At 40.9% G+C, this 70,665-nt stretch overlaps 7 protein-coding genes across 7 annotated transcripts; 2 read left to right on the forward strand and 5 right to left on the reverse strand.

Annotated features, from left to right (window-relative positions):
• Positions 1-9,159: 9,159 nt before the first annotated feature.
• LOC104422361 (UDP-glycosyltransferase 87A1) lies at positions 9,160-11,767 on the reverse strand. Its single transcript, XM_010034670.3, has 2 exons — positions 11,206-11,767; positions 9,160-10,458 (listed from the first exon to the last, which is right to left on the reverse strand). Exons 1-2 carry the CDS (start codon positions 11,702-11,704, stop codon positions 9,608-9,610), a joined length of 1,350 nt encoding a protein of 449 aa, XP_010032972.2. The 5' UTR covers positions 11,705-11,767; the 3' UTR covers positions 9,160-9,607.
• A 14,046-nt stretch (positions 11,768-25,813) lies between these two features.
• LOC104423821 (UDP-glycosyltransferase 87A1-like) lies at positions 25,814-27,041 on the reverse strand. Its single transcript, XM_018863609.2, has 2 exons — positions 26,558-27,041; positions 25,814-26,277 (listed from the first exon to the last, which is right to left on the reverse strand). Exons 1-2 carry the CDS (start codon positions 27,039-27,041, stop codon positions 25,814-25,816), a joined length of 948 nt encoding a protein of 315 aa, XP_018719154.2.
• A 1,894-nt stretch (positions 27,042-28,935) lies between these two features.
• LOC104422362 (UDP-glycosyltransferase 87A1) lies at positions 28,936-31,271 on the reverse strand. The gene is made up of 2 exons (XM_010034672.3): positions 30,343-31,271; positions 28,936-30,063 (listed from the first exon to the last, which is right to left on the reverse strand). The coding sequence occupies exons 1-2, from the start codon at positions 30,821-30,823 to the stop codon at positions 29,198-29,200; spliced, it is 1,347 nt and encodes a 448-aa protein (XP_010032974.2). The 5' UTR covers positions 30,824-31,271; the 3' UTR covers positions 28,936-29,197.
• A 1,227-nt stretch (positions 31,272-32,498) lies between these two features.
• On the reverse strand, positions 32,499-32,903 carry LOC108955594 (UDP-glycosyltransferase 87A1-like). Its single transcript, XM_018863610.1, has one exon. The coding sequence runs from the start codon at positions 32,901-32,903 to the stop codon at positions 32,499-32,501; it is 405 nt and encodes a 134-aa protein (XP_018719155.1).
• Positions 32,904-37,183: 4,280 nt separating this feature from the next.
• LOC104422363 (glucan endo-1,3-beta-glucosidase 9) lies at positions 37,184-40,839 on the reverse strand. Its single transcript, XM_010034673.3, has 2 exons — positions 40,330-40,839; positions 37,184-38,563 (listed from the first exon to the last, which is right to left on the reverse strand). Exons 1-2 carry the CDS (start codon positions 40,701-40,703, stop codon positions 37,453-37,455), a joined length of 1,485 nt encoding a protein of 494 aa, XP_010032975.1. The 5' UTR covers positions 40,704-40,839; the 3' UTR covers positions 37,184-37,452.
• A 10,711-nt stretch (positions 40,840-51,550) lies between these two features.
• LOC104422364 (O-glucosyltransferase rumi) lies at positions 51,551-55,279 on the forward strand. Its single transcript, XM_010034674.3, has 6 exons — positions 51,551-51,702; positions 51,909-52,483; positions 52,855-53,044; positions 53,149-53,213; positions 53,577-53,787; positions 54,740-55,279. Exons 1-6 carry the CDS (start codon positions 51,601-51,603, stop codon positions 55,079-55,081), a joined length of 1,485 nt encoding a protein of 494 aa, XP_010032976.2. The 5' UTR covers positions 51,551-51,600; the 3' UTR covers positions 55,082-55,279.
• A 2,631-nt stretch (positions 55,280-57,910) lies between these two features.
• Positions 57,911-61,452, forward strand: LOC104422367 (phosphoinositide phospholipase C 2). The gene is made up of 9 exons (XM_010034676.3): positions 57,911-58,476; positions 58,656-58,852; positions 59,469-59,604; positions 59,694-59,861; positions 59,945-60,159; positions 60,227-60,344; positions 60,591-60,734; positions 60,830-60,916; positions 61,021-61,452. Exons 1-9 carry the CDS (start codon positions 58,135-58,137, stop codon positions 61,342-61,344), a joined length of 1,731 nt encoding a protein of 576 aa, XP_010032978.1. The 5' UTR covers positions 57,911-58,134; the 3' UTR covers positions 61,345-61,452.
• Positions 61,453-70,665: the final 9,213 nt, after the last annotated feature.

Consider the following 70,665-nt stretch of genomic DNA (forward strand, 5'->3'; position numbering starts at 1 on the left):
GGCGGCGGGGAATCGCGGCCTGGCTGGCTGAGGCGGATACGCAGCAAAGAACCCCTTGGAGAAGATGAACGGTAGGGGTCTTATCAATTGCTTTTTTTTTTCTTTTTCCCCTTTTCTCCCGTCTTCTCACGTCACTTGCTGCAGCTTTTTTCCTCTACTTTCTGCTTATTTTTTCCTCTTTTCCTCTCCCACAAACCGAAACCCTATTCTCTGTTTTCTCTCTTTTCGCTTTTCAATTTTTTTTACGAAAAGAAGCCCCATTTCTCTCATCGTATACGGCTCCCTTTTATAAGCAAATAAGATGAAAATCTTCGTGAAATATTTCATCCACTTTTCAATATACACAAAGATTTTCCTATAACCTCCGAATCACAAAATCCTCTTATTTTCTTATCTCCTAAATATTTTCTATTGATTTTTAAAGATAAGATCAAAAACCCAATTTTCTTAAATTTCAAAATCCTCATTTCAAATCGCAATTTCAGAAAACGGGCTCGGGCCAATTTGTACTCTTTTCGTGGGCCAAGCCTAGCCTGCTAATTTAAAACCTAAAACCACTAATTCAACCCATCCGACATTGGTCCAATAAATAAGTGTAAACAAAAATGCAAATTAAAAACAAATGCACCTAAATCTATATGCTATGCAATTAATATTTTTTCAGGGATAAAATTAATCCCTAATTTTTTTAATGCAATAAATGACTAAATGAGTCGCCAAAATTTAGGTGTCAATAGTTGCCCCTCTTTGAAGGTGAGCTCGTAGAGGTTGTCTTCAAAGACAAATTGAGATCTAAATTTTGACCATGCAAATGCACTGAATGATTTTTTTTTTGTCGGAAAATGAATTCCATATTTTAATGCAATTTGTATGATGCATTGAAATGCTAATGCAAATGATAGATGAACCTACCTGGAATAACTTACCATCGAGGAGGATAGAGTAACTCGAGGTAGTGGGTGTTACTTGTCCAGGACCCGTACCATTCTACGGTCGCCTAGAATAGTAACATGACTTTGTGAAGATGCTGCTTTCCCGGGACCCGTACCATTCTACGGTCGCCCGGTATGGCGAAAGGAGCTGCTTTCTCAGGACCCGTACCATTCTACGGTCGCCCAATACAGCAGAAAAGTTTTGTAAGGCGCTTTCCCAGGACCCGTACCATTCTACGGTCGCCCGACGGCAGAAATATTTTGTCTAGGACCCGTACCATTCTACGGTCGCCCAGTATGGCAGAAAGGTTTTGTCTAGGACCCGTACCATTCTATGGTCGCCTAAACGAGGATTCATTTTCCAGGACCCGTACCATTCTACGGTCGCCTCAACGAAGAAATTATTTTTCCAGGACCCGTACCATTCTACGGTCGCCGAATGAAGAAATTGCTTTTCCGGGACCCGTACCATTCTACGGTCTTTGTTAGAGCAATAAATGTTGTCTAGGACCCGTACCATTCTACGGTCGCCTAGATTGGTTTTGCTTGGCTAGGACCCGAACCATTCTTCGGTCGCCCAACCTTGCAACAGAAATCATCCGACCCGGGACCCGAACCATTCTTCGGTCGCCTTAATCGAATTGAATCTGGAGGAAAAATTTTTGGGGACAACTCCATTGAGTGTCGGTGTAAAGGACTCAGGCTACGAAAGCACGCGAGGTCAAGAACTCAGACTACGAAAGCACGCCGGTTCGATAAAATGGACTTTGGGCTACAAAAGCACACCATGTCGAAATAATTGGACAACTTGACCAAGTCAAGTATCGATGTACTCGAGAGAGAATACCTGCACAATGACAAGTATTTTAGAGTATGGTAGAGATATACTTACCTGATGATATCTCCGATTCTTGGGGATGTCTTTCGAATTTGGATATCTGTGGAGGTCTTTCACCTCATGGTGGAGGTTTCTCATCTCCTAATATCATGAAATATTCTGAAAGGAACTTGAATTACCCGTTAGACATGATATAGAGCAAAAACTAATACGCATTCATCAAAGAGATAGACAATCTAAGTTACTCTAGAACGCACATTTCAAAATTTAATGAGGTTTTCATCAACTCAATCAGGGTTCATGCACAATGACCTTTGCATCACCCAAGTTTTTACTGGAGAGAATTATCATTCAAGACAATCTTTACTCATGACATGGACTTCCTAAGAATACCAAATGAGGGACCTTCAATTAGAAAGGACTTTCACTCACTCTCATTTAGAGGCTATTTTATGAGAATCGCTCCATCTCACTATCATCACACCAACAAGGGTCCGAGTTTTCTCGCAAGCAGTACAACCTTACCAATCTGAGAGATCTTTAATAGGGACCGTAATGTGGGCTTAGTTAACGGCTTAACAAAGGGGACTCTTTTGAGTCGAGGTTATTTGAAAAAATGAGTGATATTCTGTAATCATCCCTAGGTTTACAAGTCAAGAACCCTGCAAAATGAAAAAGAAATAATCTTGCTCGCACTTCTTCGAGCGATGCTTATAAACATATGAACTCTTACGTTAATTCAAATGCCCTAATCTGAAGAGACTTTGTAAGGGACGTAACGTAGGTTGGGTTCATGGGTTGAGAAATGAAAGGATCATTAGGCTCAAAATGTGTAAAAGGTGTGAGTTGATGATCATCTTGGCATTGCCACCAGTTTTCTTTTTCACCATTGGGGATTGCCTTTATGAAGTCCCCCATTGATTGTAGAAACTCGGCATTTGAGTTCTTTGACTATTGCTCCATTGGGATTCAATTCTTGTAATTGACAGTCACCTATCTTGACTCTTTTTCTCATCTATGGGCATTGACTTTGCTTTTACCAGGCACACCACTTTTTCATGCCCCTAGTTCTCATGCACTTTTCTTCACTTCTTTTCATGGGCATTGGCCTTGCTTTTATCAGGCACACTGCTTTTTCATGCCCCTTAGTTCTATTTTGAATTCAATTCTGGCGCATAATGCATGCTTCAAGCAAACTAAACTTTGAATGACACTTGAACTTTTCAAGAGTCTTCATTTGCCTTTTGTCTTGCCCCAGTGTGGGGGATGATCACCAATTGGGTTTAAAGAAACGAAATTGCAGGCTTAAGTGGGCTATGCAAAGGATATAAGTGTATGGGATAAAGAAAGAAATGCTCTTCATCATCCTAAGGCACTTAAATTACCATATGAATTCAATATAATAGCATGACTAGAAGATTGATGCAAGTGAGAGCAAGAAAATTTCAATCAATTTTCTTCACCTCATGGTGCTGTCTTACCCTCCAGTTTGCCCCGATGTGGGGTGGTTCTTGACAGGGGTAATTTGAAAAGAATCTCCACAAGTGTATAGGGCTCAAAAGGGGTTAAGCAATGTATCACCTATAGTGTTTGGGATAGAGAAATGAACCGCCCCTCATCATTTCGGTCATCGTACCTTTTGCGAGAGAACTCTTTACCTTGTAGATATGGAACTTCCTACACTCATCTCACAAGTGTATAAGTAGGGGACTGTGTATAGGATAAGGCTTGCCTTTCATCATCCTGACACATCTCATTCATCATTCTTAAGCATTGATGTCACTCCATTGAGTTGTCTATCTTGACAAATCTCCACATGAAATTGGTGAGCTAAATCAATATGAAATTTTCTCTTTTTAAAAGAGTCTAGCAACTTTAAGTATGAAAATCTTTTATGACTTCAAACAGACAAAACATGCCCTCATAAATATGAAAAACATAATTTCAAGCATTTGATCAATGAATTGTCCCACGAAGGGACTATCTCAGCAATTGGGTGTCCTTGGATTGTCCCTATCATCCACTTTTGCCCTTGCACAAGAGAACATGCATGAAAAGGATACTATGCATCATCTGATTAAATTCAAATTACACATCCATTTTGGCTCAGATCGAGATTTTATCTCAATCGGGTCACTACCGAAATTTGTCATGCCCCAATTTATCATCGCAAGGAAAAGAATAGAGTGTCAATTCCAGAATTAATTATATTCATGAACACAATGTATCCATTTCATCCAAGACAGATTATCCTCTTTTGATTTGTTCCATTATTTTCTCATGGAAATGAGAAACTTCATTTGGCCTTCGAGAATGACATCTCACACAAATTGTTATGAGATGTGCCACATATCACACTTTGGAATCCAGATGATTTTCTTCACTCTTGGGAGATGTCATCAAGATCAGTTAGGAAATGATCATTTGCCCCCACGTCTATTTTTCCTCTCGAATGTATGTTCCCAAATCAATGGGCCCATTATCATTGGAAATTGATGCGTTATTTTCAAACGCCTCTTTGTTATGCTCTGAGACATGAAGTAAATGAGTTAGAAAAACAAACAAGGGTAACCTAATGCATGCTTTTTGGAAATGGCTTGAAAAATGATCTTTTTTTTTTGTTCTTTTGGAATTTTTGGATGAGGAAGCATGAAGAAGCCTAGTCCTCAGAATTCTCCTTGGATGATATTTTCTTTTCATTGTTGGATATCGTCACCGGGCTAGTTTGGTGTACCCCATCATGTCCTCAAAACAAAATTTGTAATTCTATTGATATTCATCAATCAAATTACATTTATTGGAATGTGTTGTTCAAGCACATAAGAAATTGAAATCAATCCCTAAAAAGATATAAAAATTCCCATGCAAGGGAAGGTGCATGCCCCCAATTAAATGAGGAAATGGAACAACTTAGGACCATGAATCATGTGTACTTGAATTCTTCACCCTCCTTGATCTTGTGAGGCAAACCCTTCAGGTCATATATTCTTCCATCTAGATATGTCGCTATCTCTTCATGATGGCATCAAACTCGACTACCTCAGGAAAATGAGAAGATTCAAAAGGTCTTCTTGGTTCTCTTCTTGGAGTCGCAATTTCTCACTAAAGATAGATTGCAACATTTTGCTTGACGAGATAAGCTCTTTTTATCCGTCATTTTAACTCTCGATCGTGAACGGATGGGTGAGCGGGATCGTTCCATAATCACCTAATTCAAATGAACGGGAACATGTAAGCATGAGGGTAAATAGAAAGTCGATCCATGATAATGATCTAATCGATTTTCCCATTTTTTTTCATTTATTCATGAAAAGTTTTACAAGAAGGGCATTTCCTAAAATGGACTAGGAAAATAAAGAAAGACACCCTAACAAGACCAAATTTCCTAAACATGAATTGAAAACAAATTCTCCAAAGTTTTTTTTTGCAAATGATTCATTGCATGACAATTTCCTCATTTTATTTCTAATTGACAAATGAATTAGATCAAATAACTAACCTAGATTGTCATGGATGGACCAAAAGTAAATTGTATAGTATAGGGATAGAAGACTTACTTCGCCAAGGAAAATCAATGGCAATCACATAAACATGTGCATGGTAAGTGGCTCGATTTCTACTCTATAAGGCTTATCAAAGTGGAGCCACAAGGATGATCGGACTAGCCACGGGCTTGTGGACTATGTCGGGTCCTCATGACTCGGCTTGGTCAAAGAGCCGACCCGGGTCGCGAGCATGCGGACCGAGGTGGGTACTCTTGACACCATAAAAGAAACTTCGGGATTGAGACGGGCGACTCGTACCGCGAGCATGCGGTCGGAGTGGCAAACATCTCAATACCATCCTAAATGATCCTATGCGGCCCAGGTCCGGCGGCGGGTTGTGTGTGCAAAAGTGTAGTGCTAAATGCAAGGCATGCACGACGGTTTATATCAAGCAACACTTCGTTCATGAAAATAAACCATACATTCCTACACCTCCCTGCAAAACAAGGTTAACAAACACTTCCCCTTATACCTCCCATCCTGCAAAAACATTTAACACCTTAAATGTTAGGGACGTACCTGGAATCCTTGCTGCCAAACAAAAACATTTTTCAAAATATAAAATTGGCCTAAGTCCACTAAGAGTTTCAACTTAAGTCCCCAGCGGAGTCGCCAAGCTGTCGCGACCAATTTTTCGGGTGTGGACCACCTAAAACTAGGTTAATGGATTGTTAAGCCTAGACTTAACTTCGGGCTCTCCCAAGCCCATACCAGTCGCGACTTAAGTTTGAATTGTTAACATGCAATTTTTTTTTTTAATTAGGAGTCGCCACTAATTTATTTTTGGTGGGTCGATTAAAAACCCAAGTAAAGTAATGGGAGATTTACTTTACTCCTACGAACCAAAAATTATGGGTACGGGGACTTGATTTCTCTAATGCCCTTTCGGTACCATTCTTTTAATTTCAAAAATGTTTTTGCAAGGAGTTTGAATTGATTTTAAATTCTAACATGTGAGGTGATCGTGCGGGTACGCAAACCACCAATTTAACATCCAAGAAAGCAATGAATAAATTCGGGACTTACCTCAAAGCAACGAAAGCATCTGCGTTGTTAGTTTAAATTCACATCAACAAGTCCTAAATATGATTTCTAATTAACACGCAATTTTGTTTTGTTTTCACTTAATTAATGAAAATCATGCGATATGCAATGCATGCCACTAATTTAACATGAAATGATATGACATGGCAACATGACTTAGCTATATGACCTAAGCAATATGACATAACTAAGCATGTAATCTATTCTAAGCATGAGATGATTTATTCTAAATGATTTTTTTTGTATTTTCTATGAGATTCGAAATTTAAGAAATGCAACATTTAAATATGCAATCTAAATTAATCTAATGACCTAATTCTAATGACGGGCAATTTCTAATTAAATGCACCTAACAAAAACCACTAAATGACGTGCATTGTATGAAACTATATGACGTGCACATGATTTTTATTTTCCTAATAAGCATGCAATCTATTTATGAGAAATTATCTAAACCTATAATATGCAATCTTAGCCATGCAATGACGTGCAAAGAATGCCCTAATTCTACATGACATATGCATGATGATTTTTTTGTGTCTTTTTTATTAATTTCGAAATTAAAATTTTCACATGCAATTCAAATAATGATAAAAACTAACATCCTAAATGAATGTGCTTTTTCTTTTGGTTTTCTTTTCCATGATTTAAAATAAAATTCTTATTTTAAATATAAAAGATAATAACCAAACCTAATCTTAATTCAACTTTTTTTTGGATTTTTTTATTTAAAACTCGAGATAAGATTGCAATTTTAACCTAAATCAGCAAATCTAATCCTAACTCAAATATTTTTGGATTTTTCTTTTATGAAAATAAAGATCGACTCAACCAACAAGCGAATCAAATAAGATAAGATTGATATCTAAAATTGTGAACCATATCTCGCGCGTGAGATCGGGTTTAATTTTAAATTAAATCGCAAATCAAATCTCGGGCTTGAGATTGGATTGTCGATTTTTATAAGTTGCGAGTCGGATTTCGGGCGCGAAAATCGGACTGTCAATCCCTAGCTTGAGGGACTATTTCATATTGGGATCTCAATCACATATTTAGGAACAATTCTACTAAAACAGAATATTAAAGAAATAATAATAAAAATAATAAAAGAAAAACTACCTAATCTGATTTTTCTTTTTCTCTTTTTCTTTGTTTTTGAACGGTGGCTTGGCATCTCGTGGTGGAGGATGGCCGGCGTCAGAGCTCCGGCGAGGCACAGCAGGTGCACGGTGAGGAGCTCCGGCGAGGAGATTGTCGTGGGTCGGTATGGGCCTGCGTCGCGGGAGCTGCGTCGGGGCGCTCGGATCACGAGCTTCAGCCGGCGGGGCGCTGCAGGGACGGCAGGAGGCCTCTGGTGGCTGCGATGAGGCTCGGCACCGGCGAAAGGGAAGCGTCGAGCTGGGTCCGGGACTTCTGTCGTCGGGGACCTCGGATTTGCAAGCGGAGGGACTCCGGGTGCTGGATCTCGACTCGGCTGCGACTCTGCGTCACCGGTGGCAGGATCTGACGGCGAGGTGGTGCGGGCCGCAGGAGACGCCGGGGCGGAGGTGCAGGCTCGGGCTGAGGCGGATCACCGGCAAAGTGGACACACAGGCAGCAGAACAGGGGAGTCACTCGGGGGGAAGACTCGGATCGACACAGCGGCGGCTTCGTCAGGCGGAGCAGAGGCGCTGGGCTGGCTGAAGCGTCGCGGGCCGAGGGCTGAACAGCAACGCCGAGGCGGAAAGGACTGCGATCTGGCTCGGGTCTAGCTCTGGCGGAGGCCAACGGGCCGAGCTGCAAGTCCCAGGCGAGGCGGATGCGCGAGCGTCGGGGCTCGTGGACGGAGACCGGCGGCTACGTCGGCGCGGGGAAGGCGGCTCGGCTGTAGCACGGCTCGGACTTGCTCGCGGAGAGTGGAGCGTCGAGGCTTCGGGTCCGTCGGGGCAGGGGCGCTGATCGAGGTGGAGGCACGCGACGGATCGGCGACCAGCTTCTGCGTCGGGACTGGTTGCGACCGCAGGGAGTGGCTCGGCGTCAGGTCATCACTGGAGATGCGGTGCCGGCACAGCGGTGGCTCGGCAGCAGGGGAATCAGGCGCTGGGCTGGCTGAGGCGGATACGCAGCAAAAGAACCCCTTGGAGAAGATGAACAGTAGGGTCTTGTCAATTGCTTTTTTTTTCTTTCCCCTTTTCTCCGTCTTCTCACGTCACTTGCTGCAGCTTTTTCCTCTACTTTCTGCTTATTTTTTTCCTCTTTTCCTCTCCCACAAACCGAAACCCTATTCTCTGTTTTCTCTCTTTTCGCTTTTCAATTTTTTTTTACGAAAAGAAGCCCCATTTTCTCTCATCGTATACGGCTCCCTTTTATAGGCAAATAAGATGAAAATCTTCGTGAAATATTTCATCCACTTTTCAATATACACAAAGATTTTCCTATAACCTCCGAATCACAAAATCCTCTTATTTTTCTTATCTCTAAATATTTTCTATTGATTTTTAAAGATAAAATCAAAAACCCAATTTTCTTAAATTTCAAAAATCCTCATTTCAAATCGCAATTTCAAAAACGGGCTCGGGCCAATTTGTACTCTTTTTTGGGCCAAGCCTAGCCTGCTAATTTAAAACCTAAAACCACTAATTCAACCCATCCGACATTGGTCCAATAAATAAGTGTAAAAAAAAATGCAAATTAAAAATAAATGCACCTAAATCTATATGCTATGCAATTAATATTTTTTTTCAGGGATAAAATTAATCCCTAATTTTTTATGCAATAAATGACTAAACAGATCGCCAAAATTTAGGTGTCAACAAGCCCCATCCCTAATATCAACTTATCACTGCAGAAAAGAACGGTGACGAGATGTTATCTGTGAAAGTAGATACCAAGTGTAGTGAACCATAATACATGAGTTGCTAATGCCTATCAACACGCGGAGTATTCAAATGCATTTTCATTCCAAAAGAACATTTTGACCCATCAATGACTTCGGTGTCGACAGGCCGCAATTGTCCCCAGACCACCACCTGAAACTTTTTCAGTTAGCTAGACATTCCATTCAAGTGACTGGCGTGTTGTCTATAGGTTGGTCTGCTGTGTGTGAAGTACCGATCGTCTGTCCAGAAAATCTCACCTACCAATTAAGTATTACTCAGTTTACCGGAAGAGAATTAAATATTTCATTGCGCGGTTCCTCCTACTCTTTGCCATACAATGACCTCTGAGTCAAGTTTAAATGCAGAAACATCACCGATCAACTCATACATTCAACTTTCCGAACTGTCATTGGAAATGGGTAATGTCCCTGATAAAAGAATTGATGTTAGTCTCAGTCGATCCATCTTTTCCGATTGCTCGCCGACATACCTCCTGGAGATGCTTAGCCTGTCTCCTGACCTCTTGCTTTCATCATCCTCCAAATCCATGAACTTACGCAAGAGCCCAGTGATCTCCCTACCCACCCTCCATCCGACCTTCCAGTCCTCGACGACTAGTGTTGCATTACCACCTTGATCCATAGTGATAGGATATGCAAGCAGAGGAACTCCGGCAAAAATAGCTTCCCCAATTGAATTCCATCCGCAATGCGTCCAAAACCCACCAACCGATGAATGTGACAGCACCCTCAACTGGTCGCACCATGGCATGACTATTCCCCTATTGCCACACAACCCTCTCAACCTTGAAGCTTCCTCGCGCGCCACCCACATGAAACGAATGCCGCTGTTGCGCAAACACCCTGCGATCTCATCCATCTTAGAGCTGGAGACCGAGAGAAAGCTTCCGAGGGAGATATATAGGACAGAATCACTCGGCTGACAGTCCAACCACTTTAGGTAATCGAAATCGTTCAAGAAAGAGTCATCTGCTAGTCGAGAGAAATGGATGGTCGGACCTATAGTGTAGACCGGAAAAGACAAGCTAGCTTTAAGAGAATTGACAGCCAGATGTTCCACCTCATACACAGTTGCGAGCAAGAGATACTTGGCCTCATGGACGATGCTAAATGCATCAAGGACATGTTGTAGAAATAAATCAATCGTCCCGGAGCTGATCAAGTCTGCTAAGCGTGTTGGAGGAAGTCCAGGGATGTAATCGACCTGCTCATCCCCTTTTTCTGTGACAGAACAAAGACAAAGCAGAGGAGATCAATCAGACCTGATCTTCGTGCACATATAGCGAAGGCCGCTTCCACTGGTTTCTAATTGGGTAGTGGTTCATACTCCCCTTCATAAGGAAGTATTAGCATAACGTGAATATCTACTGACTTGTGCCGCCTATATATAATCCATATCTCTTGTAATTGAGAGTTGTAACAGAGAGATGAGATGAGTTAATTATAGTGGATGTAGCCCTAATTTAAAGGATAGACTAGGATAAACTTTGTATTTGGATTTCTCTTTCTCGCATTTACTCTCTATTTCATTGTGTTTGTACACCTAATCATAACATTTCTTCGATAACCTGGGATTCAGACATATCTGGCACGCTCTATCTTTTGCATAAGCAGTCATCACTGTACACAATTCAAATTCACCCGAACTTGACTGAAAGCATTTCAAGCTAGCCATCTTTATCGGTTGCTCATCTTTTCCGTCAATACGCTAAAAATTCAATCTCAAATTTCAGATGCCGCAGAAGCTACCGACCACGCCTTCTGAGATCTCAATGGCCAATTGAAAAGCTTGAGTAACTATAGTGAAACTCGTTGTCTATATTCTTACATAATGGATTACGCTAATCCCAGGTCAAGAAACAGGAGACCCCTTAGAAAACAGAAATTTTAGCAAGAATAATGGGCTATCTACAGTCCTAAACTGGCTTCACATTGATTAAAATGACACGAAACGGAGACTGAGCTTACCAGACAAATCAACCGGGAAGTGACCGTGTTGTTCAAGAAGATGGAAGTGATAGAACAAAGAAAAATCCCAGGCTGCCGACGGACAGAACAACGCCACGGGAATGTTTCTGCGGTTCCCCGCGCGGAGGGCCCAGCTTAAGAAAGCGTCAGCCACGATGACAGTTGGCAGGGGCCGTAGCTGATCCAGCAGCTCCTCGAACGGACCTCCCATCTTGGCGAAAACAGCATCGATGAATTCATCGTAGTGCTGAGCCCGGACCAGCTCCGAGGGGAGCACGTTGGGGATGGCAGCCAAGGATATGTTGGCAGGCCTGGACTCGGAACCAATCAAGCCGAGCCACTCCTCGGTCACGACAAAGGTGATGGTGATGTCCGGGACTCTGGAGGACAGGATCTTGCACAGGTTCATCACGGGGTTGATGTGCCCTCGGCCTGGATATGGCATCGCCACAATGTGACGGCTGCCTGCGGCGGAGGTCGATGACAACAGAGCTTCCATTTTCTTGAAGTTGCGAGGCCGTCTAACCAGTGAACTTTTCCCTGGAGTTCGATGGATGTTGTCGAACTTGTTGAGTTGACTCATCGATCAGCGAGCCGGGGAGGTAAAATAATGAAGCTAGCGTACGCCTTTCTTCCTCTGCCACTTGCGGTTGTCGTTTCCCGGCGGAGCGCAAAAATCATTTTTATGGTAAAGCACCGCACGAGTTCAACCATGAGTGGGATTTTGTCGTATGTGATTGAAAAACTTAATTTGGAATATCCAATCGTAAAATAAGATGATGAATACTGAATGTCTATCGCAATATGATAAAATAAAATATTAATTACATGAAAATATAATGAATTCTAAAGGAGAATATGCAAGAAATTGTGCAATCGATATGTATGTGCAAGAAATTTAAGAATCGAAAGGTTAAGTAATATTACTTTGTTATGAAATAATACTATATGGAGGGTTATTATTCATGGAAATACTGTGGTGGAAATTGCTTCGGATTGGATAGAAATGGAATCAAATTTTGAGGCATGATAACAATATTTTTAAAGAATTATTTGCTCCGCAACATTACTAATGTTTACCGATAAAAAATATTCTAAAATACAAAAATGTCTCAATTAAAGATACAAGATAGCAATTTTGATATATTTCAAGGAACTCTCAAAAGGAAACAATTAGAAAGAAGATTGTATTTTTAGGAAACAAAATTTGACGGGACTTGATTGTCATTTATTCAAAACTGATGTACTCATTTCAATCTTTTTGAATAGAGGCAATTACTCAGAAAAGATTGCAGAGTGAATAGATATATTCTCAAAGGTTACGTTGAAAAGACTTATTAAAATTCAGAATAAAAATAAAAATAAAATTAATAATAGTATATATTTTAATTACTATAGAAAGTCAAGTAGATTCTCACGAGAAAGAAACAAATGATTCTAGAAACATGATTGAACCAAGGAGAAGCACTAAAGCAAGAAAATAAAAAACATTAGGTCTATAATTTATTACTAATTTAGGATTGGCTTTGAGTCTAAAAGCCGATCCTAAATGTTTTAATGATGCTATATCTCCTTCATTTTGGAACTTGTAATTGATGAAATAGGCTCAATTATGTCCAATAATACTTGGGCATTAGTAGATTTACCAAAATGATCTAAACCTATTGGGTACAAATGGGTTTTCAGGAGAAAATATCATTCTCATGGTTCCATCCAAGCTTTAAGGCTACTGGGTGGCCAAGGGGTATAGACAAAAAAAATGAATAGAGTATCTTGATACGTATGCTCCTGCAACATGTATAACTCCTACTTGAATACTTTTTACTCTAGTTTTCATTTATGATATTTGCGTTAATCAAATAAATGTTCTTGAATGGAGACTTAAATAAGGAAATTTACCTAGAACAATCACAGGGTTTTGTTCTCCCTGAAAATAGAAGAAACGTATGTAAATTGATTAAATCTCTTTATAGGCTTAAGCAAGCATCGAAGCAATGGCATGAAAAGTTTGATTCAACCATATTTTCTAATGATTTGAAACACAATAGTAGTGATAAATGCATATACTTTAAATTCACTAAAGACTATAGTGTCTTAGTAAGCTTATATGTTGATGATATGCTTATCTTTCAAACAATATGACTAGAATCATTGAGACTAAGAAGCATCTAGCTCTTGTGTTTAAAAATGAAAGGTTTGGGTGAAGTAGATACTATTTAAAAAAACATAGCGGGGGTTATTCCTTGAGCCAATGTAATTACATTGAAAATTTGTTAAATAAATTAAGTATCTTGGTTTTAAAGAAATGAGTACTCCACTTGACTTCAATATTAAATTAAATTATAATACTAGTAGAATAGTAGCATAACTTGAATTTGCGAGTGCTTTAGAGCCTTTAATTTATGCAATGCATTATACTAGACCCAATATTGCTTATATTACATGTAAGTTTAGTAGATGTACTAGTAATCCAAGTATAATAATTATCCGGCTCCAATAGAAGGTACACCAATGCTAGTTGAATTACAAGTGTGGGTGATTGATAATCCACTTCTAGATGGATTTTCACATTTGATGGATGTGCTATATCTTGGGCGAGCAAGAAACAACCACACAAAAGTAACTCGATGATAGAATTTGAATTCATTGCATTAGCAGCAATTGGGAAAGAGGCCAAATGAATTAGAAATTTATTGTTAAATATCAAATTATAGTCTAGTCCTATTCTATTAATTGTGATAGTCAAGCTTCTATGGCATGAGTATGTGAGACAATTAATTCAAGATAGTACCACAATAATTGTTTACATGAGGTTAAGCAAGAATCAGGCCGATCCCTTTATAAAGACTTCACCAAGAGACACGGTAAGGATGACCTCAAAAGAAATGCCATCGAAGCCCTTTGATTAAATTCACTAGCTATAGTAAGTCAACGTAACTAGAATATCGCTAGTTCTAAGGATTAATAGGTTAAAATGAGTTACTGATAGTAATTACTTGATATCGACATTAGCCTAGACAAAAGAAGTCAATATCATCTGATACATTTTAAAAGCTAAATTAAATTCTTAATGAAATATAATACAAATTAGCAATATGTTATTAGTAACAAAAACACATGGTGTATACTTCAGCTATATGAGCTTAGAAGTGATACTACTTCTTACGAAAGTTTGAGTTGCTTTTTAGAGAGCTCATGAAATAAGTACAAGCACAAGGCTAGTAAATTATGAACTTCTTGTTGAAACGAGATATTAATATATATACGGTATATCCAATTCCATTATTAAAAAGGGTGAGTTTCAAAGTATTCTTACTTGAAACTCCTATAGAATTTTAAAATATTTATGCTATATAAAGGTATAACTTGGCAGAGACCTTTATATAACGGTGAGTTTCAAAGCAGCTCAAAGTACGGGATGGATGGACCGATAATGTAGATAGGAAGCGACAAGCTCAGTTTTAGAGCGTCAACGGTCTGAGATTCGATCTCGTGAGCAGAAGAAAGCAATAGGTACTGTGTTCGATGGACCCAGTCGACTGTCGAGTGCATTCTCTTCATCATCTGTTCGCTCCTTCCACCAACCAGGTCCGTCAAAAGTGTCGGAGGAATCCCAGGAATGTAATCCACCATTTCATCCCCCTTCCCTGTTACAGAAAAGACGGGGGTTACTCACTAGGTAATCTGAAAATGGACATCGAATGTTGGAATTTATGTGCATCAAAGCAGCTAGAACCACGGGAAACTGATTTACGATTTGGTACGCAGAAAGAGTTTGGGCACAGACTTCAATTTCTTTGGTTAAAGGTACATCTTTTCCAGAGTTACAAAATTTAAGAAAGTGCCTGCTCGCGGTTTTATCAGGTGATAGATAGGCAAGGCTCGAAAGTTTTCCTAGTTTTGATTCTGAGCTAAACTTAGAACGACGGCTGACCTCACAAGTTCTGTGGTAAATGGCCATGCTGCTCAAGAAGTTGGAAGTGGTAGAAGGAGAAGTTTGAGGCCGCAGTAGGCCAAAATGAGGCCACCAGAATGCTACTCTGGTTCCCAACGCCGACCGGCCAGTACTGGAGGGTTGGCAGAGGGCGAAGCAGCGAACCCTCGGTGTAGAGCTGAGTCCAACCCCATTCGGATGGGATTACGTTGGGGATGGTGGCAAAGCATAATTTGCTCGGCTTCTGTTCGGCTCCAATGAGGCGGAGCCACTCCTCGGTGAGGACGAATGTGACAGCAACGTACGGGGCGCTGGAGGCTCGAATCTTGCTCAAGTTCGTCATCGGGTTGATATGCTCTAAGTAACACCGACACTAATGCGCGACACGACACGACGTGTCGATACGTTGACACGTCGTTTTAAAAAAAAAAAAATAGAGAATTCTGACACAATGGGACACATTATATATTAAATATATATATATTTATATATACATAATAAATTATCATTTTTATAATTATTTCAATCAATTTAAGTATCAAATTCACAAATAAATAAATAATTAAAAAAAGCCTATAATGAATTTAGACTAAAAATATTAATCCACCATTTATTAATATCATTCATTGTTTTAATATGACAAATTCAACTCTATTTTAATAATTCATAAAATTTGGAGAAAAAACAAGTAATTGATATTCTAAACTCGCATGTTAGATATGTCGGAAGAGGAAAAAAAACTTGAGAAATGAATTGTGTATCACGAAAAGTGAGAGTCAGAAGAGAAGAGAATACTTGAATTTTCTTCTTTCTCCGTTTATTATTTTTATTATTGTGTTTTATTTTTTCATATATATACATTTTGACATCTTATTTATTGAACATTTTTTTTAAAATTGGCCTCAATATCAAAATCACATGTTAGAAACTCGTATGTTGAAATTTGAAGAGTGTCGGAAAAGTTAACTAGATATCGGATTTTTCAATATATGTCGATCGAGTGTTCAAGAGTGTTCGACGGTATTGAACACATAGCGAAGTATTCGACATGATACAAAGATTCTTGAAGCTCATAGGATGTACCTAGTGCGGGAACAGACATTGCCACCACGTGGCAGGTCACTGGTCCATTTGACTGACTAGGTGGCGGCCGCAGTGCGGGGTCGTTAGTTCTGCAGGGCCGCACCGGATCAAATCAGCAGGAGGCCGAGTGAAGAGACGGAAGCGACTGATTACGGCGCGAATTCTGAGGATTGATGGGAAAAGGTTTGGGTAGGTAAGTGATAAAGTACAGCGTCTGATGAAAGGCACGCCTCACCAAATGAATTTGTCTTGTGTTGTGTAATGCTACTCCAATTCGTGATGGTGACGGCCACCAATAATTCAACGTGCTCCCCAAAATTCCCCGTGTTGTTTGCTTGTTTAAGATGGTCAATAATGCTGTTTAATAAGCTTAGGAGAGGGTTAAATAGGCTGCTGTTTCTTGTGGTTTTGGAGTTCCTTTAGTGTTAGCTGAATCGTGTGGTTGAAAATCAGGCAAAGAGTAATTAAATGTTTGTAAGTATAGATGAGTCTCATGTCGAACTCTGGTAGAGCACTTCTTTCATACCATGTTCGGTGGGAATCTCTCCTTAAAACTGCTACCGGCAATCCTCTATCGTGTGTCCAAAATTGCACTTTCCCCGCACCTTTTGCAGCTGAGCATTTGGATCAATCTGAGAGATCCTAAATCACAGCTACTCGAGAGGTCCCCGGGTTCTCGCATTAGCATGTTGTTTTCCTTGAGACGTCGGAGTGACATGACCTACCTGTCAGGATTGCTCGGACACAAGCTCGTTGAAGCTTGCTCACCCTCTTCCTGGTTTCCTTCCCGTTCTCACTGGCCAAGTTCATGATGACCCCATGGACAGTCTCAGCAATGGCTAGTCTCGACACCAATTCCTGTATCATCTTCTTCGCTCGCCAACCAATCTTCCAATCCTGCTTGACCTGCTTACCGTCGGGATGTTGATCCAATAAAATCGGAAAGATGAGGCCCACGAAGATAGCTACCAAAGCAGAGTTCCACCCGCGATGCGTCCAGAACCCTCCGAATGAAGAGTGGTTCAGCAACTTATGACTGATCACACCAGGGTAGCACCCGACCCCTATCACCACAAACGCCTTCTTTGACCCATGCATCGGTGTCCCTACTCGCTAGAGGTGTCAAACAAGTGGGTTGGGTCGGGTTTGGATCGGGTCATTAATGGGTCAACCCAAATTGATCCATTAACCCATTTATGTTTAATGTAATTTTTTCGATCCATACCCGACCCGACCTATACCCAACCTATACCCCACCCGACTCATATTAATAAAATATTTTCGTATTTAACCAAATTTAGGAAAACTTATTCTTATGTTTTTTTTTTTTGAAATATTATATTACTAAAAAAACTTCCAAGCAATACAAATCCAATCAATAATTTTTCAAAAAAAATATTTCTTATATATATAAACTAAAATAGTTTTATACAACAAAAATTTAATGGACAATTTTTATAATTTTTAAAATAATTATTTTAAAAAATCGAATTTTAATTATTTTTAATTTTCTTTTTCTTTTTTTCTTTTTGTTCTTCTTCTTCTTTGGTCGGCCGTCGGCCACCACGACGGCTGGCAGCCGGCCACGAGCAAGCCTCGAGCTCGCCCGGCTCGGCGACGCCGACGAGCTCATGGCTCGCCGAGATCCGGCGAGAGGCGAGCTCGAGTCTTGCCGGATTGGCGAGGCTCGAGCCTCGTCGAATGTCGGCGAGGCCTCCACCTCGCCGAGATCCGGCAAGCTCGAGGCTCGCCGGCATTGAGCGAGCTCGAGCTTGCCCCTCGTTGGATCGGCGAGACTCAAGCCTCACCGCGTCGGGCTCGAGCTGGGCGAGGCTCGAGCCTCACCCGATGCCGGCGAGTTCGAGCTTCGCCAGATCCGGTGAGCTCAAGCTTGCCCGACGCCAGCGAGCTTGAGCTCGCTCGCCGCCAACAAGCTTGAGGCTCGCCTGGCCGGTCGCCGGCCATCACGTACCGTGCTGACCGAGAGGAAGAAGAAAGAAAAAAAGGAAAGAAAATTAAAATAAAAAAATAATTATAATTTCGGTTTTTATAAAATTAAAAAAAAATTGTAAAGTTAAGGAGATAAGAGAGAGATTGTGAGGTTTTGAGTGAAAATAAATGGGTTCATTTTTAATGGATTAATAAATGGGTCTTAAATAGATTTAAGACCCATATATCTTAGTTTTAACCCATTAAAACCCATTATGGGTGCTTTAGGAAATAAAGCTTGATCCATTAATGACCCATTTAACCATAAATGAGTCCATAAATGGGTCAATGACCCATTTTGACACTTCTACTGCTCGCTGACAAGAATCAAACTCCCCTGTCGTGCACTCCCACCCGGTCATTCGAGACCGATAGGAAACTCCCCGGAGAAATATACAGGACGGAGGCTTTCGGTCGAGAGTCTAGCCACCGGAACCATTTGCGATGCCTATAGGGTGGAGTTAAGTTTACCAACATAAATTCACACTACTTACCAATGTGTTAAAATCACCAAATCTCATATGAAATCACCAATTCTCTTTTAGTACCTAGCAATTTTATTTAGATCGTTTCAAATGTACTTATTGTTCCTTTAAGTTAATGATATGCATTTGCATAATTTACCAATAGGTTAAAATGACCAATTTTTATCCGAAATTTTCACCCCTTTTGAAAGAAACTAACCATTCCAGTAATTTACCAATGTTCATCTTGCGGAGTTTGATTTGCTAACTCTTTTCTCAAACTACTTTCTCTTATTCCAGCCAGTTATCATCAGTTATTTGGTTTTTTTTTTTAATTGCTAACTATTCCAACCATTTACCAACATATTTTCCAAAATATTTTCCAAAGTGTTGTAAATCTTCGTAGGTTTCCAACTTAGAAAGTTACGAATAGTCATATGAAATTATTTGTTCTTTCTTTAGTCTTCCTAATGTTTATGTCACTGTTTCAAAAGCACCAATTGTTGTCATAATTGTACCAATACTTCTTTAAGAGTTTCCGACAGGTTAAAATTACCACTATCAGAAATCATCAGCTCTTTTCATCATTATCAAAAATTCAACTAATTCATATTTATTTGCCAAGTTTAAGTTACCAAGTTTTACATAACTATGAATTACTTACGGATCTACTAACTCCTGTACAGAAACTTTCATTTCTTATTTGGTAACTGTAAAATGTTTGTAGCTTCTTTTATAAAATGTTGGTAAAATTGTTAATTGATAAATTTGAAACAATTCAATGAATATTGTTAAAAAACTCGGATTAGAATTTATAATTTCTTAGAAAACTAGTAACATTAACGCATTACTAATCAGCAAAAAGAGTTCCGACCAAAAAAACAATCGCTAAAAGAGATATTGGTAAATTTTTGGAATAGTTGATAAATTCAAAAACTCTAATAGTTGTGGTACTTTTTTTGAAAGTGCTAGAAAAATGCTGACGTGTGACAGACTATACGAGTTGCCAATCAACTTTTTTGCCAACACTTTCATGAATTTACCAGTACTAACTACTATTGTCCTGGATTTTCGCTGCATCATGCGAAATGTCCCTAATGAAGGCCCTGATATTAGTCTCGGACGATCCGTCCGATTCCATCACGTGGCGGCATAACTCTCGAAGACCCTCGACCCTCCTCCTCAGTTCTCTGCTGTCGCTGTCGCTGTCGGCTGAGTCCATGAACTTGCGTACTAGCCCTGCAATGTCGCCTTCACCCACCCTCCGCCCGACCTTCCAATCGTCCACCACGAGCTTGCAATTAAGACCTTGGTCCATGGCTATCGGGTACGCCAGGAATGGAAGCCCTGCATAGACACCCTCTTGGATCGAGTTCCAGCCGCAGTGGGTCCTGAGAATTTGTGAATCCAAGAATACAGAGGATGAAGATGAAGAATGATGATGATGATAGAGGATAAACTCAGTAGTGTTGCAAAAGGATCTGAACAAGAAGTATTTGATTCTTATTTCATTGTATCTGAGTTCTATGAACAAAGAGAAATCAAAGAAGAATGCAACAGATCAATTCTGAATCCTCTGTTCTTCATACCTTCTTCAGATCTCAATTCTCTCGTTATATACTAATAGAAGCTAGAAGACTAATAACCAACTTAAACGAATTAACAGACTCCAACTAACAAACTTTACAGCTGATTATAACAGAGAAGCAAATCCTGAGTCTTGGCAATCCACGTCTTCAGTATTTGCATAATCTCCACCGTTGATAAGACTCGTTATCCATGTCTTCAGCTCATTTACTTCACACTAGTCTTCTAGTGATCTATATCTATCATAGTTGAGGATCTCCTGTGGCTGACTCTTGGCGTAGCAGAGTAAGACCGTTTTGATGTAGCAGAGTACGGTCTTGATCCTCATCCTCTAACGGTCTTGATCTTGATCCTCTAACATCCCCCCTCAAATTGGGAAGGGTAAAAGATCCCATTCCCAATTTGGTTCGGAGAGTAAGATGAGACAATCGGGATAGTGACTTAGTAAATATATCAGCTAATTGAAGATGAGTAGAGATGTATTGAACATGAATAGATCCAGAAGAAACTTTCTCATGGACGAAGTGAAAGTCAACTTCAATGTGCTTGGTTCGAGCATGTAATATTGGATTGGCTATGAGAGATTGCGATCTGTTGTGAGTATATGGTTGTAGGTGACTGAAGTGAAATGCCAATATCTCGTAGCACAAACGTTATCCAGGTGAGTTCAGCAGTGGTCGAAGCAAGTGCACGATACTCTGCTTCTGTTGAGGATCTGGAAACAGTAGGTTGTTTCTTGGCAAACCAAGATAGTAGATTGGATCCAAGAAATGTGCAAAACCCTGTTGTTGAACGCCGTGTAGTTGGACAACCAGCCCAATCCGCATCAAAGAAACCATAGAGGTTTACTGAACTTTGAGAATGGAGATAGATTCCAAGATGTATAGTACCTTTGACATAACGAAGTACTCTTTTTAATTGATGAAAATCTCCTACGGTAGGCTGTTGCATTTTTGACAGAGAAGATTAGTGGCAAACGCTGTGTCCGGGTCGAGTAATGGTTAAGTATTGAAGAGCACCAACCAAGCTTCTGTACTCCACAGGATCTGTGAGTTGATTTGCAGTATCAGCCATGGAAATTGATCGAAGTGGCAGGGGCGTTGAGATTGGTTTACAATCGGCCATATGAGCTCGTTTCAGCAAATCAGTGGCATATTTTTTTTGACACTGAAAGAGATTCTATGAAGTTCGTTTGGCCTCGATGCCCAAAAAATAGTGAAGATACCCAAGGTCTTTCATATGAAAATGAAGGCTAAGTTTCTGAATGAGGGTAGTTAAGAGATGTGGTGAACTGCCAGCCAAGATGATATCATCAACATATAGGAGCAATAGGACTGTATGTGAGTCTGTATGAAGAACAAATAATGATGGATCTACTGTGCTGCAGAAGAAACCACTTTCGAGTAAAAACTTGCTGAATTTATCAAACCAAGCTCTTGGTGCTTGTCGAAGACCATATAGAGACTTGTGAAGCAAACAGACATAGCTTGGCTGTTGAGGATTGATAAAGCCGGGTGGCTGTTCCATGTATACGGTCTCATTCAAATCTCCATGAAGAAAAGCATTCTTAACATCAAGCTGGTGTATTGGCCAGTGCTTTATCATAGCTAGAGATAGCACTATTCGAATTGTTGTGTGTTTCACAACTGGACTGAAAGTCTCAGTGAAGTCAAGTCCTTCTTCTTGGTGAAAGCCTTTGGCGACTAGACAAGCTTTGAGTCTGTCAAGGCCTCCATCTGGTGTGAGTTTGGTCTTATATACCCATTTACAGCCTATCACATTCATCTGGTCAGTTCTAGGGATCAATGTCCATGTTTGGTTTTCAGCAAGAGCATCCATTTCTTCTTTCATAGCCCTGTACCATGCTTCATTGGCTAAGGCTGATTTGATAGACCGTGGTTCCATAGGAACTTGATAGTCAGCTGAATAAGCATACTTTGGATTTGGTTTTCGAATCCCAGACTTTAGACGAGTCTGCATATGATGATTATTAACAGTACCTTGAGAAGAAGACAGAGTGGAATTGGAATTGCAGTGCCCTTCATTAGAACTGCTTTCAGCTAGTAGATCATTGTGTGAAGATGAAGAGCTGGTACTATATTGTCCTTGAGAGGTAGATAGATCGGTAGGCATAGTATCTATTGATGCCATGACAGATTGTTCATCTGTTATTCTCTCATTCTGCATAGTTCTCGAGGAAATGGTCTAAGATTGTTGTGTGTGACATAGATGATGATTATAGCAATCATGAAGATCAGGATGGATTTGGTTTTTGGCTGACTGATGAAAGGAACCATTGTCTGGTGACTTGGTTCTTGAGGGTTCGAGGAAATGTATTCCTTCAATCCATTGTTTGTATAGGTTTGTATACTGTCCATACTCATTGACCAGCTTCTTTATAAAAGGGTAAGAATGCTCATCAAAGACAACATGCCTACTGATGTACACACGATTATCAGTTGGGACCAGACATCGATACCCTTTGTGCTGATTGCTATAACCCAAGAAGATACAGGGGAGAGATCGAGGATCAAGTTTATGACTTGCATATGGTCTCAAACAAGGATAGCATGCACAACCAAACACCCTTAAATGATCATACCTTGGCTGTCGATTATGAAGTTTGTTATAAGGTGTGTCCATCTTCAGCTTTGGTGTGGGAAGAATGTTTATGATGTAAGTAGCTGTCACAAATGCATCCACCCAAAATTTTAGTGGAACTTTTGAATGATATAGCATAGCTAATCCCAGTTCAACAATGTGTCGATGCTTCCTTTCGGAGACCCCATTCTGTTCTGGTGTGTGAGGACATTATATAAGCTGTCTTATTCCATGGTGTCTCAGAAAATTTTGGAATCTATTGCTTATGAACTCTCCTCCTCCGTCACTCTGGAAGATTTTAATCTGATGATTATACTGTCGTTCAACTAACTTCTGGAATTGAACAAATATGTCATAAAACTCAGACTTCAACTTCATGGGATATAGCCAACAATATCGAGAGTAATTGTCAACAAAAATCACATAGTATCTAAACTTTTGAAAAGAACAGACTGGTGATGGTCCCCATATGTCACAATGAATTCTTTCTAATGGAAAACTTGATGTAGAATCCGACAAAGGAAACGATAGAGCTGTGCTTTTAGCTATTTGACAGCTTGCAAACGATCGAGATGATGAAACAAATTGTATAAGCTTCTGTTTTTGCAAATGCTTAACTATTTGAGCATTTGTGTGAGCCAAACGCTGGTGCCATATGTCTTCATCAACTGTCTTTTGCCGCTGAGTAAAGAAAGCCTCTGTGGTCTGTGGATTAGCTTGATAAAGTCCTCTAGTTTTCCTTCCGAGCTTCACCATTGTGTTGGTATTGTTGTCCTTTACATAAACACCAGTTTTATCAAAGATAAAGGAACAAGGGTAATCATCGTGAGTTTAGATCGAAAGAAGATTCTTCTTTATCTCGGGACAATTAGGACATCATTAAGAGGTAATGTATTGTTCTTTGTTTTCAGCTAGGTGTTGCCAATGTGAGTTCTGAGGTAAACATGATCCATTGCCTATCATAACAAAAGTATCATGTCCTTGATATTTAGAAAGGGTATGTAGCATACCAGATTGGCACCGATGTGAGCCGTAGCTCAGTCGGTACCACTCACTTCATGTTGAGTCTTCAATATGCAATGCTGTCAATGCTGCTGGAATATCCTCTGCTTGATAGGAATTGTCAAACCGATACCAGCATCGAAGAGCATCATGTCCAGACCTTTTACATATTTGGCATTCTAGCCGAATGCTACTTGTTTCTTTTTCATCCTGCAAGTTCTTACTTGAGTTTGCAGATGGATAAGTCTTGACATTTTGATACCTTTGTGAGTAAGTGGCATAGGGTCTAAACCCTTGATTTGTTGTAGAGATAACATTTCTCGTCGAGGTGTTGATTTCCTTGTCCTGGACTGGAGACATCTGTTCTGTAATTCTGATATCTTTCAAAACCACGACCCCTATTGTTACCAGTTCTGCCACGACCATAGCTTCGACCACCTCTATAACCTCCTCTTTGAGATATAAATCCAGAAGCTTGAGAGATGTAGTCTTCATTTGTGATATCTTTAGACTGTACCTGAAACTATCTTTGTCCAAAATAGGCAAGATTCGGGTTGAACTGATTCCTGGAAAAGGTCTTGAGTCTTGATTCAAACCTTTCTAATTGAGCAATAACCTCATCATACTCAATACACCAAACATTTGAGCTTTAAACAATATATGGTAGTCCGAAAGTTTTCATACTCGGAACCTAAACCTTCCAATACACCAAACATTTTGGTTATTTCATCCTGAGTTTGCCTATTGCATTCAAGCGATCACATATGGATTTATATTCCCTGAGATAATCAGCAAGGGTTTGTTCATGCTTTTGACATGTTTGTAATTTCCCCCTTAGTTCGAACTCTCTAGCAATTGACTTATGTGTAAACCTTTTCAGAAGAGTTTGCTATACTTCGGATGATGTTTCTAATCCAATTATCAGGCTCAGAATGTTTTCAGTAACTACTCCAGAGATCCATGATGAAATCAACTGATCTGTTCTAGTCCAATCAGGTAATCTGGATTGATAAGATCAGTTTTGCAACCTTCATCCTCTGTTTGCAGCATTCGAGGAGGTGAAGGAATATCTCCATTAACAAAACCAAACAAATCCTGACTTTTCAAAAACCTTTGGATTTGAGATTGCCACAACAGAAGTTGCCCTCAAAGCAAGTTTGATTGTGACGAAGTTTGTGATATTCACATGTATCGGGAAAGGGTACTTTGGAGTTCTAATTGCCATTATTACAATCCTTTGGCTTGAAGAAGATGACAACAGTAATGCTATGAGTCCTTACGTGTTTACCTTGATCCAGAGAGCTTCATTGTTCGTTCATCTCTTCTGACTTGATGTACGAACTGATTACTGGACGGATTTCTTTATTCTGATGCACGAGGAACTCCTGCTCTGATACCATGAGAATTTGTGAATCCAAGAATACATAGGATGAAGATGAAGAATGATGATGATGATAGAGGATAAACTAAGTAGTGTTGCAAAAGGATCTGAACAAGAAGTATTTGATTCTTATTTCATTGTATCTGAGTTCTATGAACAAAGAGAAATCAAAGAAGAATGCAACAGATCAATTATGCATCCTCTGTTCTTCATACCTTCTTCAGATCTCAATTCTCTCGTTATATACTAATAGAAGCTAGAAGACTAATAACCAACTTAAACGAATTAACAGACTCCAACTAACAAACTTTACAGTTGATTATAACAGAGAAGCAAATCCTGAGTCTTGGCAATCCACGTCTTCAGTATTTGCATAGTCTCCACCGTTGATAAGACTCGTTATCCATGTCTTCAGCTCATTTACTTCACAATAGTCTTCTGGTGATCTATATCTATCATAGTTGAGGATCTCCTGTGGCTGACTCTTGGCGTAGCAGAGTAAGACCGTTTTGATGTAGCAGAGTACGGTCTTGATCCTCATCCTCTAACGGTCTTGATCTTGATCCTCTAACAAGTCCAAAACCCCCCGACCGATGGACGTGTCAATGCCCTCAACTGGTTGCACCATGGCACCACAATCCCCATGTCGCCGTCAGGCAACAGTTCCTTCAGCCTAGAAACCTCGTCACGTGCCACCCACAAGAACCGGACATTACTGTTGCGCAACCCCGCCGCGACTTCATCCATTTTGGAGCTCGACACCGAAAGGAAGCTACCTAGTGACAAGTATAAAACAGAGCTGCCCGGCTGGCGGTCCAGCCAATTTATTATATAATTCGAGTCGCTGTTCGAGCGAGGATTGCCTTCGAGCTCAAAGTACGGGATGGATGGACCGATGGTGTAGATTGGAAATGACAGGCTCGGCTTCAGAGCGTCGACCATCTGAGATTTGATCTCGTACACAGAAGAAAGCAAAACAGGTACTGTGCTCGACGGACCCAGTTGAAAATTGAGCGGAATCTCTGCATAACCTTTTCATCAACCACGTCCGTCAAATGCTTTGGAGGAATTCCAGAAACGAAATCCACCTTCTTGTCCCCTTTTTTATGACAGAAAAACGTCTTCTTAGTAAATAATATGAAATTGGACATATTTTGAAAATATGTGCATCAAAACAGCAATAACAACAGCAAATTGATTGCAATTTTTTGCGCAGAAATAGTATGGGTCGAGCCTTCAGTTCCTTTGGTGAGATGTAAATTTTCTCGAGTTACGAAATTTTGGTAGTGCGTGCTCGTTAGCGAGACCCACAAAATTTATCGTCAGAAATCTGAGTAGTTTTAGAACGAGGGCTGACAAAATTTTGTGGTAAATGGCCATTCTGCTCTAGTAGGGAGTGGTACAAGGAGGAGAAATTTGTGGCCGCAGTTGTCCAAAACGAGGCCACCGGAATGTTCCTCTGGTTCCCGACGTGGACTGCCCAGAAAAGGAGCGTGTCGGCAACAATGAGGGTCGGCGGAGGGCAGAGCCGATCGAGCACCTCCTTGAACGGGGCTTCCATCTTCGTAAAGACGGCCCCAGCGAACTCGGAGAAGTGCTGAGCGCGGACCCTCTCGGACGGGAGCACATTCGTGATGGTGGCGAAGGATACGTTGCTCGGCTTCTGGTCGGAGTCGATGAGGGTGAGCCACTCCTCCGTGAGGACGAAGGTGATGGCGACGTGCGGGGCTCGGGAGGCTAGGATCTTGCACAGGTTCATGAGGGGGTTGATGTGGCCTCGTCCGGGATACGGCATAGCCACTACGTGGCAGGTCGATGCTCGGAGGTCCATTTGAGTGACGAGGCCGTGGGCGGTGGCGTTGGCTAGGGGCCGCGGGGGAGCGATCAATTACAGGGCGAATGCCGAGCAATAAGGGGAAAAAGATTTGACAAAGGTGAGTGATGGCGTCACGCCTTACCGAATCCGATCGACGCAAAACAAAGATGTGGAGCCGAACACGTCTTGTAAGGTGTGCATGCTTTCTTCAGCTCGTGGCGGCGACACAAAAGGCGGCAATAATTCAACGTGAGTACCCCAAATTTCCATGTCTGGCCTGCTTGACCGACATGGTCGACAATGGGGCTTAATAAGCTTTTACCGAAGGAGCGACACGTTTTTCCCCACATGTCAACCGTCGAACCGGTGAATTAGGTTGGGTCATAACAATTTACTCCAAATGGATATATTTAATCAGTTTTTATCAATTTCCAGCTGATTTAATCTATATTACTAAAATATTTACATATTCAAGTCTCGTCCTTACTATGGCTAGGCTAGCTCGATCTCACCAGCAACATTGAGGCCTCACAAGGTGGTTGAGACTCGCCCGTTGTGGCTGACAAGGAACCTCAGCATTGATTGGACAAACGAATAAAAAAAGAGAGAGAAGAGAGAGAGAGGGGCTGTCCACTAACATTGAGGTCAACCTCATCTCTCTCTCTTATTTTTTATTCAGCCGTCTAGCCAATGCTAAGGTGAACCTCGCTAGCCATTAGGGAGGCTCGCTCTCGCCTGAAAGAAAAAAAAAAAAAAAAAAGAGACAGAAAATAATAATAATAATAATAATAATAATAATAATAATAATAATAATAATAATAATAATAATAATAATAATAATAATAATAATAATAATAATAAATTGACACATTGGCGTTGGTCAAACGGCCAATGTCAGACAATCAAAATTAACCGGATGCACTGAATTGGTCCAAATGTAAAAAGTTTAGGACTTAATTGATTAAAAAAAATGATTTATGATTGAATTGAAAAAACTATAATAGGTTTAGGACGGTTTTGATAATTATCTGACATATTTAATCCAATCAACAAAAAATCATAAGGTGAGTAAGTAAAAAATTGAGTGAAGGAGTTAGTTCTAATTAGATTATAATCCATTTTTGACCCATTTACCTAGTTAACTATAATGCCCAGCCCACTCGCAATAATATTATTCACTCTGGGCAGCAACCGCATTGTCATTGCTCTCATGGTTTTGTTTTGTTTGGCTTCACATAGAAAATGCCCCACTGCGAGTTATGATAAGTGACATCACTTATAAGATACTTCACCTCACCATCTCTAGATGATGTGAGCTTTGTTCATTCCTGACCCATCACCATCCTCATAAGGCGTGCTCTTGACCCATCCCTCGTAGGACCGGTTGTTATATTAACTAACCCATTTAATACCCATATGAATTAAGAAATGGGTTCATGATCCATTTTGACGGATCTATAACATGATAGTTATGACTTATATGTTTGGTTTTCCTCTAACATTGGCTTCTTTGTTTTTTCCTTGACAGAATTGTGCGAGGATAGAATTCAATTCATGATGATCTAAGAAACGTTAGTGATACAATCACGGGTGGAAAGCCGCACTTGGCAAGCCTCTGTTATGAGTCAGAATTCGCACTTTCCTCGAGCCTTTTCGCGGCCGAGCATTTGGATCAATGGACAGATCCCGAATCGCGAGTACTCGAGAGTCCGCGGGTTCTTGCATTAGCACCTGATTTTATTCAAGATGTCGCCAACGAAAGCATTGATGTCGGAGTGAGACGACCCCCCATTCAGGATCGGTTGGCCGCAAGCGAGCCGAAGCTCGCTTGCCCTCTTCCTGATTGCCTTCCCATCCATCCTCACTGTCCGAGTCCATGAAACCCTATCAAATACAAGAATCTTAAATACAAATATACAGTTTTAAGAAACGCTAAGCCTTAAGTAGATCAAGACTTATCATGTTCCCTTGGATCATTTCTTGGTACATCAAACCTCGAAAACATTGAAACCGATGAGGTTCTCCTGCCTCCATATCATTTCCTTTGGCCAAACTATTACTTTTATGGGAAGCTTTAACCCTCGCAACAAACAATACTTCTAGCTTTGCTCAACAAGAGGCTGAAGTACTACTAATTAATGTCTTGAATGTTTCCCCATGCCACTCGAAATGTCTCTAATGAAGGTGCAGATATTAGTCCTAGACGATCCGTCCAACCCTATCGCATGGCGGCATAACTCCCGAAGGTGTTTGGCCCTCCTCCTCAATTCTATGCTCTCACTATCGCCCAAATTCATGAACTTGTGCACTAGCCCAGCGATGTCGCCTTTGCCGACCCTCCACCCGACCTTCCAATCGTCCACGATGATCTTGCAATTGTGACCTTGGTCCATGGCTATCGGGTACGCCAGAAACGGAAGCCCCGCGTAGACGCCCTCCTGGATTGAGTTCCATCCGCAGTGGGTCCAAAACCCCCCAACTGAGGGATGCGTCAGTGCCCTCAATTGGTCGCACCACGGCACCACAATCCCCAAGTCACCTTCGGGCAACAGCTCCTTCAGCCTAGACGCCTCGTCGCGCGCCACCCACAAGAATTGGGCATTACTGTCGCGCAACCCCGCTGCGATCTCGTCCATTTTGGAGCTGGAGATCGAAAGGAAGCTGCCTAGGGACACGTACAAAACAGAGCTACCAGGCTGGCGGTCTAGCCACTTTGTTATGTAATCCAAGTCGCTGTTCGAGCGTGGATTGTCTTTGAGCTTAGAGTATGGGATGGATGGACCGACGGTGTAGATAGGAAACGACAGGCTCGGTTTCAGAGCGTCGACAGTCTGAGATTCGATCTCGTACACAGAAGAAAGCAACAGGTACTGTGTTCGATGGACCCAGTCGACCATTGAGCGCAGTCTCTGCATCATCTGTTCGCTCCTTCCACCAACCAAGTCCGTCAAACGTGTTGGAGGAATCCCAGGAATATAATCCACCATTTCATCCCCTTTTTCTGTGCCAGAAAAGACGGTTACTCAGTAAACAATGTGAAAATGGACGTCGAATATTGAGATTTATGTGCATCAAAACAGCAAGAACCACAGGAAAATGATCTGCGATCTGGTGCGCAGAAAAAGTATGGGTGCAGACTTTAGTTTATTTGGTTAAACGTCAATTTTTTCCAGAGTTACAAAATTTAAGTAGTACCAACTTGTGGTTTTATCAGATGATAGGCAAGACACGGAAGTTTGACGAGCTTTGGTTTTGAACTAGACTTCGAAAAACGGCTGACCTGACAAATTCTCTGGTAAATGGCCATTCTGCTCAAGAAGTTGTAAGTGATAGAAGAAGGAGAAGTTTGACGCAGCAATAGACCAAAACAAGGCCACTGGAATGTTCCTCCGGTTCCCAATGCCGACTGCCCAGGACAGGAACGCGTCGGCCATAATGAGGGTTGGTGGAGGGTGTAGCCGGAGGAGCACCTCATCGACCGAGGCTTCCATCTTGGTGAAGACGGCCTCGAGAAACTCTGGGAAGTGCTGAGCCCGGACCTGCTCAGATGGGAGCACGTTCGGGATGGTGGCGAAGGATATGTTGCTCGGTTTCAGGTCGGAGCCCACAAGCCCGAGCCACTCCTCAGTGAGGACGAAGGTGATAGCGATGCGCGGGGCTTGGGAGGCAAGGATCTTGCACAGGTTCATCATGGGGTTGATGTGGCCTCGTCCGGGATACGGCATCGCCACCACATGGCAGGTTGATGCTTGGCTGTCCATTTGATCGACTAGGCAGTGTGCGGTGGCCTTGAGTGCGTACTCGTTTGCTCCGACAGTCCGCGGCAGATCAAGTTGGCTAGTGGCTGACGAGCGCGATCGATTACAAGGCAATTTCCAAACATTGAGGGGGAATCATTTGAGTGGGTAAGTGATGATGCACGGGGGTTTTATCAATGTAGAACTTCAAAAGCGCAGTTCCCATACCACTTGCAGAGAATCGTGGGCTGCAAATACAAAAAACACCATTCGGAACATCACTACACTGACATCTACTGACACTCACTACAAAACCCCATGAAGACCAGACTCGCATGTATTCCTTATTACACAAGACTACACACAAAAGACAACTCTATCACTTCGCTACTTTCCTTTCTGTACCGTCTTTGTTTTTAAGAATGGTGAACACATAGGCAACATGTTATCTCTTTTTTTTTTTTTTTTTTTGGTAAAGGGTAAGAAACATGTTCTCTTTGTTCCACAACCGAAAAATCTTTAATTGCTGTTTTTATTCAAAGCGATGCGATGCACTTAACCCACCCATAAGCTAGTGTCTTGTAGTCATCACTGCTAAAAAAATCCAGAAAAATATGTAAGGAGAGAGAGAGAGAGGCGGTGCTCTTCAACAATGACGTCATGCCTTACCGAATGAATTTGTCCGTCGAGGCAAAATAAATATATGGAACGGAGCATGTCTGTCGTGGCGTGTACGCTACTTCAACTCTTGACGGCGACACCTAGCAATAGTTCAATAATGGTCCCCAAAAATTTTAATGTTTTGTTTGCTTATTCTAGATGGTCGTCAGTGGCATTTAATACATGATCAGAGATGACTCATACTGTTCACTCTTCATGGCTCGAAGTCGGGATGGATCCATCCAAAACCGTTTAGATCATCGAATCTGGTCGAATCCATCAAAGACAACCCGAGACTCATCAAACTGAAAGATTTTAATGGACACAAAGTACATGAACATTATTATTTTCTATTTTAAAAAATTCTGTAGGGGCAGAATTTAATTCACGATGAGCAAAGATGATCCAGTATCTCTTATGGTTCGGAATTGCACTTTCGCCGCAACTTTCTGCAGCCAGGCATCTGGATGAATCGAGAGATCCTTTTGTGTTGCGGGTACTTGAGAGTCCACGGGTTCTTACATAAGCACGTTAATCACATGTCCCGTCCGGGCCGCCCCAGCATGCGATTGCAAGAGATCCATCGACTCGATGGTGCTAGCAACTTCGACGAAAGAAAAGAAAAGGATGCAATTATGACGAGGAATTGTGGACTGGAGAGATCCTTGTGTCGGCAGATAGGAGCAGATTGTAGTGACTGGTAATAACAAATTCATGGTGGCTTTCTCTTTTGGCCTTATAACCAAAACAAAAGAGCAATAAAAAAAATGAAAAGAGTCGATATCTCAATAGTAACCTGAATTGCATCGTCGTATGTTCAAACTGCGGCTAATTGGATGGAATGTGCTTGCATTCAATGTTCCCTACTCATTCATGTGTTTGAACTTCGATATAGGACATTATAGTATTTATCACAATTTCACCCACCAGACATTAATTTTACATAATTCATGCCCATTTGTGGTCCTGGCATAGTGACCAACTATAATAATGCAGTACTGATTTAGACAGAGCTTATTTGACTGTGTTCAAGCTTGAATTAATGCAAAAGGTTGCGCGCGAAAGCATCAATACTCGAATCAGACGATCCGCCCTTCAGGACGGTGTTTCCGGTAATCTCTTGAAGTTTCTTCGCTCTCATCCTCATCGCTTTGGCTTCCTCGTCCTCCAGATCCATGAACCGCCAGACGAGCCCCGCAATTTCTTCCCTCGGCCCCATGTACTCAACGCCTTCCTTCCTCTTGATTCTCCAACCAATCCTCCAATCCTCCACGACCAGCTTGCTGTTCGAAACCTGGTTCCAGTAAATGGGGAAGGTGAGCAAGGGGAGGCCAGCAACGATGGCCTCTGAGGTTGAGCTCCACCGGCAATGTGACCAGAATCCACCAGCAGAAGCGTGGCATAGCACGCTTAAATGCTCACACCATGGCACCACCAATTTCATCTCATCTTTAATCTGGGGAGTCTACTCGCGCCCCACCCAGAAGTACCTTACCCCACTGATGCGCAAGTCTATAGTTATTTTTATTGAGAAAATTCCTGCCAAGATTTTATAAAAGTAACTAAAGATATGTGTATTTTTTATAAAATTTATATGTAAATTTCTCCAACAAGTCCAATCGATTGCCATGGATGAAGACCATTGTCATGATGGTCGTTCTTGATAGGTTTCCATGGCAATGATGTGGTCGTCTCGTTGACAGATGGCCACCACAAATGACGGTCGTTGATAACTAGTAGCCACTGCGACGATGGCCACTAATGTAGGTCAAGATTAAGATTGAGATCTAGCTATGTATATGATTTTCCATGTTTATGTCCTGGTTCTTAATGTAATTTCATTTTGATGAAACACATGGTTGTAATGTGTTGTGTTTTTATGCAATTTCACATTGCTAGGCATAAGCTTTTGCACTAAATACTATGACATAGTATCAAAGTATAGGTGACTAGTTTAGAGTTTAGCACTTTAATTGACTCATGCTAAATAGGAATCGTGTTTCATTCTAGTCAAGCTGAGTTAAACACGTGTGTGGAAGGGGCTTACACATGAGAGAGTATTTGTGTAATCTCATATCACTTGAAGGCATTATAATAGTGAACCTTATACACATGTATATAAACGATGTACGATTTTACTAATAGTTCAGCCTAAAGTGATCATCCCAATAGAAGCAATTACCACCATAGTGGTCATCACGGAGAGGCAATCACCACTATCGAGCTAACCACCACAATGACGGTAGCTCGTTGTGGTTGGTCACACACAATTCCTCTCCCAGTTTTTACGTTTTAGTTTATTTTTATGTTATTAAGTAAGATTTTGATCTTTCCCTATATTTTGTATTACTATGTCCGATAAGAACATCCAAAATTTTGCCTATATATATCATAACAATGCCTCGCTTTTTTTTTTTTATGCTAACTGACTTTATCTATGTCCTAATCATAATTTTGTGATCAAATACGGTGAAAAACGTTGTTGTTTCACTTTTTTCCCAAATAATTTGTGGGGGGTTCTTTATTCTCTTAAATAGAATATTTGCTAAATCTACTTTTCAATGGGCATCTCAGCACCTTCATGAGAATTTATCTCTAAGAATGATAGTACCGTTACCTTATCCGGGCGCTTTGTAGTTTTAGTTGTAATTTGGGTCTTCTTAACAATTATCCTTGGTGGGATTATTAGTGCGGCCAAGCAATTCTTAACACGATCTATTTTCACAACACGTAATTAGCCTGATTTATCCTTGACATAGACAGGTTCCTATTACGTACAGGTCAACCTGTTTATGATGACAAACATCGTGTCTTACATAGGTTGATTCACTTAATTCGTTAAGATATGACTCGATACATTTGAGTTAACGTGATAACTTATCAATTTTCAAAGCACGATATGATTAAACACGCTTTAACGCATTTGATAACTATATTTAAAACTTTTTTATCCTCATAGAAAGATTACAGAAATAAACCCCCGTCTTCAAAAGAGTAAAGGGTCAATAAAATTATGTTTAGAATACAAAAGAAATAAAACATAAATAAATAAATAAGCTAACTGTAATAAGGCACTCTACATGTGATGTCATGTGAAGTATTGTCTAGAAACGTGTCAATAGTACATCAAGAAAACCCTTGAATCTTTGCATTGGATTGGCATGAAGCTGTGGCCTTAGAACTCGTGCCTAGCATGAATCACAAGCAAAAGCTAGGCGTGCTTTTTAGCAAGGCGATGGATGACCGAGGAAGAGGAGCGGCATTTTGGGGAAGATCAGTTGATCGGAGCAGAAGTCGCATAGCTTGGGCATAGCTGCTCTAGGATGATCCTGATGCCAAGGGGCTGGTTCAGGACCGTGATGCACGAGCAAGGTGCACGTACATGGTTTTGGCTTGTCAGGCAGTGAATTTGAGCACGGATTAGATTTGCGCACGGGCCATGACACGCGCATGACTCGGGTAAGATGGTGAAGGACGTGCAGGGACATTGGTTGGCTCCTCGGGTTGGTGACATGCTCCACTGGTTCTCGGGAGCTAAGCCAGCATGTGAGCCAATACCGGGACATGTACCAACGAGCTTGCCCGTGACTAAACACGGGTTTAAGTCGTGAGTAAGGCTTCAGGCTGGTAGTCGAACGAGTACAAGGCCGAGATATATTCTAGGAGGACATCTAAGATATGCTTGGGACCGCCGGATGCTAGTAACAATCTAATTTACTTGTGGTTGCCAGTCCCTTGTTTGAAAAATAAATATTGGACATATCCACACTGTGTGGATTTCATGTGTTTGTAATGTATTTCGGAGAGACTTGGACAATGATGTATTGTGTGAATTGAATAAATAATGTTATTGGGAAGTGTTCCAGCATCCCAGCCCTCACCCTCGCCGGTGGCTGTGCTAAGGAGGACAGCCAATGTCTAAGTCAATAATTGGTATCAATGCAAAAGATATAAGGACTCTTTTATTACTTCTTCCGTTCGGTACACCAGTGTGCGAGGCAATCCTGTCACATAAGCTCTTCAATTTCATGTTCGGTTTGCAAGGTTGGGCACAAACTGAGTTGAGAAGAAGTCGTGTGAAGGATTTACCCACGGCTTTGGCAGCGGCTGATGCACTTGTAGACTTTTGTTTTGATCGGACTGAGGAGACATCGAAGATCAGGTAGGCAAGCGAGGGTTGGAACCTCGAACGAGCAAAGACAAGAAGCACAAGGAATTAGGGAGTCCAAGTTGAGCGGGCAAGCTACATCGCGGAATGGCGTCGAGGAATCGTGGAAAGAGCTGAAACCTCGCACAGGGCTGCTTCATTTGCGACGATCCTCATCGAGCCAAGGATTGTCCGAATAGGGAATCAACGAATGCGCTTGTTCAGGAGTCATATTTTTCCTCGACAAATGCTGGCTGTACCCGACGAACTAATTTAATGGAAGCAAAGGTAAAGACTAGAGACAAAATGGCAAAATGTGTGTAATAAACCTCTGAAGTGCTAACATATTGGCTGTCGATAGGGGCCCCCATGAGAAGCGGATAACGATCACCACGCTGGTGTCACGAGGACCGCGGTCCGACCAGGTGCTTAGCGCCCTCTTTGTAATTCAACTTGAACTTCATCATCAATGCCCCTATCTCTCCTCTTCTTCGCTGTCCCGGGATAAGCTGCTGCTTTCCATATTCATTGCAAACTGGGCTTCAATATCTACCTCCACCGTGACACAGCATCGAGCGCTGTCACATCTTCATAAGAATAATCTTCCTCATCCTCGCGCTTCAGCAAATCCCTATGAAGCGAACGGAGCTATTCCATATGCTTATATGTGGAATTCCCATGTTCTTCAGGGCTTGGAAGCCCTTCAGCATCATCAATTGAGGCATTCTCTGCCAAGGTGTGTGCCTGTGGTTCCTTCTCCTTGTGGCTTCTTGAGAAGAGACTATAATGCGTTCTTATTATGGGTTGAATTATGTGAAGCTTGCAATTCGAGTGAATATCAAAGAGAGAAGATATCTGTTGACGATCAGAGTTTCTTGTAGCCTTAATGAGCAAATGCATGAGAACCTCACCACTTACATTGATCAATCCCTTTTTGGTTTTCGCTGGGACCTGAAGTAATCGTGATGCAGAGATGTAAATGGTCCAATTAGCTTTACCATTTAACATACGATTATGACACAAAGAACAGAGAAACTCTCAAAGAAGAAACACTTCATTTTCCGTTGAATACAGGTATGTCATTTTTCACACGGTTATGACAAGGTACAGAGAAATGAAGTCTTTCTGTTCTGGTAACCAGCAATGGACAGTACAAAAAAAGGACGGCACAATTTTCACAATGTCAAACGTTTCTATAATCATGTTCGCTGATAAATGTTCCGTACATACCAATGTCCTGGCAGCACTAATCGAAGTAGTTTCTTTCGTGGGCCAACAAGCAATACTAAATTTCTAATATGAAAATCAATGTCCAATCTCGAAGTCTGTCTATAATTGCTATGAATCAGATCATGAGGTACTTCTAACTTAGTGGAGTAGTTTAGGCTGGTGTCCCTATCCATGTCCATGTCAATTATCAGATCATATCAAGCCTTTCAAAAGTTTGAACATCAATACCTGTAATGGCATTTAAATTTCGTCAAATCCAGAATAGTGTTTCTCCTATCTTGTCAATTCTCATGTACCAGCCCCATACTGAGATTTTGCAGGCCATGATCAAGCAGACACGAGTATGATGATGTTGAACAGTCAACATTGTCCCTCAAAATGGATGTAGAATTTCAAAGGTCCAGTGACAGTTGATGTTTTCAGTGCCTGTTATCTTTTGTAAGATGATTCAACAGGAAAGGAAAGAGAAAAAAAACAATAGCTGACAACATTTCTCTGCTCTATACAAACATAATTCAGCCAAAATTGGCATGACTCCTATACCAGAGCATACCTGGTGGATCAATGAGCAGTGAACCTGCCTCAAAATTGACTGCCCATCCTAGAGCTCGTAAAATTATGTGAAGAAAATAAAAACCATCAAAATGGTTGTAAAAAGAGAGCTCATCAACAGAAGTTGAGGCGAGACAAGAATTGACGAATGCGAAGTCCGTAGTCCAACAGCGAATCTGCAAGTATCGGTAGATGGATCGACAGTTGTGATCAAACCTAATCCTCCAAAATAACAGCTGTCCAGTCTTTGATCATGCTGCTGGTAGTAGCTATTGAATGCGTAGGACACATTCCGGGGCCAACCAATGTTATAACAAGATCCACCAGGAGCTACTGCAGTACAATCGGCAACAGAACAAGCATCTAAAAAACTAGCGGTTGCATTGGACAAGTTCTCGTTATTGTTCACAACGCACCACCGGGAAGGAAGGTACTCAACATTCTGTGCATTCCACAATTTTCTGGAACCCTGGCCTAAATCAACGTTGTACTTTGCCTGGCCATCAAAAGTAAACACGCCCCAGTGTCTTTCAAAATTTCCTGCAGAGGTGCTTTGTTGGTCCTCATCTAAAAGGCTTAAAATGTACACTTCCAAAGGAGGATTCCGAGGCCTAAGTGGCGTCCCTGTTTTACTGTGGATGTGGTCTACAAGACCTTTCATGAAATCCTCAGCAATGACTGAGGTAGCATTAGCTGCTCCATCTGTCGGCCAACCAATCTGAGCTACAACAATTTCCATCTGCGGGAAACCAGCATTATACAATGCCGTGACTAGGGTGTCATAGCTCAAGTCAAAGCTGTTTTTATATATTCTGTGGCTGTCGTTATGAGGCCGCGCAGTTCCTTTGAAGAGAGCAAAGTCGAGGGAAATATTCTTGCTCTGGTGGAAGCTGAGGAACGGCAATATTGACACAAAGAAGGGCGACCGATGTTCGCTCAAAAATGTGAGCAGTTGAATCATGGTTTTGTTGACGTCAGGCCTGAAGTGTCCTTCAGAGGGGAGGTTAGACGCAGACTGAAATGCATCAAAACTGCATGGAACTACAACTTTCACCTTGCTTCCTAAGTTTGCTTTGGTCAGAGCTGCTTGGATTTGGGTGGCTGCTCCAAGGACGAATGGATAGAACTGATCTAAATGACTCAAGAGGAATGGATCGTCCCCCACAGCAATGTACCTGTCCATTATCTGGTCAACAGTGATTATGAGGACGAAGAGAAAGGCCGACATCATTATATCTATTTTTCTTTCAAAACAACTAACAATCTAGTAAAACAATTAATTTTGCAAGTTAAGTTGACAGTGTCAAGCCCTGCCATGCTGCATGAAGGCCACCAACAAAGGGAGAAACAATTTTTTTTCCCAATGCATCCCTTTCACTCTTTTTCTTTTCAACTCAGAAATCTCTTGCACTCTGACAAGAAAAACAGCTCCCAGGAAAATTACTTGGAGTAAGATCATCCATAGATTCCAACCTCAATACATTGAGCAACCCAAATGGAAATCCTCATGTGTGAAAGGTAATTACAAAAGCAAATCAACTGCTTCATTAACAAGTTTTCCAAGAAATTGATTGTCATGACTGATTGGCTCAGCTGCTCAACAATAATAAAAAATTTGAGGGGTATTGTGGCTCAGCAAATCAATGCGTTGCCAGAAAATGTGGACCATTACATGCATTAATCAAAAATTTGATTCCTCTCTATACCAGTTACTTTCCTCCCTAAGCTGCAACTCATTGAACCAATTAGACATCATCACAATGCATTCAGAGTTATCGTCTTCAATATAGGCTAACATTGTCAACAGCGTGAGAAGGTAACCCACTTCCAAGCTACATATCAATCCATTGAGGAACATTACTTTCTTGCAAGACTACTTTTATTTTTTGGGGGGAATCCAGGACTCAACGTCTTGTGTTCTTTGGCCTCATGCTCTTCGAAGGGTATTGTACTACTTTTGATACATAACAGAGTGTCTCATCATGTCCAGATGAATGTCTAACGACATCGTGGAGCAATATGACATTTTACCTTAACAGGTTTCAGCAAAATCAATCCACAGCCATATAAATGGGCCTATGTTGGCTATTTACTAATACATAAAGCATTTTGGTCGATTAAGGTAGAAAAATCCCGTCTCTTAAATAGCTGGTAGGAGTCTTTAACCAACTTCAAAGCCATGAAGGCTTTTCACATTGGTCAGGCAAGAAAATATTTTCAATGTTCCCTACTCTGTTGTTAGCTAATCTAGGACATTGTTCCATAATGCAAATGCTTTCTAGGATTATCCATTCGTCCCAACATTGCAGCACGACAAGACACTTTCATTGGAACAATACGTGTATAACACCTCCATTATTTTCCACATTACTACTTTAGACAGATGATTTAGCAAAATGGGGGTTTTCCATGGCCCCTCGAAAAAATCCACCATGCCCGACACATTTTGTCACGCCTCCTATGCAAAATGCAATCCCTCACAAAACTCAAAACTCCAAAAGTTCTCTTTGGACAACCGCCATCTGTTCTTTTGCGAACCAATGGTCACCGATAGATCCTCGGGCATTTGTAGAAGTACCCTTTAGCAAATTATTTGCCAGACAGTCTTTTCAGGCATATTATATAGCATCTGGGCCACGCATCTGCCTTAATTATGACTGAAAAAAAAAAAAAAAAAAACAATCTTTATCTCGCGTCAATGACCCCAAATAGAAAAGCTTCCTTTTTAAGGTATGTCATCTTGGATGTCTATACTATACAGCACGAAATAGAAAAATAACAATGTACCCAACTGAGAGAAGTGTGAAGTATGAGAAAAAGCGCATGCATTATTCCAACGCACAGCTAACAACAGCAGCAGCAGCAGCAGAATCGGCGAAAAATCGAAACATTAAACGCAGAAAGCACGCAAATAAGTACAGAAAGGAATCGAAGCTCGTACTCGATCCGAACGCGGGGGCCGCCGGCGGGGAAGTAGCGAGTGACGTTGTCGTGGACCCAGCTCTCGGCCGCTTTCCTGGAGGAGTTCAAGGTCCGGAGCATGAGGTTGGGGATGCCGACGGTGACGGCGATGCCGGAGCCGGCGAGCGACAGGAGGACGTCGGGGTCGGCGTCGGAGAGCCTGACGCGGGAGACGTTGTTGGACCTGAGGAGCTCCACCACCTTGGGCGGCGGCAGGGGGTGGGACGACGACGACGCCGCCCCCCAGTTGACGCCGACGGCCCCGGCCCGGGGCCACCAGGCGATCCCGACGAGGGACGCCACCGCGAGGAGGCGGAGACGGCGGAGGAGCGGGCGAGGGGTGCTGGGCGGCATCGGCGGGGGGAGGAGCGAGGTTCTTGAAATGGCGACGGCGGTGGTGCGAGACAGTGAGCTCAAAAATGAAAAGAACAGCAGAGAGAGAGAGAGAGAGAGAGAGGGTGAGCGACAGTGTCCTTGGTTTCTTCATTCGTTTCGGGGAATTTATGTTTAAACCACGTTTCAACAAGTGACGCGTGAAGACTGTCGGAAAAATTACTTAAAAAACCCCTCGGCTTATTATATTTGTGTTAATTCGATTCTAAAATTTTAAATTATATCAATTTAATTTAATATCTTTTGACGATTTGTTAATATAATCTTTTCGATCAATTTTGATCCAAAAATGCTAAGGTCACGATCCAATTAACACTGACTTTGTTTTATGTAGTGTGATTGACTTTAATATTGACAATTTTTAAAATTTTGTTAGGATTTTTTTTTATTTTGTCTTTTCCTTTCAATTTGGCCAATGGCCGGTCACAAACGATGGTCACATATTGGCCATGACTGATGGTCGGCAAGGATTAGGCAAGGATTGCCCTTTGCAACAAAAAAAAATAAAAAATTACCTCAAAGAAATTTTGCGAAAATTATTCAAGGTAATACTAATGGGTGCAATGTAGAACGACCAACGTCCACATCAGTACTTTTCGATTAAAATTAACTGAATAAACTACAATGAAAAATTATCAAAAGATTTAAGACTCATCGACTAAATTTAGTACTCTTTTCATAATTTTTCCCGATACAGTAAGAGAAAATTGGCTTTTTAATAAGGTGCTCCTTTAAATAGTACAAGAACAACTCGATTTCTTGTGATATTGAATTCAAATCTTATTAAAAACACTTCATCAAAAAAAAAACATTTTGAATACATCATATTGAAGTGGGAGTGTCTCTTAAGATAGCCTAACAACATGAACGTTTTGAGATGTGCAAAAAGCTGGTCGAGATGCCGCATGATTGCTAAACAAAATAACAAACGCGCTTGTTTAACGTTTGTTCAGTGAAAAGGCTTTTGATGTATCTAATACTACTCTGTCTTAGTGTAAGATTGCAAAAAACACGCAACGGTGTTGAGATTTTGATTGATGTACTCATGTAAGTATATTTGAGTATTGTGTTAAATATATAGATCGATTTGTATCAACACAGGTTATTCCGATATTTCGTTGAGAGAGATACATTCAATTATTTCTACCTAATTAGGTGAAGTTATTTTACTCCATTGATATGACTTCAATACCTTTCTATCTCTGACATACGCATTATCTATTTGTTGAATGTCTATCTCATGAATAAGCACCACGTATGTCACCAAACTAGGTGAGCGAAGAAGAAAGAGCCGAAGGTCGTAGGGAAGAAAATATTGGAGAGAAGGAATGCCTTACTTCATTGATTGTATCTTCTGTACAATGATGTATATAATACAAAAGAAATAATAATAAAAGCAAGATTATATTTCCTGAATATCCTATGATCTTTCTAATCCTAGTATAGACACAAACATATCAATTTACAAATCATCCTGATCCTGCCGATCATATCTTCCAACACTCCCCCTCAAGCCTGTGGCTTGTATATGTCCAAGACGCCCAGCTTGCTTAGAAGATATGCGTGTTGTCTCTGACATAGAGGTTTAGTGAACATGTCCGCCGGTTGCTCCGTGGTTCTGATTCCTCTAGTCTGGATAACTCCTTGAATCTTCTCTCTAGTGAAATGGCAATCCACCTCTATGTGTTTTGTCCTTTCATGAACTATGGGATTTGTTGCAAGCTTGAGTGCTGAATCATTGTCACAGAAGAGTGTAGTAGGTCCCTTAAATTTGTGCCCCGAGATCCATAAGCAAACCTCTCAACCAAACTATTTCACAAACAGTTTTGGCCATAGATCGATACTCGGCTTCAGTTGAAGATAAGGACATAGTTGATTGTTTCTTCGTCTTCCATGAAAGTAATGACTCCCCAAATTTGATACAGAAACCAGTAATAGATCTTTTACTCATAGGACATGTAGCATAATATGCATCGCAATAGGCTGTCATTTCCATGTTGCATTTTCGAGAAAGAAGTATTCCCAATCCTGGGCATGTCTTCAAATATCTCACAATTTTCAGGGCTGCATTCATGTGAGATTGTTTTGGACTGTGCATGAATTGGCTAAGAGTCTGAACTGCATAGCAGATGTCCAGCCTCGTCATGGTAAGATAGATAAGTTTCCCTACAAATCTTTGATATCCTGATGGATCTTTCAATAATGGATCATTAGAAGAAGATACTTCAGCATCATAGTCAACAGAAGTCAGCTTGACATTTTGCTCGATGGGAATAATGGCAGGTTTGTAACCTGACAATCCTGCTTCTGATATAATCTCCATTATGAATTTCCGCTGGCTGAGTGAAAGTCCCTGATCTGAACGAGCTATCTCAATTCCGAGAAAATACTTAGGCGAGCCTAAATCTTTGATATGAAAAGTGGAATGCATATATTCTTTTAGATTCTTGACAGCTGAGTCATCATTGCCCATGATGAGTATGTCATCAACATAAATCATCAAATAAATAGACAACATACCTTTCTTCCAAGTGAACAATGCATAGTCGTATTTAGATTGTTTGAATCCAGCAGCAACAAGAGCACTAGTAAATTTGGCATACCATTGACGGGAAGCTTGTTTCAATCCATATAGAGATTTGCGGAGACGACATACCTTAGACTCCCCCTGTCTCCGTAATCTTGGTGGAAGATCCATGTAGATTTTTTCATCCAAATCGCCATGTAAGAAGGCGTTATGGACATCCATTTGATGTAATGGCTAGTCTCGAAAGGCAGCAACCGACAGGAAGGAACGAACGGTGACATCTTTGGCTATGGGGGAGAAGGTTTCGTGATAATCAAAACCTTCTCGTTGTGTGAAACCTTTGGCCACGAGTCGAGCCTTATATCTCTCTATAGAACCATCTGCTCGATACTTAATTTTATATACCCACTTACACCCAATAGGTTTTCTATGAGTGGGTAATGGCACAATATCCCAAGTATTATTTTCCACTAAAGCCTGTAATTCTACCTCCATAGCCTTTTGCCAACGTGGATCATGCATTGCTTCATTATAACTAGATGGTTCTTGCCCCTCATAAATATGGCTCATGGCTCATGCAACATAAATGTTCTGACGATAACCTATCAAATGAAATATAGGATGAGATGGGATATCGAGTACCTGGTGATCCTGATGAAGCACATACATAGTCCTTCGTCCAGATAGGTGGACGACTAACTCGACCAGATCGCCGAGGTTCTTCATGCTGAATAAAGGTCGAGTCTTCATTAGTACTCGATTCTGGAAGAGCTGTTAGATGAGAATCTCTTTCTTGTGGGTCCTTGTTGTTAGGGAAATCCCTTATGATGTTTTGAAGATGACAAAATAAATCAAAGGCTACTAACATGTTTGATGGTTGAGTAATAGACCATGCAGATGTTAGAACATGTAGAGGATATTATCAAAGTCGAAGACGACCAGGAAGACTCGAACGTAACACATGTCCAAAATATATTCGAAGATTTCAGACTTTCTCGTGTCAAAGTCTAAAGCGCCGAGACTCAAGACTCAAAGTCCGAAGACTACCCGGACTTTAGTGTCAAAGTCTGCATTCTACATCGAAGTCTGCTCACTCGACTAATTCCGGGGCGAACGTGAATGATGAACTAGAATACGAGACTCTATCTTTGAAGCCGAACCAAGGTACAGACCTTAAAGCTAAATGTTCGAAGCGAGATATGTTCGGACCAGATTGTAAAGTCTACAGACTCATATTGTAAAGTCTACAAACTCAGACTTTACATCTAGATTTGACAGAACGTAATTCAAGCCCAATCATATAACGGCTAGTGATCTGATTTGGATTCCACATCAAGATTGATTTGATTGATTCAATCTAATTGATTGACAATTGGATGTTGAAGACAAGATCTTTCTATACGAAGAAGCTTTACTTATGGAAACCAAGATTCCGTTTGTATGGACGATCGGAATCAATTTGGGATTTTACCTTTGTCACTCAACGGCTACCAAATCTTCTAGATACTGAGCTGTCCAATGGGTATATTGGAAGACGATTCTCCGGGATCTTGTCCAACGGGTAGTTTGGAAGTGGAGGAGTATTTAAGGAGATCATGGACCGATGAGCAAGTAAGAGACGGAGCGTATAATTTATAATTCCAAAGTCTGAGCGACTTTAGATCATATACTTGTCTCTTGAGAGCTTAAACGTTTGTAATCGTGAGAGAAATACCAAAAGAGTGACTTAGTGAGATAGTGTGATCTACTACTAAGTGTTTGCACTCGAAGTTGTAATCTCTTGTTGATTGCATAGTGGAATCCAGCCAAGAAGGCTGTTAGCATGGGAGAGTGGATGTAGGCTTGGAATAAGCCGAACCACTATAAATCTCGTGTTCTTATTCTCTTCCCTAACTCATTTATTTTGTTCATACTAGCAATATCACTTGTCAATTGAATGATCTATATTGGCCTCAGTAGACATCGGGGATTGTGCAGCAGTTGATTCTGAATTTCTGGGAGGAGGAATAATAAGGTAAGATTCTCTAGAAGATGGCTCCTCCTTTGATAAAGATCGATTAATGCCTGGCCTTTCTTTTTGAGGTATACGAAGAGCATCTTTGAAAGGAAAAATGTCTTCATAGAAAACCACATCTCTGCTCACAAAAAATTTCTCTATGGATGGTTCATAAACACGATATCCTTTCTTCAGATTTGAATACCCCATGAATATACACTGTCTTGCACGAGGTTCCATCTTATCCCTGTGCCCTACCGTGGTCACATAGCATATACTCTGAGATGACTCAGATCTGGTTTCTTCCCATACAATATTTCAAAAGGAGTTTTTCCTTTAAGAATGCGAGATGGCATACGATTGATCAGGTATGCCACTGTGACTACACAATCTCCCCAAAATTTTTCAGGAATAGAAACTTGAAATTTAAGAGCCCGTGCTACTTCCAATAAGTGGCGGTACTTTCTTTCAACCACTCCATTTTGTTGTGGTGTATATGTACAAGAGCTTTCATGCAAAATTCCATTTAAGGAAAGAAAAGAAGCACATTCCCCATTAAAGAATTCTCTACCATTGTCAGTACGTATACGACGAATTGATTTCCCAAATTGATTTTTGGACAAAGCAAGGAAAGTTTTCAGGTGAGAAAGGACCTGAGCTTTTGATTGCATGAGGAATATCCATGTCGCACGTGAAAAATCATCTACGATTGTGAGGAAAAAACGGGACCCATCATAATTCAAAGTGTGATAGGGTCCCCAGACATCAGCATGAATTAATGAGAATATTTCATTGACTTGAGAAGTGCTATTTGGGAAAGGAGGACGTGTATGTTTTGCTAATGGACAAACATGGCACTGAGGACAAGGAAATAAAGCAGTATGACCCAATCTTTGATGATAAAGAAGATTCTTATCATTGATAGTAGTATTACACAATGATTTATTGGAATCATATGATTGAAAATTCATCTAGAAATATAGCCCTTCAAAGACTCTACCCAAGCCCATTAGTTTCCCAGTCGAAAGGACCTGAAAGAAACATTGATCATATTTGAATAAGATACGACAGGAATTTTCTTCACAAGCTCGAGATACTGACATGAGATTGAACTGGAAATTAGGAATGTAAAGCACATTTCGAAGTGTAATATGAGAACTAAGATTCACAGTGCCAATCATTTCAACTTGGATCATGCTTCCATTTGGGAGCTGAACAGATTTGGGAAAGGACAATTTTCTGATATTTGAAAGCAAGCTCATATCACAGACAATATGATCACTGGCACCTGAATCAATAATCCATGCACTCTTCGAAATTGTATTTACCAGGCAATAAGAAGTACCTGTGAAACTTCCAGATTTATCAGATGTGTCCAACTTCCTCAGAGCCTCCATAAGTCCCTGATAGTCATCATGACTAATTGTCTTCTCCGCCGGTTGTCCTGATACTTGAAAAATCTGGGAAAATTTTTCCTTTTTTTTTTCTCCAGGTTTCCCATACAATTTCCAGCAATTCTCTACTGTGTGATGTGGACGTTTACAATAGTCACAGTATATTTTACCTTTGCCTTTGGAGGTAAAATTTCTCGGGCCTAAATGATTCATGTTCGCAGGCTGTGAGATTTGGGCCAAAGTCGGCCTATACGACCCTTTTGCTCCACCGGATAAGTCCCCGCGCGTTATTTCCAGCCCATGAATGCCCTGCGGCGCATCTAGGCCGGTCCAACCGTAAACACTTCTCAGCCCATCTGGGCCAATTGCGCGGCTTCCTCTTGAACCGTCCGATCTGCTCGCTGCCAGGGATGAATGAGAGTCGTCCAATCGCCCTATTTATTCAAGATGGCTAGGGTTTTTCTCGAGAAACCCTAGTTCCACCCCTTTCTGTCCTCTCTCTCCTTCGCTCCTCGACGAATATCAAGCTAGGGTTTTCGCCGCCAACGCCATTCCATCTTCGCCTCTATTGTAATATGATGTTCTCTATTGATTCTCTTCTTGCACGGCTAGTTGATAGATTCGGCCGATGCTCAGTAGGGGCTCCATAGTCAAGATCTAGGAATGAAACAGGAGGTAAGTCTCGTTGAGTATGAGTAGAAATCTCGTCGCATTTTCCCTTTCGCACATCCGTTTGTATTGTTGCAAAATCGGCTCGGGCCAGTCGAACATTTCTTCGGCTGCCTCGAGTTCATTCCATAAAGCCGAAAGTTTATTGTATACGGCTACAATGGACATGTTTCCCTGTTTAAGCTCCAAGATTTGTTGTGTTAACGGAAAAATCTTGACTTGATCAAGTTTTCCAAACATCTCTTTGATATTCTCCCACATTTGTTTTGAATCCTCCGTCGGAGGGATTCCGGCCGCGACTTCGGTTGTTATGCAATTTCCAATCCACGTTCTAACTAACTGGTTGCATTTTCTCCAAAAACATGACATTTTTTTGTCGGTTGGAATCGGTATTGTCCCGTCGAGAAATCCATCTTTATCTTTTGTTATCAGTGCCCATCGAAAATCTCACGACCAGCTTGAGTAATTGTCGGCACCAGTCAATTGCTGGTTGATAAGCTTCAATTCCGGTCCGTCGGCATTAGTCGTGTGAAGTGGGTCGCCTGGTTTCGGTCGAGCACCGGCAGCAAAAATTTGATAAGGAAAAATACCGGGTCCGAGATTCGGTCCGGTTCCTTGACCCACATAACCTGCATGACCCGTATTAAGGAAGGTCGAGTGAGGGTTTCCTCCCATGCCCGATCCAGGTGTGCCGCCCGTCTACTCTGTTCCGGTGGTTGCGCTTGCCCCTTCGCCGGTTAGTAGGCCTCCATCGAAACCAACGTTGCTTTGGTAGCCTCCAGGCAGTGATGCATTTGGGTTTTGCCCAAGGAACCATGGATATGGTCCCCACTGGTATGGATGGCCCATAAACGGCTGCCCTAGATTGGGCTGAGCTTGGAACGGCTGCCATTGCACGTGTTGTGCTTGTTGATGCGCCTGACTGAGTTGTTCTGGAGCTGAAGTCACGACAGAGGAGTCTTGGGTTTGCGAGGTTTCTGGTGGTGTTGTAGTTTCATCGCTTGAAGGAGAGGTAAGGTCTTGTGTTTTAGGCATGATGAAAAAAAATTTTCCCTAAAGAAAATAACGATTCCTATGGCAACCCCTTTTGCAGATTGGAGTTTCGTGAGGCAATCGAAGCGGAAGCAATGAAAGATTCAGAACTTCAAGAAGGCTCTGATACCATGTCACCAAACTAGGTGAGCGAAGAAGAAAGAGCCGAAGGTTGTAGGGAAGAAAATATTGGAGAGAAGGAATGCCTTACTTCATTGATTGTATCTTCTGTACAATGATGTATATAATACAAAAGAAATAATAATAAAAGCAAGATTATATTTCATGAATATCCTATGATCTTTCTAATCCTAGTATAGACACAAACATATCAATTTACAAATCATCATGATCCTGCCGATCATATCTTCCAACAACGTACATATGCCTTAATGTATCTGGTCACTAGACACCACGTGAGGATTTGTGTTTTGAAAAAGATTAAGCATAAACAAATGGATTTAGCTGTTTGCTATTGATCTCCTGGCGAGCAGACATGCCTACCTCCACATCCTTCAGCTCAAAGAACGGCAGTCAAATGCCTCACCCACTTGAAGATTCAATGTTGTATCCCCCGGAGCCAGCAGAAATAACCTAGAATTGAGAGTTGAAGAAAGCAGAGGACGGAAACTGGAGGCAATACAGAGCAACCTGCTTACACAGGAGGAGGCTGCCATTCTTGCAATTTTTTAGAAATGCGGAGAAAAACAGCTTGTTATGGCTTGGTGACAGAAGTGGGCAGGTGCCTGTTAGAAGTGCTTATCATTTCTTAAGGGAAAAGGAGAGGAAAGTTGTTTCCTTTCAGCCTTCAAGTTCCAACCAGATTGAGAAAGCTAGTATGGAGGGGGACTTGGAACATCAAATGCATTCATAAAGTAAAACACTTATTGTGGAGATTGTGTTCTAATGTTCTTGCCTCCATGGAGAAACTTGTTTAGAAGGAGCAGAAGCAGCGGCTATTGACAAAGACTGCATTTTTTTAGCTGGCATTTCTGGAAAGCTGGTTGCTCTGTTATTTTCAGGAATTGTATGCCCAACCCTAATGAGGATTTAAAAGAAAGCCCAGAGAGCTTGGAAGGAGAGGTTGCAGGAAAAGAGAGTGTACCTCATACAGATAAGACAAACGGATCTGAGGCAGAAGGATGGGTGGCAATAGCCAACCGAGGGGTTACCAAGCTAGATTGTAATGGTGCTGTTGATGCAGGATCTTGGCTGGCTGGAACCTGGTGCAGTACTAAAAATGACAGGAGAATTGGCTAATGGAGCTGGAAGATTGGTCCATACAAATGAAAGAGAAGTGGCTGAAATGTTGGCAAATACAGGATGGACTACAAGCTGGCAAAGGAGAAAGGTTGGCAAAGCATCAACATATTCACTGAATATTTCCAACGCAACGAAAGAGGGAGAGCCAGAGAACTGGAAAAAACTGAGGACTTGGCATGAGTTATTACCCAAGAATTGATGGCTATTGGCAAGTGTTGGATGAAATTTATGGTGCGTTTGTTTCATGGAAAACTCAATGATAAAGAAAAATACTTTCCGAAAAAGCATTTTCCAAGAATACAGTTTGTTTTTCTTTGTTTTGCGATATATAATTGAAAATGTTTTCTACCGTTTGAATCCCATTAAAAAATAATTTCACAATTCATTATTGGAAAAAATGAATTTTTAATTTAAAAAAACTTCAAATTTTTAATATTGTTGTTTTTTTATTTTTTTTATTTTCTTTCTTTTTATTTCCTTTTTCTTTTTCTCTTTTTCCTTCTTCTTGTCCTTCACTCCTCAGCTTCCTCATGCCATCTCTTTTGCTTCCTCTAGCAGTTTGTTCTCAGCTAGCTTACAAGGGGTGACCTCCAACTGTTACTAGAGGCGGCCGAGCTCGCGCCTAGCCGCTAGAGGCTATGAGCTCGTCTAATCTAGTGAGGCTTGAGCCTCATCGCTGGAAGCCATGAGCTCACCCGATTTAGCGAAGCTTGAGGCTCATTGGCCTTGAGCAAGCTCAAGCCTTGTTGTCGAAGGCCATGAGATTGCTCAATCTGGTGAGACCAAAGCTCACCGGCCATCCTTGTGGCTAATGGCGAGTGAAGAAGAAGCAAAAAGAAAAATGAAGAAAAGAAAAATAAAAAGAAGCAAATTCGATTTTTTTGTTTTTATTTTTAAAATATTTTCCAAATTTTTATTTTAAAAAAATTAAAAAATTAAAATTCAATTTTTTAAATATATTTTTATAAGAATAATTGTTTGTAAACCAAGCATCAATCTAAGCCTTGATAGATTTGGAAAACATTTTCCGATTCTTTTAAAGGGAAAATCATTTTCTTGAATTTAAGCTTTGTTAGGAAAATATTTTCCATTGATTAGGAAAACGTTTTCGTTGACTCATTTTCTTAAGCGATCCAAACGCCGAAAAATGAAGAAAATGTTTTCCTTGAAAATGTATTCCGCGAAACACACGCACCCTAAGATAGACACAACCTTAAATGACATTGAGATATATCCTCTTTAATGTTTTTGCAAAAATAAATAAATAAATAATTTTTTGGTAAAAAGACACTTGCTAAAAATGTTGAAATATGATGGAATTTAGATAGACACAACGCTAAGGGTGCACCATAAAATTTCTACTTTTCTATTTCTCGTTTTTGGAATATGTTTAAGCAGGAGATCCGTTTGCAGAACGCATTTGAATTTTTATTTTTTAGAGCGATTTCTATTCCGTAAATAAATTTAAACAAGAAATTAGAAGTTAAAATTTATAACTTGAGAAATCAATTTCTTGTCATAAATCAATTTTTCTGTTACAAAAATTTTATCATACGCAGCCTAAATGATGTTGAGATGTATCTTCTTTGTTTTTTTTTTTTTTTTTTTTTGCAATGAAAATAATAAATTCTTGATAAAAAGACACTTGTTAAAGATGTTTAAATAGGAAACATTCAAAATTTAAAAAATCAATCGATTGCAGGCCCACGCAAAATTATGACGTTTCCTTATTCGATCGATTGACAGGTCGCCTTGGCATCATTCTCTGGCGCCGTTCGGTTAGATTCGCAAATAAAATTAATGAATCTATTTCCTGGACGCGGCACGCGAGTTTCCCGCTTGAAACGAGAGGAGGGCGATAAAAGCGGAGATGGAGGAAAGAGTAAAGTCATGGGTGGGGTCGGGGGCCAGCTCTCGGAAAGCTAGAAAGCCAAATCGCCAATCCGTGCGCAGAAGCGAAAATGCTCCTCGTTGGCCATGGGAGTGTCCTACAGACCCCATCCTCGAAAACCCTCCAACCTCCTACCTTGCCTCATCGCCCTCTCTCTCTTCTCCATCTCCGCCCTTCTCCTCTACAAGGTCCGTCTCTATCTCTGGTTCTGGCTTTGGCTCTGGCTCTGGATCAACGCGCATAATTGTGTGTTCCTGTGGTTATGTTGTCCTGGCGCTTGATTTGAAATCTGGGTTCTTTTGCCTCTGCCTGCATAGGCGCTCCATAGTGTCTTTACGTTGTTTTGCTTCGCTTTTCCTGCATCTTGGATTCACTGGGGCATTTCGTCGAACAGGTGGATGACTTCGCATCGCAGACGAAGACGGTCGCCGGCCACAACTTGGACCCCACTCCCTGGCACCTGTTCCCTCCTAAGACGTTCAATGAGAAAACCCGGTATGCCCGCGCCTCCAAGATCATCCAGTGCTCTTACCTTACCTGCCCCTATGCTACCGGGTCGATCCGGGGACAGGATCTTTCGCGATCCCGGTCTGCCCGAGCCTGCCCGGCATTCTTTGCCTGGATTCGCCGTGATCTCGAGCCCTGGGTGCGGACCGGGATATCGCCAGCTCATTTGATGGAAGCAAAGAGGTTCGCGTCGTTTCGGGTGGTCATATTCGAGGGGAAGCTATATGTGGATTTCTATTATGCTTGCGTGCAGAGTCGGGCGATGTTCACGATTTGGGGACTGCTGCAGCTTCTCAGGAGGTATCCTGGGATGGTGCCTGATGTTGATTTGATGTTTGATTGCATGGACAAGCCCAGTATTAACAGGACTGAGCATGCCTCAATGCCTTTGCCATTGTTTCGATATTGCACCACGCCAGGGCATTTCGATATTCCTTTTCCAGATTGGTCTTTCTGGGGATGGTAAGAATCAACTGGACCTTTCAACGGTCTTAGTCTTTCCAATCAAATCTGGGTGCCTGCTCTTTCTGACTCGGCAAGAATATGCTATTTTACATGTTTTCTTAAGAGTTAATGCGTGGTTGATTCTCGTTGTTTGCTCTACTGTCTGTTTTAGTTTTTATTAATGATCTCTAGGGTCACGTTGGAACTCATTTGATTCCTGTGCCTGGCTTAACTTTGTTGTGGTATGATCTATTGGCACCACGAAGAACCATCATAACTGCTGATAAGTCAAAATATAGAGGAAGCTCTGTCTTCCTGAGTCCCAAATGCATTTAAGTAGGCTAGTTCAGGTGAACTGTTGCCTGATTCGCTCATAATTACTTTTACAGGCCAGAGACAAACTTGAAGCCTTGGGATGAGGAGTTTAGAGACATTAAACAAGGCTCTCAAGTTCTCAGGTGGTCAAAGAAATCCCCCTATGCTTACTGGAAAGGAAACCCTGACGTGGAATCTCCTGTGCGAACAGAGTTACTGAAATGCAATCATTCCAGGATGTGGAACGCACAAGTGATGCGTCAGGTGAGTCCAAAGAGCTTCATAGACTTCCATGTCACTCAAAACTCATATGCAGTTGTGAAGTCATGGCTTTGTTTCTGAATGTCACTTTGTCGAATGCCTCATAGGATTGGGCAGAAGAAGCAAGAGCAGGGTATGAGCAGTCGAAACTATCAAACCAGTGCAACCATCGGTGAGTTTTTATGAGATGCTGTAGATTTCTGAAAAGAAGAATATATGTGCAATGTTATCGCACAATCTTCCCTTCCTGCTTTTTATCTACAAGTTTAAATGGTTGACAACCAAATGTAGTATTCATATACTGGTCGAGTAAGAATTTCTGCTTCTCATTCAAAATTACGATGTCTTCTAGTATTAGAATAACGCAACACGAAGGAAAGTTTCTAGATCTACTTGTGAAACTTTTGAGAGCTCAAGAAGGGTCTCATTGTTGGACAATTGCAATTACTTGTGTGTAATTGATGATCCCCTTAAATTGAAATTATCCATCCCCAACCTTTTCTACTCTCTGAGTCATGTCTTTGTATTCTCACAGGTACAAAATATATGCCGAAGGTTATGCTTGGTCCGTGAGCTTGAAGTACATAATAGCATGTGGTTCTCCTGCCCTAATCATATCACCTGAGTACGAAGATTTTTTCAGCCGGGGTCTGTTTCCCATGAGGAACTATTGGCCCGTCTCTTCTACTAATTTATGTCCCTCCATCAAATATGCTGTAAACTGGGGAAATGCAAACCCATCAGAGGTATGAGTTCCTACTTTGACTTGCTTATTTTTTCTCAAACTGATCTTGGTTTTTCTGCCTCTATTGATCACAGTGAGTAAACCTTTTTGTGTATTGTATGAATTTATACTTCTTAAGGACCTCTAAAAGATTCTACTAACATTGTGCCAGGAGTAGTCTAGTCAATTCTAAATTTTTAATGTTTCTGAAGTATTTGGTAGTTGGGTGATCACATACACAAATTTCTCCAGCATGAAGCCTTGATTGAGAATATCAATTATGAAGTCATCAACTTCTTTTATTTTCCATGGACTTAATAGTGGGAGATTAGCCTCATCTGATGCATTTCAGTTCAATTGCACTAGTATCAGTAATCATGATGCCGGGTAGCATTAAAAGAAGTTCTGTTCAGCAGCTCATAATTAAGTGGAGTCAACCTCCATTCTTAAATTTAAGATGTAGCCAGAGGTGGTCTTTCTTGATTTATGAAATTTTCCTCAGGACTTCTCATAATCTTGCAAAACTGTTCATTAAACATTCTTATGATGGGTATTACCCTTTTTCACCCCGTTCTTTTTGGTCAAGAAAATGTGCAGAAGTTGCTGTTTCTTGTCCTCATGCTGCAGCAGGGATAGCTCATTTTTTTTCGATCACTTTTTTTTTTTTTTGCTTTAGTGGAATGCCTTTTCTATTCATCAAACTTCTTTTCCTTTGAAACTTCATTATTAAATCTTTTGAGACTGGTTTTGTGCCTGCATACGGTCTCAACTTCTATGAGATATATAAAATCTAGGTGCTATGAGACAATAAGCCACCTAAATATATATGCCAACCTAACGAGAAAGAAAAAAGGAGAAGGGTTATGGAAATTTATCCTAATTATGCAAAGGTTATGGAAATTTATCCTAATTATGCATCTTGAGACAACATGAGGCATTCATATATGCTTCTTTCTTCAAATCTTGAAATTTAGGCTGAGGCGATTGGAAAAAGAGGACAAGATTTCATGGAAGATTTGAGCATGGACAGGATTTATGATTACATGTATCATCTCATTATGGAGTACTCAAAGCTGCAAAATTTTAAGCCAATTCCCTCTTCTTCTGCTCGGGAAGTTTGTGTGGACTCCTTACTTTGTTTTGCCGACCCTAAGCAGAGGCAATTTTTGGAAAGATCAACTGCTTTGGCTTCTGAGGAAGCACCATGCACCTTTAAGGCAGCCCGTGGTATTACGGTCACAAGCTGGATTAAGCAGAAAGAGAAAGCAATACAAGATGTGAGAAAGAAGGAAATGTTAAGTGCAGAGAGACAGTGAGATTAGGACTCGAACTTCTTCTTCTTTCATGCAGACAAATCAATTTGTATAATTCTCAAGGTGACATAGATGAAATGGATGAACGTGTATTTAGAGCATAGATTCGTCAAAGCTAGTCATTCATGTTGTAAGACACTCGCATTGACAATACGTTTGTCCACGGAATGCCATTATCCCCAATTCCTATGTTGATAGTCATTATCATTTTCGGACTTTAGCAACTAGAGGTGACTCTTGACAGCCTTGGCTTAAGAAGAAAGTTACGAATCTGAGACGCGGAGGAGATGATTTCAGAGGAAGTGGAGACTAGAAAATCAAGTGCCTTACTGATGCGTTTCAACAAGTATGAGAGGATATAGGCGTATAATAGACCAAAGAACATCAAGTAGATCCCAATAGCTAGTGTGTATGGATATGGTCTCTTCTCAAATATTTTTCTTCTTATCAGATGTATGGCACAAACGCCATAACAAATTGTCCTTAGGGTTAGCAATTTTCAACTCAATGAAATTTACAGACCATGTAGAAGAACTTTGATTCCCACACCGTCAAGTGTAGAAAGTAAATATTCTAAGTTTTAACATACAGAGGGAGAAGAGAAACTAACAAGTCCTAATTTATTTATTTACGACTGCACAGCAACTATTGATAAATATATTTCAACAGTCCCTCTCAAGAGCATCTAGCTTGCATATACAGATACAACTTTCATGTGTAAGCCGAACATTCCACTAGATGATGGATGTGGATAAATCGAACAGGATTTAAGACAACAAAAGTCGTGCAAGTCGGACCTTGCACAGCACATGAACACCGAATTTGATGGAAATGCTGAAGTAACAAAGCATGACTTGACACCTCTTTCTAACACAACCCCAATTAAGACCTGTGAGGACTCGACTTTGTGAATTGCGGCAAACTTAACTACATCATTCCAAGCTTCTCGACTCTGGCAGATCGATGATGGTGTACTTGACTCCGGTGCTCACAGTTGCTTGGCAACTTGATCGCAACTTCAGTCGTTGACAACACTCGCAAATGAGGATGAGTCTCACATCGCATGACATTCGCAATGGAGGTGTGGAGGACCAGAATTGGCAAGTTTTACTGAAGACGACTTCTGGACAGGAAAATAGACTCGGAGTAAACAAAGCTGACTAGAAACCTTCTTACTTTTTAACTTTTTTACCCCTTTTATTGGTTTAGAAAAAGACACAAAGCAAATTAACGTATGACCAAAGCAGATGTCTGGATATCCTAATTAGTGCTCTGATATAACCAAATCTCTCCTCCCAATCTCTTATGTCTTCGGTTTTATATCTTCCTCGATGTATGTTCTATCTTAATCTCCATCAGTAGTTAGTAGACGGTCATAAATAAGAAAATTAAGGTTTTATGGCAGTCTCTCATGCTTTATAAATAGAGCCGTCTGTGCATCGAGGGAACATGTAGCAATTTAAGTATTTTTTCTCTTCCTCTCTCTTGAACATCCTAAAATATTTAAATGGTATCGGAGCCATCAAGAGAATGACCCAAACCAAAAACTTCAATTTCCTTATTTATGACCACCTACTAACTACCGCATGATATTCATGTATATACTTCAACATAGGCGATTCCATGGTTGGGCCATTTGGTTCTGCAACACTGATGCCAAATTAATAGACTATGGTTGTGTGTGTTTTACTGAAAAGAATTCTTCAATGGAAACCTTTTTAATTCGTCTAGTATTTTGGAAAGTTAGTTTCCTACTTACCTTGAAGTTGTTTTCCCCCAATCTAAACTTATTATTTTCATTCTATGGAAAAGTTTTCCGTAAATCAATTAGCTTTCCATTGTCCAAACCGTGGAAAGTCAAGAAACAAATCTCCAGAAATAGTCTTCCTCCAAGCAAACGGATCCTAAGTATGGTCAGAAGCAAGTAATGTCACTCCAATAGGGAGGAGTTGATGACCCTCTAATATTTTGGGTTGAAACATGTTAGTTGCATAAGCATCTAAAACACCTGTAGTTGGTGAGCTACAGAATTTGGAATTGAGGCCCCAGGCCACAAGTGGATGCTGAGTAGCTTATGTTTCGTTGGGACTCTAAAACCAACCTTCTGCAATTGCAGGGAGCAGACAATAGTGGGGTGCATGACAAACTACAATTTTTGTTCCATAAATAATTTTTCTATTCCAGACTTGTTTCGGAATAGAAATCCGTTTGATAAATTTATTTCATTTTTTTTTTTTTATTTCTGAAATAGATTCTTGTTCCAGAAATAGGTTGTTTCAGAAATAGGTTTGGAATATAAATCAGAAGTAGAATTTTCTACATCTCTATTTTTGGAATAGAAATGAGAAATAAAAATTCTTTTCATTGTTCGTCAACCGGTCCTTCATCTATCGCCATCAACCACTTTGTTCGTCAGTTGCCTGCCGCTGCTACCGGTTGTCGGTCGCCAGTCGCCAGCTGTCGCCGACCGCCGATCGCCGGTCCACCACCGTCCAAAAAGAAAAAGAATTGTGTCGTTATCAAACAAATTTTATTTTTAGAGTAGAAATTTTGTGTCGTTATCAAACGGTTATTTTTCTTAGAAACTTTTCTAGAAATAAAAATAGAAAAATTTATTTCTCTTCCAAAACCTATTTCTAGAACAAAATGGTTATCATTCACACCCCTAGGCGGCCCAAATAGTTATTGGCCATGCAAGGTTTCTAATGCACCTAATAACATAAAGTGATATCAATGGGTGTTGCCTTCACTTTGAAGCATCGAAGGTACGGGGATTTCGAGATCATGTTGGATCACCTGTCTGCCCACTTCCCCTCTTTCACTTTAAGAATATCTCGAGCAAATGTTTTGTTCTAAACTCAGGGAATCACTTTGTTTCTTCGAATTTCCTTTTACTACAAGTTGGGTATTTGGATTCCAAGGGTTTGTCATCAATGTAAGGGAACGTATTGATACCTTGTTTGGACAGCATTCTGCTGAGCAAGATATAAGGTTCTTGCACGGACACACTCTGGCTTTGCGTCTCTCAGGGATAGGTGGACTTCATTTCATCCACAATGCGGTCGTGGTCACAGCCAAGAATTTCAAGAGACGCAAGACGGCCTTTCCGTTTCAAGATCTGTTGTTGTAGAAGAAACTTCAATTTCAGGGAGGTCAGAGTTCCCAGTGATGTCCAGCTACTGTTTGAGCAGTACTCCGAAAATGGCACAATGACCATCGGGCACTTACAGAGATTCCTGGTTGAATACCAAAAGTTAAAGGATGCAACCAGAGAGGATGCAATGTCAATCTTACACAGCCTTAGGCATCGTATCATGTATAGGAAGGAACTGAATCTTGACCACTTCTTGCGGTATCTCCTCAGTGATCATAACCCTCCGATCGCGCCACCACTTGGGGTAATTAGTCATTATATATGCATTTTGTCTTCAGCTTTGTCAGACAATGAAAGATACTGGGCTGGCCTCTGACCATTCAATTGCTCTTTTCAAGTTTGAATGTAATCTTGGCTAAAGCATTGGATTGGCCTTTTCACACCTCGTCCAGATAACGCAAGTGACATTTCTTTGTATTTCAGGTGCACCATGACATGAATGCTCCCCTTGCTCATTACTATATGTATACAGGCCACAACTCCTATTTAACTGGGAATCAGCTAAGCAGTGACAGCAGCTCTGAACCGATCGTGAAAGCTCTAAGGAAAGGTGTAAGAGTAATCGAATTGGATCTGTGGCCAAATTCCAGAGGAAACAAAGTAAAAGTCTGTCATGGAGGGTATGACCGATTAACTCAAAGCATTGTTGTTTTCTTTATCTACTTCTCCAACCATCCGTAGACTTGTCACCCAAAATTCTCGTTGAGAACTTTTTGCCACCTCCCTAACCTACTAATATTTGACAAATTATAATGTGTATCGATTATGATGGGCATCAGTATTTTCATTCCAAGGTTCATGATCACATAGTAAAAAATTTGACGTATATTTTGATGTGATGCTGTAGTTTATGATCAAGTATCTGCTCGATCTCATAGCTGCTGGCAAGTATCTAGTAATCAGTCATCGTGTCAAATTCAAATTCCTTCTTAGTTCTCAGTACAAATTTGCTTATGTATCTTTGACTAGTAATAATTTCTGTTGTAGCATGATCTAGAAATATCATGTGGTTTCATAATCCTCAAAACGAATGGCCTCCCTATAGTTGCAAATTTGCTACTGCTGACTGCATATTCAAAATATTTCAGTTGCTCAGTCCAAAAATCTGTGTATTTTCAAATTGGTTCAGGCAAGAAAGTCAAACAGACTTGTCAATTATCACAACATGAGTCTCTTTACCTTTTTAGTATGCATATACACATGTAGCATCTGATTGATTTCCTGTGTCCTATGCAGTACACTCACTTCTCCGGTCAATCTCAACAAATGTCTAAGTGCCACCAGGGATCATGCTTTTCTTGCATCTGAGTTCCCTGTCGTGATAACCTTCGAAGACCATCTAACTCCACGTCTTCAAGCTAAGGTGGCCAAGGTACTTTAGAAAAGGGAAAGTATACTATTTGATCTCTTTTTTTTTTTCTTTTTTTTTTAATGCATATTCACCAGGCTCCTTTGCTCCAGATCGTCACAAAGACCTTTGAATCAAAGCTGCATCGACCAGATACAGACCAACTAGCAGAATTCCCATCACCAGAATCACTGAAAAGGAAAATCCTGATTTCAACAAAACCTCCGAAAGAGTACCTTGAACGTCAGAGCAGCATGGAAAAAGAATACAACAGCGCGCAGGTGAAACAAAATCTGCAGTACTTATGTCTTGTAGGGAACTTTTGCGCCTAGATAAATTCAGAGGTCTAATTACCGTTCACCAGTCTGAGGAACTTTCAGACAAAGACAGTAGCAACCAGGATGAAGAAGAGAAGAATGTAATCCCTGAGTACAGGCATCTCATTGCCATCCACGCTGGAAAGCCAAAGGGCAGACTCGTGAATAGTCTAAGGATTGATACGAGTAAAGTTCAACGCCTTAGCTTGAGTGAACAAGAGCTTGAGGAGATATCAAAGGAGAACGGACAAGATCTTGTGAGGTAAGCATGCAACATGGTTAAGCCTTTGTCCTTCCTTGCCCGCAAAATTTAATGCTTTTGCTTCCAGGTTTACTCAAAAGAATCTGTTGAGGATATACCCTAAGGGAACTCGTTTTGATTCGTCCAATTACAATCCTCTGCTCGGGTGGATGCACGGAGCTCAAATGGTTGCATTTAACATGCAGGTTTTTTTTTTCATGACCCAGCTTAGCTTAATTGGAATCGTCATTGATTTTTCCCGTTCTCTATTCATCTACTGGTGCTGCTCAATATTTATATGTTTTACAACGTGCTCTTTTCACGTAGCCTCACCTTTCCTTTTCTTTTTTGGTCATAAACGGCACCCTGGCGATGTTTGTTGGAACAAGTTTTAAAGCAGCTGTGTTTGAGATCAGCTTATATAATCCATTCAATTTTGTTTCTCATCGAAGGGATATGGGAAGTATCTGTGGATTATGGAAGGAATGTTCAAAGCCAATGGTCAGTGCGGTTACGTCAAAAAACCGGATTTTCTATTGGATAAAGACCATATTTTTGATCCTGCAAAGCCATTACCGGTTAAGACGAACTTGAAGGTGTGTAGTCCTATCGTGCAAAATGGGTTTTTATACATCTGCACCAACAAACATTTATATCTGAAAAAGGTCATGCCTGTGGTTGAAAAAAACAGGTGACAGTGTACTTGGGAGAAGGGTGGCATTTGGATTTCAAAGCAACTCAGTTCGATCAATTTTCACCACCTGATTTCTTCGTGAGGGTAAGTAGACCAGAGATTCGATTCGTTCAGCTCACAGCCGACACTTCATGACAACGAGGAGCGTGCGTGCTTACTTTGTTCAACTTCTGGAAATGCATTGCTAGGTTGGAATTGCAGGAGTTCCTGATGATACAGTCATGAAGAGGACCGAAGCAATGGAGGATGACTGGACGCCAGTGTGGAACGAGGAGTTCGAGTTCCCGCTCAGGGTTCCCGAGCTGGCCATCCTCAGGATCGAGGTCCTAGAGTACGACACGACCAGACACCACGACTTCGGCGGTCAGACGTGCCTGCCTGTGTCGGAGTTGAGAGCAGGGATTAGAGCAGTTCCTTTGCACAACCGTAAGGGGAAAAGATACCGATCCGTTAAGCTGCTTATGCAGTTCGAATTCGAGGAACCTGATTCTGAAACGGAAGATGACGGTTGATCAGACGTTCTTGTTGGTAACTGTTCGCCTAGAAAGGCTTCCTTGACAAATATCTTTCACTGAAGGGGCAAAGCTTCAACTTTGTTATTTGAAATGGGTTTTGCGTCATTTCGGAAAGGAAGCAACTTGTCTCTAAAACATGGGCAAATGAAATACAAGAAAACATGAGAAAATTAAATGCGCAATTGAATGAAAAAAATGCAATAAAGGAAAAGATAACTAGTCGAATATGTCTTCGATTGTTGATTTTGGCAAAGGGTCCTTTACATGAAGGCCTTTTTGGCTATTTATAGTGAGATTCTATGAGCAACTGCTCTACAACGGTTACCACTTTGATTTCGAATTATTTCGGAAGCTTTGGCTCCATAGCAATAACCACTCCGCTTTATCTGCTTTCTCACCGGTGCCGATTCCCCGTAACTGTTTTTATTCTTATCATGTTCCTCCCGACTAGTTTTCTAATGTCACACCCTTCAAAACTTTAGTTGCCGATTGCTATCTTTTTGGCCCATTGCCTATGAGTTCTCACACATTGGCTTGATTACTCGTTCACTTTCGAAGCCCAATAGGCCAATTTTGTTGCCAACAAATGCCTCATTTAAAAAGATTAAAAGATAATTTAATTATTTTAAATCGTCTTAATGACTGTATTGGCTAACCTTATCATCTTGATATTCGCAAAACATCGTTTTGGCTTCTAATTTTCCATACACAATCTGGTGCCTTCAGGGTTCTGAACCCACATCCTTTTCGAATAGCTCACTACACCTTTTCCTTTATAAACACGTAGCTTTTGACGTTTAGCCTTGTCGCTTTCAACGCCATTGAAACTTGCTTTCAAGGTTCAACGTTTATCGTGCTCCTTTGTCGCCTTCATCTTTTCTCGGTCCCCTCTTGATCCTATTATGTTTCAATCATATGATCCCGACACTTTCTTTGCCCGCCTTAATCAACTCAAGTCACTGGGAGTATGCTGACAACGTCTACTTGTCGCCTCAAAACTGTCCAGAAGGGGCAACTGATGAGATAGTTCTCAAGCCATGTCTACAAACACCGGTAGCTCCTTCTTTCTCTTTTGAATGTTTTTTAAGGGTGCGCATAGTAAAATTTCTACGTTTTCTTTGTTCTTCGGAATAGGTTTGAAACAAAAATCCATTTGATAATGCAATTTGATTTTTCTATTTTTGGAACGAATTTCTATTGCAGAAATAGATTTAAAAATGAAAAATTAATCTATGACCATAAATTAATTTCTGTTCTAAAAATTTTGTAAGGATCATCTTTTGGAGTATGTCTTGAGTCCCTCTTCTCAAAAGTTTAGGGCTATCTATCCTTTCGATCACGTCTTCTTTGAATGATATTTTAGATTCAAATATACTAAATACAAGGTATGTCATAAAGCTCGAATTGACAAAGCCTTAGAGTTTTGTACCTTCGACTGAAAGTTTAACCATAAACTTTTGGAGAGCCTTGCAAGTCTCTGGTCGCCATTGGTCAACTCCTTCTTTCTTAGGTCTAGCCCAATGTCAATAACCCTCCTGGATGTGTATGCTATCACCGGCTTGAGTCCACATGGTGATGACCCCAACGCCATCGATCGTGCCGCTTGTCCCTTTTTTCCACAAGGTGCTGATCTTTCTTATACCATTTTCAAACCACTGACGTTTGCCGGACGGGTGATGTCGAAGATGAAGAACATGTAGTTTTCCTACTTTACTGGTTGTCCAAGTTTGTCTTTTGTCATCCTTCTTTTCAAGTGGCTCAAGAGCTGAGGGGTCTAGCTTTTGTCTTTCACAAGGCAAGCACATAGCTATGGGTCTTCTTGCCCAAGCCACTCTTTATCATGATCTGGGTTTCACCTTTGTTCCTATAGGCATGCTCACTGCTGGGGTCTTCCATGGCCCCTAGCCACCCTTTATCAGGGTCTGCGTTTCGTTTCTATTGCTATGGGTGTACCCACTATTAGGGTCTTCCATGGCCCATTTTGGATTGTTCAAGTGTGCTTTAGACTATATTTCCCATCCTTGTTCTCAGACACCAAGATCCCTCTTCCAATAGGATACGAAGCTGAGACATTTTATCTCGGGAGCACAGGAGTATAGTTGTTAAGCTTCCATCTCCGATCTATCCCTGAGAGGTCTTCATCCTTTCAGCATTTCCTTCACGGATTCTACTATATCTCCTTGAACACCAACAATTTTTGCCCGCTCTCCAGTTTGGATTTTATCTCTGTTTTCACGTTCAACCAGTCCAAGGATACCTAGAAATTCTGGTGTTCTATCTTGGTTACATCTGATATGACGTTAAGGCTATTTCTTAAGGGAAAGTTGAAGGCGGGCGTGGATATTTATTCCCATCGATATTGTGCTTGGCAGTTCAACTTGTCTCAAGGCATTATGATTGTCGCCCTTTACTCTAGGGACTTCCCTTTCGATGAGAAGCACCACTTTGTAGTATCCAAAGCGTCCAACCCCTTTGTTTGCATTCGCATGGTCACCTATAAAATACTTTATGGTTACTCAATCAAGCAATTAGATCCAGCTCCTGGCGCCCTCAAGAGTTTTACCGCTTGGTAGAGGACCCGTCGAGACTCTCTTTTCACTGATGACCTTGACACTATTCTTCAGTAAGGTTATCTCCAAGTACCTTCCTACCGATGCCGCTAACCTTCGTCTAGGTTACATTCTCCTCCATCTCATTGAGCACCCAAAAGGCATTAGGTCCAGGCACTACCCTTCTCATTATCTTTGTGACTTTGGCCTTTATTATGTTTTGGTTTCTAACATTTTTAATGCCTTATCCAATGACTTACGAGCAAGTATCTGCCCCCCAGACTAAGATGCGTTTGTCTAGATCCATCCTAAGGTTCCAGTTGCACAATCTGCACCACCAACTCGCCTAACCTCTAAATACTCCACTCACAACTTTGTTAATGCAGCAATATCACAAGTTGAAGGTCATTCTTCTATCGGTAGTCCTACATATTTAATTCCTCCTGTTGCTGAAGTTTCAGCATCACCCTCGGTTGACACTACCAACTCTCCAAGTCCTACGGCTCTTCCTATTACAGAGCCTACTTCTTTGTCCTCTGATAGATTGAATAAGTTCCCTTTGAAATCAATCCTTTCCTAGGAGCTTGTCAATTCTTCACTTTCTCTTGCCGCTAGCGGACATAAATCTGATTTGTCCCCAAGGTAGACCCTCTTGTCGCCAGCTCGAGAAGGTTTAGAAGTGAGTTCTCCTCCTGCCACAACTTGACATCATTTTCTCCCGAAAGGATGAGTGATCCTACTTCAGCACCTACTTTATTTGCTTCTGCATCTTATCTCCATCAAGAGCTGTTGCTTATATCTAACCCCAGTGACGACAATGAAAGGGATTCTACTTTATCTCCAACTTGGGACCTTGTTTTCTCGTCGTTAGCCCCGATGACTTTAGAGGCCATTTTCTCCCCAGCTGTTACCTCCACTGCACCTTCATCATCCTCTATTAAAATCTTGCTACCCAATAGACCGGACTGCTTCCATTGCTGATGTAAGTAAGACTCCTCTTCTTTCTTTTCTTTGCCTATCTTATCGTTCTCACTGTTACTTTACACAAATTCCTTGTCATAACTTGTTCCTTCTATCATCCAGTCAACGATTGAACTAGACTCAAGCGAGGTTTCTCTTCCTTGATCTAAGGCAGTTGAGAACAGAAGGCAAGTTCTCCATAAGATCACTCCAACGCCTTCCATTACTTCTTTCGAGTTCAGTTCTGAAGAACTTTCCAAACTTACTCCGCAAGAGAGGCTTCGAACATTTCTGAGGATATCTAAGAATGGCCTTATTGGACTTTTTTCGAATCCTCGGCTTGAAGTAAAGGCCAAGGCACTTTTCCAATCATTTTGTTCTGATCTCGCTTTTGCTAAGTGTCGAGCCTTCCAAGCCAATTGCAAGAAATATCTTCCATTTTTCCTCTCAAGTCTGGATACCTTTAAAAGGAACAATGACCAACTCCAATCCTTAGCCATCTCAGAGCGAAGAGCCCATGTGTTTATTAACAAAGCCTAAAAGCATGAGGCTATGGCAGATCCAGAGACTCAGCTGAAAAGGAATATTGCCAATCTTCAAGCTCAGCTTGCCAATGCACGTCACGAGCTTCTATCTCATCAATTCGATATGATCAACACCTCACACTTACTCAAGAGCAAAGCCACGAAAGCAAAAGAGCAATTTCGAGAATCTGAGAGTACTGTCGCAGCCTTAGAGCACCAGAAAATTGTCAAGCCCAAGCTCCTAACTAAGAACCTGGCTTGTGATAAGGATTTATATCTTTTCAGTCTGTAATCGAGTGAGAGTCCTCTCACATGTAACCTTTGCTATCTTAATGCTAATGCTGAACCACTTGACTTTTGCAGTTTTTTTTTTTTTTTTGTTTTGAGCACATGCGCCCTTTTGATTGACATATTGAAATTCGATTAACTCACTTGCATTTGAATTTGCGGCTGTATTTTGTCACGCGGCATTTAACTTCTTCTTCCATGTTACTCACAATTAGCATAAAACTGTTATGAAATTACACGTCGATTCCACAAAAATAATGCTTGCAAACAATTCACCAAATAGAATATAGTAATAAAAGAATAGAATCAGATGAACACGCCAGAAAATTTGTTATCAAAGTTCACCCAAATTTGGGCTACGTCTCCGCGCAGAGGCACTCTGCGAATCCACTAGATTTCGAAAAAGTCGGAATACAACGACGATCTTCTCTCAAGATCAAGGCACAAAGAGATTGAGAACCCTCATCAAGAAAAAACTCACTTTTTTCTTATCTCTTTTTCTTGCCTCTCTATTTCCTTTTGCAGCGTCTTGACGGCTAGGGTCTTACCATCGCTAATATAAAGATACTACTTTTAACCTAAAAGGAAATCTAATAGAAAAGACAAAAAAGCCCCTAAAAACAAATATTTGGCTTCATCTATAACAATCTCCCACTTGAAGACAAATATACCCAAGCACCAAGCAACTTTGTATCCATCTTCTTCAAAAAATAGTAGTTGAAAAACTTGTGCCTCTACGATACTCCTCATTAATCAACATAGAGTAATACCAATGGTAGTAGTACAGAAAATATGCTTCTCTCTATCTACTACCTTGGTCATCATGTCAGCTGGATTCTTCGAGCCATCAATCTTCTGTAGCTTTAACCCATTATCTTTCAATACTAACCTGATAAAGTGATAACACTTCTTGATATGTCTAGTCTTTGAGTGATAAGCTGCATTCTTTGCTAAGTGCACTGCACTTTGACTATTACTCCAAAGTGTACTGACTAGCTGTTTCCGATGTAACTCCTCCATATAATCTTGTAACCACATGATTTCCTTGGAGGCTTCTGTGATCGCCACGTATCCTGCCTCTATCGTCGATAAAGCCACTACTTTTTGTAGTTGAGATACCCAACTCACTGTTGTACCTGCAACTGTAAAGACATACCCAGTGGTACTTTTACCACTATCTCGATCACCCAAATGATCTGCATCTACATAACCCTACAACTCTAGAGATGTACCACCATAACAAAGTGAGTAATTGGAAGTACCTGCTAGATATCTCAATATCCATTTAACTGCATTCCAATGCTCTCTACCTGGGTTTTGCATATATCGACTCACAACTCCCATTGCTTGTGCAATGTCTGGTCTCGTGCTCACCATGGCATACATCAAACTCCCCACTACTGATGCATATGGAACTACTGCCATCTCATCTTTCAAAGCCTAAGTGCTTGGACACATATCCTTGAAAAGTTTGAAGTGACTCGTGCTCACCATGTTAAATTCACATAGTCTTCCTGCGACAACCATAATTTCTTATTTTTCATGTCCTTGATGATTTTCATGCCTAAAATATTCTTGGCCTCTCCCAAGTCTTTCATAGCAAAGTGTGATGATAACATCTTTTTCACTTCTACGATTCTCTTCATATTGGAACTAGCCACCAGCATGTCATCCACATATAAAGATAGATACACAATGTCACCATCATAATATTTGCGAAAATAAACACAGTGATTAGACTCACAGTGTGCAAATCATTTTTCTTGCATGAAACCATCAAATTTTAGGTACCATTGCCACAGAGCTTGTTTCAAGCCATACAAGCTTTTCTTCAAGCGACATACCATGTGCTCCTTACCTTTGATTTCAAAACCTTTAGGTTGTGCCATGTATAGTTCTTCATCTAAGTCACCATGTAAAAACGCTGTTTTTATGTCTAACTGCTCAAGATAAAGATCCTCTACTGCAACTATACTCAGCAGAACTCTAATTGATGTCATTTTCACTACAGGTGAAAATATCTCAGAATAGTCAATCCATTCTTTTTTAGAAAAGCCCTTGACTACAAGTCTCGCCTTGTATCTAATACTACCATCTGCTTCATTATTAACCCTGTACACCAATTTGTTTAATAAAGCTTTTTTACTTGTGGGCAATTTGGTCAACTCCCAAGTTTTGTTCTGAAGTAACGAGCTCATCTCATCTTTCATAGCACACTCCCACTGCAAGTGAGACGTGTCTGCCTTTGCCTCATTGTAAGTCTCCGGTTCTCCTGAATTTGTATATAAGACATGGCTCAGAATAATATTAGCTGATGAATCAAAAATTACCTTTGGCTTTCTCACACGTGTAGACCTTCTCAAGACAAGTACTTTAGGGTCATTTGTTTACTCCGAATCACTACGTTCTTCTTGAACTACCTCTTCACTGATAATAGGCTCATCTTGAACCTCTCTTTTAGGTGAACTTTGATCTACTGGAAACATCTTCACGGGCATTGTGTCTAATTCAACATATTCTGGTTGTACTACCTTCTCATGCTCTGTCTCTGTCTGATGATCCTTGTACATCTTTTCTTTATGAAATACCACATTGCAACTGCGGATGACTTTGTTATTCTCATAATCCCAAAGCCTATAGCCATACTCGTCGCCACCGTATCCGATAAAGACGCACTTCTGAGACTTAGTATCAAGCTTTTCCCTATCCTCCATGTTAATCAAAGCATATGCAATACAACCAAACACCTTTAGATGTGAATAATTAATCTTTTTACCTGATCACCGCTCTTGTGGTGTTTCTCCATCCAACGCACTAGATGGACTTATGTTGATAAGATAAACAGCTGCATCAACTGTGGTAGCCCATAAGTGTAGCGGGAGACCCGCGTGTAGTCTCATGCATCTCGCATGTTCTAGAATAGTCATGTTCATTCTTTCAGCTACACCGTTCTCTTGAAGAGTTCTAAGAACAGTCTTTAGCCCGTGTATGCCTTCTCGACTCAGATATTCTGCAAATTCCTTATTTGTGTATTCTTCACAATTATCATATTTCAGAGCTTTAATCTGATAACCTATTTCTTTTTCTACCATGGTCTTCCACATTCTGAACATCCCAAATACTATTGATTTTTCTTTAAGAGCATAAACCCAAGTCTTCCTTGTTGCATCATTAATGAATGTGACAAAATATCTCTTACCACCATAAGAGAGTTCCTGAGCAGGTCCCCATACATCAGTATGAACGAACTCTAGCTTCTGACCTTTATTTTGTCGCCCATTCAATTGAAATCTAACAGCCTTCTGTTTTTCATAAATGCAACTCTCACAAAAATCTAACTCAACTTTTTGCAAACATAGGAGTAATTTTCTCGAGTGTAACTGCTTTACACCTTTTTCACCAAGATGTCCCAAACAATAATGCCAAAGAGTAGATAAATTACCTGTAGCCATTGTAGTTGCAACCATATCACTGATATTGTCTCCTTGGAGAAGGTAAAGTGTACCCATACGCTTTCCCTTTGCTACTATTCTTACCCCTAAGGTCATCTTCCACTCTCCGCAGCCAAAGGTTATTACCAAACCTTCTTGGTCAAGTTTACCGGTTGAAATCAGATTTTTCTTTAATTCCGGAATATGCCTAGTTTCACGCAAAACTAGACGTCCTCCACCTGAGATGTTCACAGTCACGGTTCCTTTCCCAACAATTGGACACGTGGCCGTTTCCCACAACCATTTGTCCAAAATCTCCACTGGCATAATCATCAAATATGTCTCTTTGCGAGGTGCAATGAAAAGAAGCGCTAGAATCAATAAACCAGTTATCTGTTGTCAAGTCAAACCCTGCAGACAAACACAAGTTATCTAGCAAAGATTCATCGCTAACTACATTAGCACCTTGATTCTCATATTGCTGCTTCTTTTTGTAGGCTTCACACTGAAACCTTCGGTGTCCGGTTTTGTGACAAAACCAACACTCATCTTTTGCAACCCATCTCTTACCCCTTGATTGTGATCTGCCACGCCCGCTGAAATTTTCTCTACTTTTACTTCTTCCACGGTTCTCCACTGCGAGTGCCGTTGAAGATGTAGATGCAGAAAAAACTTTCCTTCGCATCTCTTCATCAATGATACTACTCACAGCATCATTAAAAGTTAAATCATCCTTCATGGTGCTCAAAATTCCCTACACTGCGGTATTGTAGCTTTCTGGAAGAGAACATAAAAATAATAAAGCTTGAAGCTTCATATCTAAATTTATGCCTGTGGATTCCAATTGACCCGTGACCTGCGTGAAACTATTAACATGCTCTGCCACAGAACCTCTATCAAATAACTTCATATTAACCAGTTTCTTCAGCAAAAATACCTGATTTGATGTGGACGGCTTCTCATAAATATTTGTTAGAATATCCATGGCTTCTTTTGCAGTCTTTGCTTTCGCGATGTGGTACCCTGTCTTTTTCGTCAACCCTAGATGAATCGCACCTAATGCCTTTTGATCAAGAATTTTCCATCCAGCTTCTGCTGTCGGATCCACTTCCGCCATCTCGGATTTCCAACCCTCAAGTGGTGCATAGAGATCTTTTTAATAAATATAATCCTCTATTTGTAGTTTCCACCATCCAAAATCATCTCCATTGAAATTATCGATTTTGATTTTATCTTCTGCCATACTGTTTGCTTTCAATCGAACGTCACCGAAAAACCCTCGATATTCTCGATTAGCCAACCTAGGCTCTAATACCAGTTGTTACAAAATCGCACGTCGATTCCACAAAAATAACGCTTGCAAACAATTCACCAGATAGAATATAGCAATAAAAGAACAGAATCAGATGAACATGCTAGAAAATTTGTTATCGAAGTTCACCCAAATCTAGGCTACATCTCCGCGCAGAGGCACTCTGCGAATCCACTAGACTTCGAAAAAGTTGGAATACAACGACGTTCTTCTCTCAAGATCATGGCACAAAGAGATTGAGAACCCTCGTTAAG

Source organism: Eucalyptus grandis, chromosome 10 (assembly GCF_016545825.1).
Source record: "Eucalyptus grandis isolate ANBG69807.140 chromosome 10, ASM1654582v1, whole genome shotgun sequence".
NCBI classification, from domain to species: domain Eukaryota; kingdom Viridiplantae; phylum Streptophyta; class Magnoliopsida; order Myrtales; family Myrtaceae; genus Eucalyptus; species Eucalyptus grandis.

What these genes read in the sequence shown, in the direction of transcription:
- LOC104422363 (XM_010034673.3), bottom strand. Translation starts at nt 40,703, where the DNA reads ATGCCGCCCAGCACCCCTCGCCCGCTCCTCCGCCGTCTCCGCCTCCTC. An exon ending in GGCCCCCGCGTTCGGATCGA is followed by an intron (nt 38,564 to 40,329) that starts GTACGAGCTTCG and finishes GATAATGGACAG; the next exon opens with GTACATTGCTGTGGGGGACG.
- LOC104422361 (XM_010034670.3), bottom strand. Translation starts at nt 11,704, where the DNA reads ATGGAAGCTCTGTTGTCATCGACCTCCGCCGCAGGCAGCCGTCACATT. An exon ending in CTTCCCGGTTGATTTGTCTG is followed by an intron (nt 10,459 to 11,205) that starts GTAAGCTCAGTC and finishes GTTCTGTCACAG; the next exon opens with AAAAAGGGGATGAGCAGGTC.
- LOC104422367 (XM_010034676.3), top strand. Translation starts at nt 58,135, where the DNA reads ATGCGGTCGTGGTCACAGCCAAGAATTTCAAGAGACGCAAGACGGCCT. An exon ending in AACGGACAAGATCTTGTGAG is followed by an intron (nt 60,160 to 60,226) that starts GTAAGCATGCAA and finishes TTTTGCTTCCAG; the next exon opens with GTTTACTCAAAAGAATCTGT. An exon ending in CACCTGATTTCTTCGTGAGG is followed by an intron (nt 60,917 to 61,020) that starts GTAAGTAGACCA and finishes ATGCATTGCTAG; the next exon opens with GTTGGAATTGCAGGAGTTCC.
- LOC108955594 (XM_018863610.1), bottom strand. Translation starts at nt 32,903, where the DNA reads ATGAAATTGGTGGTGCCATGGTGTGAGCATTTAAGCGTGCTATGCCAC.
- LOC104422364 (XM_010034674.3), top strand. Translation starts at nt 51,601, where the DNA reads ATGGGAGTGTCCTACAGACCCCATCCTCGAAAACCCTCCAACCTCCTA. An exon ending in ACGCACAAGTGATGCGTCAG is followed by an intron (nt 53,045 to 53,148) that starts GTGAGTCCAAAG and finishes AATGCCTCATAG; the next exon opens with GATTGGGCAGAAGAAGCAAG. An exon ending in GAAATGCAAACCCATCAGAG is followed by an intron (nt 53,788 to 54,739) that starts GTATGAGTTCCT and finishes CTTGAAATTTAG; the next exon opens with GCTGAGGCGATTGGAAAAAG.
- LOC104423821 (XM_018863609.2), bottom strand. Translation starts at nt 27,041, where the DNA reads ATGCCGTATCCCGGACGAGGCCACATCAACCCCCTCATGAACCTGTGC. An exon ending in GATTTCTGACGATAAATTTT is followed by an intron (nt 26,278 to 26,557) that starts GTGGGTCTCGCT and finishes GTTGATGAAAAG; the next exon opens with GTTATGCAGAGATTCCGCTC.
- LOC104422362 (XM_010034672.3), bottom strand. Translation starts at nt 30,823, where the DNA reads ATGGACAGCCAAGCATCAACCTGCCATGTGGTGGCGATGCCGTATCCC. An exon ending in TTTACCAGAGAATTTGTCAG is followed by an intron (nt 30,064 to 30,342) that starts GTCAGCCGTTTT and finishes TTTCTGGCACAG; the next exon opens with AAAAAGGGGATGAAATGGTG.